The following is a 72,089-nucleotide window of genomic DNA, read 5'->3' as shown; positions in this document are numbered from 1 at the left end:
GAACCTTGCGGATTACATAATCATCCCCTTTTTGACTTACGGAATGCTACGGAACCTCACTTAATTATGCAACGATGCTTCCATTTGATTTCCGGTGTGTCACGGAAACTTACAGATTGTGCATCAATATTTTTTTTGGTTTTTCGGCATGTCCTGAAATTTCACAAATTGCCTAATGATGGGTGCCAAGCACCTCACGAGGACCAAAGAATGGTCGCACGTCATCGAGCAAAGGTCCCCGGACGAAATTAGGGTATGACAGTTGCCCCTCTTTACTTGTCTTTTATTGGAGATAAAAGGAAAGTAAAGACAAGACACTAATTTCGTTCCTCTCGATTTGGCGAGAGTCGCGGGTGACCATAAAATCTCCACATGCAAATGACTTGTTGTTCCCAAAATTTCACAAATTGCCTAATGATGGGTGCCATGCACCTCACAAGGACCAAAGAATGGTCGCATGTCATCAAGCAAAGGCCCCCGAAAATCAGTGTATGACACTAATTTCGTTCCTCTCGGTTGACGAGAGTCGCGGGTGACCATGACTTGTCGCTTCCAGAATTTCACAAATTGCCTAATGATGGATGCCAAGCATCTCACAAGGACCAAAGAATGGTCGCATGTCATCAAGCAAAGGTCCCCGAAAATCAGTGTATGACACTAATTTCGCTCCTCTCGGTTGACGAGAGTCGCGGGTGACCATGAAATTTCCGCATGTAAATGACTTGTTGTTCCCGGAGGAACAAAAGGTGCAGAAGACTATGTCAGCCTCTGCATGCTATCAAGCGTTCTGTCTTACAGATAGCAAAAGAATGTTTATACGGATAACCACTCGGGTATTTCCGCGTATCATCAGGCCCGCCGCCTCTGGATGATACAAGGGTGCATAATGACCAAACTTGGTCTCTGCTTGTCATCGGGCCCGCCGCCTCTGGATGACAAAAGGGTGCGAATAACCGTAAGGTATCTCCGCGTATCATCGGGCCCGCCGCCTCTGGATGATACAAGGGTGCAGAATGACCAAACTTGGTCTCTGCTTGTCATCGGGCCCGCCGCCTCTGGATGACAAAAGGGTGCGGATAACCGTAAGGTATCTCCGCGTATCATCGGGCCCGCCGCCTCTGGATGATACAAGGGTGCAGAATGACCAAACTTGGTCTCTGCTTGTCATCGGGCCCGCCGCCTCTGGATGACAAAAGGGTGCGGATAACCGTAAGGTATCTCCGCGTATCATCGGGCCCGCCGCCTCTGGATGATACAAGGGTGCAGAATGACCAAACTTGGTCTCTGCTTGTCATCGGGCCCGCCGCCTCTGGATGATACAAGGGTGCAGAATGACCAAACTTGGTCTCTGCTTGTCATCGGGCCCGCCGCCTCTGGATGACAAAAGGGTGCGGATAACCGTAAGGTATCTCCGCGTATCATCGGGCCCGCCGCCTCTGGATGATACAAGGGTGCATGTCACATGACCTCAGGGTCAGTATGACAAAGATTATGGGGCGGCCGACAAAAGCAAGGCTCTTGCTCCTACGTATCCTCCAATGAGGAATTCAGACCTACGTAGTTCTGGATAACTTGTGAGACTTGAAAAGTCTCCATCGGAAAATGCTGACATCTCCGGAAAGGGCGCAGATGACCATATTGGTCTCTGCTCGTGAATCACACTTGGGGTCACTGAATGACGAGGTGCGGATAACCGTAAGGTGTCTCCGCGGGCTACCAGCTCTTGAGTCATGGCGACAAAAGGCGGTGTGGTCGACAAAAGCGAGGCTCTTGCTCCTACGTATCCTCCAATGAGGAACTCAGACCTACGTAGTTCTGGATAACTTGTGAGACTTGAAAAAGTCTCGGTGTTTTCTCCACTAAAATGCAAACATGCTTTAGCAAAGAGACAAATATTCCAACTGATTTAGAGCAGCATATGCTTTTTTGAGTGAAAAACAATGCGTCTACCGGGGAAGGAGAGTCTGCTGATGAAATCCCCCATAACCATAAATGAGATTTTGGATGTTAGCATTTCGTTTCTAAATGACCATTTAGAGGAAACACCGGGTTCGACAAAAATAGAAGAAAATCACTCAAAGTGTATCAATCTTGCACAGGTAAGTGTTTCATCCTAATTCCGAACCATAGATATGTCATGACTTGACTTTGCAAATTACTTCCTATCAAATCAAAAATTACATGCGTGATCATGGATCAATAGGGCTTCCCTTGGGAATGGGTTCTTTTGGTGGTTTCTTCTTTCGGCTTTTGTGTGTTTTTGGCTTTTGATTTTTCTGGCTTTTTCTTTTTCTGTTTTGTTTTTTTTTTTTTGTTTAGTGCGGGGCGAGGAAAAAAAAGGTCGCTAGCGCACGGGATTTTGGTTGGTAATTAAAGGGAGAAGACCATTTTAGGTCGTGGTTTCCTTTCCTTCCTTTTTTGCTCATTTGGTGACAATTCTGTATTGTTTAGATATTTGTCCGGTCCAAAGACCTCTCTGCACATTTCTTCTGTTTTCTTTCTATCCTTGATCAGGAGCTTTCTTTCCTTCTTTTTCTCTTTTTTTTTCTTTCTCCCATTCTTTGATTGGGAATTTCCTTTCTTTTCTTTTTGCTTTCTCCCACTCTTTGATTGGGAATTTCCTTTCTTTTCTTTTTGCTTTCTCCCACTCTTTGATTGGGAATTTCCTTTCTTTTCTTTTTGCTTCCGAGGGTAAGGATTATGGTGAGTCAGGATTTTGGCTCAAGGTTTGTAGAATGGCTAGACATGATACATGTCAGGGTTTGGTTTGGTTCAAGGATAAAAAGGGATGCCCCACATTATTTCCATGACACAAATGCAAAAATGATGATTTGGAAACTTCATGCAAAACTGGTCATGCATGCACCTATGTGGACGCTCAAGTGTCAAATTTTTATGGTCATGTGATGCTAGGGCTCAGGATTCATTTCCTCTATTTTAAATCAACCCAATGTTTCCAAAATATGTTCTTTTATCAATTTGTGCATTCATCCGAGTCCATTTCGGGCGTCCGGGGAAATTTCACAGCATTCACCCTTCAGGTGTAGACACATTTTCCAAAAAAATGGTTATGATCAATGAATTTTTTCAAAGAAAAGTTGGAAATCGTCTCTTTTCAAAAGCATGTCGTTTTTTAGCTAGACAACTTATTTTCTCTTTTTCCACCTTTTTCCTTACTTGCCTTCTTCTTTTTTCTTATTTGCTCTCTTTTTCTTTACTTGCCCTCTTCTTTCCCTTTTGTTCTCTTTTCCATTTCATTTTCTTTTCTTTTCTATTTTTATTTTTATCATGATTTTTTTTTGTTTATTTCACCTATATACTTTTGGACGATGTTCCTAAACGAAGAACTCTACACGGTTCCAGAGTTTCAAACATCATCGATAGTAATGATATATAAATACTAACGCAACAATCTAAACAAAAACGTATGCGCTGTACAAATGACAATCGAAACAACAAAAACAAACGTTAGTCTCTCAAGTCAAAACAATAACATAGAATAAAAATGACAAAAGAAATATGAAAGAAAACATGAATCTGGGGATCTCCCAGTCACGTATCTCCACTCCCTCCCAAGAAGTCAAGCAAATCGGCCATCTCCTCATCCTCGTGGGCTTCTTCTCCATCGCCGGGAGCTTCTGGGGGTGCCTCTCCTGCTTGGGCCTCGGGCCAATCTCCGGGCCATGCAACCTCTGCCCTGAACTGGTCTGGAGTAGGGCATGAAAAAGGAGCGAAGCCCTGGCTCTGCATGCTAAGGCTCATCTGGTACAGACAATCATGGGTCCGTACATGTGCTCGGTGGTTGGCCGCCTGCTGGCGAACCAAATGCCGTAAATACTGCTCCATGTCAAATGCCCCAGCCTGGCCAGCCTGATGAGGTGGTGGTGGCGCGCCTGCGGCCTGTGGAGCATCACCCTGAGCCTGTCTCTGGGTACAGTACTTCTCAATAAAAGCCCGGGTGATGGGCGGCCGAATCACCTTGGTAGGTGCAACGGGGACTCCGAACGACTGGCAGAGTCCTGTGATCAGTGCGGGGAATCCCAGGGCCCTGTTGGACTTATCTGGGTCCAAAGGGTGCCTAGTGGGCGCCATACCTGCAAAAATATAGATGGCATCAGCGATCAACTGAGCCACATGGATGCTCATCCGTGACAGGATGGCGTACACCAGCTGGCACTTAGGCATGGGGAGGTCGGAATTATGATCGGTGGGCAGGATGTTGCTGAGGAGCAACGTCATCCATATCTGGGTCAGGGTGGTCATGTTGGTGCGCATGATTCGCACTCGCCTCCCTGCAGCAGTCTGGGCAAAATCCTGCCCCGGTATACATAGCAGCTGGGCGATGGCCTCCTCATCGAACCCATCAGACCGGTTCCTCCTCTGGCCATACTCGCATTCCTGGCCCTCTTCCAACACCATCGGATATCCCAGGAGCTGGCTGATAGCGTCGGCATCGAACGGGATCCACTGACCCCTAACCCAGGATCTCATGTCACGCACGCCCTCCTCTGTTGGCCAAGCATTGGCATAAAACTCAAGGACTATCTCTGGATCAAACTTGGCCATGGGAGTAACCAGTGGTGCCCACCGCCGGCGCCCTATTTCCTCCTGGAAATCAGTATACTCGTCGTCCCTGAGCTGGACGCGTCGCTCCCGGAGAAACGACCATCCCTTGATGGCTTCGAAGCGCTGCTGGTGTACAACGCTCCTAAAGCGGTGACTGTCGTACTCCGGGGCGGAACTAGTTCCTTCGGCCGCCTTGTCCTTCCTGGACCTCTTTGAGGCAAGCTTCCTCGGGGCCATTCCTGCGAAGGCAAACATTTGGAAGGTTAGTTTTACCAGTGGGACATTACTCTTAAAGCAAAAATGGCATATAACCTCCTCCCATAAATGCAAACATCAATGTAAATTTAGAGCAAGCTTATGCGCATATTTCCTTACAAACGTTCTCCTGCACAAGACATTCTATTAACCGAAAAAATGCACCCATATACAATCAAGGCAGCTTCGTCACCTAGATTATTTACACGTACTTCCAAGGTGTATTTGTTACTTACATCACACACATCTCCTTGGCTAAATTCACATACATGCATACTCAAAGCATTTTGGGGTACCAAAAATTGCACATGCGCACATCTTGGTATTTCTAATACCTATACATACACAAACTTCATGATGAATCTTGACTATCTACACAATAAGGTGCTACATTTCATGCTCTTTTCAAGTTTTTGCTACCTAAGGCCGCATGCAAATTCAAGTACATCTTCCTTCGTTGGCTAAAATTGTATTCAAATTAAAAGGTATACACTTTTTTGGTAATGTATCTTCTTTACATAGCATGCAACATATTTATGTATATTTTTTGTGAGACATTTTGACTACCAAAAATTATATGTACATACATCCAAGTATTTTGCTATTATACCCAAAGCGTAAATTGCCAAAGGTATTTTGCTACCTATTCTAAACCTACACATTTATGATGAGCAGAATTCCTAACCCTCTAGGCATAGGGAAAATATTGTAGCGTGGCCCATAGCTGATTGCTGGCCAAAAAAGGGTAACTTTACCCAATATGCACCTCCTTTTGTGTTCTTTTGCATAAAAACTTTGGTTCCTAGGCCTAGGACATATGCGTGGCAATTACTCTAGCTCTTTCGAAAATGACTGCATGTCCCAAAAATATGTGCAAACCAAATTGCCCCATGGGTGTTGCTTGTTAATGTTAGGATTCAACAAGCGATTCTCCTCAAATTTCAGCCAGCCCGTATCAATTAGGCCTTGCACCTTACGCTTCAGAGCCCTACAATGCTCAATGGAACGCCCCGGGGCTTCTCCGTGACAAGCACACGTTGCGTTCGAGTCGTATTCTCGGAGAAACGGAGGTTGATGAACCTTGGCTAGGGTTATGGCTACCATTGAATTATCAAGTAGATATGGGATCAAGTTTAGCATATGACAACGGAATTTGGGGTGAACCCTACAGGCTTTTTGCTGCAAAATTCCTTTTTGTTGGTGTGTTTTTTTTGTTTGTGCTAAAAGTGGTCTTCGTCATTGGAAGTGCGGTAGACAGACTTTGTGGTTGATTTAGGGATGGCCTTTGTGGATAACTGGGTGGTGGGTAAGGAGGAGGTTTGTTATTGGCTGAGTAATGACATTGTTGGGTTGGTGGGAAACTTGGCCGTATAGGAATGGCAGTCACAGCATGGGTTTCTCCCTCTTTCTCACCCTCTTCATTTGCCCCAGTTTTCTCAGTCATCCTAGTAGGATGATCAAATTTGCCTCTTTTCGGACCCACATTGATCCTTTCACTGGCGAAGACCAAATCTGCAAAGCTTTGAGGGTGCGCAGCCCACCATCTTTTCATAGTAGAGTACTGGTTACGTGTCTACTATCATTGTGATAATCTCTTTCTCTATTTTTGGGGGTGCTACTTGAGTTGCCAAGTCCCTCCATCTTTGGGCGTATTCTTTGAAAGATTCGTGCCCCCTTTTTGCACACTTTTTGTAGTTGCATCCTATCCGGAGCCATATCAGAATTGTACTGACACTGCCTAATGAAGGCAACCATTAGGTCCTTCCAAGAATGGACTCAAGAAGGTTCCTAAGTTAGTATACCAGGCGACAGTTGTCCTAGTAAGACTTTCTCAGGAAAAATGTATCAGCAGTTTCTCATCTTTTGCGTATGCCCCCATCTTCCGACAGTACATCTTTAGATGGTTCTTGGAGCGAGTAGTCCCCTTGTACTTGCCAAAGTCCGGCACCTTGAACTTGGGAATGACCATGTTTGGGTATTAGGAACAACTCTTCTAGGTTAGCAAAGGCATAATCTTCACCTCCTTCAATGGCCCTGAGCCTTTCCTCTAGATGATCCAACTTTCCCATTCCTGCCATAGTCATGAGGGTTTTTAACCGCTGTGGAATGCAAGAGGTGCAGTTGTGGGTGATACTGAGGGCCCTCCAAAGGGTTTTGTAGGGGTATACCACCAACTGCTTGCCCTTCAGTGGTATATCCGAGCCAAGGCTCGAAGTCGGCTAGATTGTGATGGGGAATTTCATGAGTCTCTTCCACGGTTTAAGAGACATGTGCATGATCAGTTTGGGGTTGCTGGCTTTCAATGGGTATAGGAGTGGAGTTATTGACATTCTTATTGGGAGTGTACGCCACTTTGGGTGGCGTATAGTTGAGACGCAAGCCATATGGCGGGAAGGCGTGCTCGTTTTGAATTTGTACATTATGGGGGCTGCGCGTACTTCCCAAATCTTTGCCTACCATATCTGAGGTTGGATGATTCATTTGGTTGATGCCGGATGGGGACATCAGGTTCACCTTAGCAACAACGCTGGTAGCGGCAATTGCAACCGCATTGGCTTCCATTATCTTCTTCACGCTCATCATGGCCTCCATCATTGTGGCCATTTTCTCTTTAATGGCCTCCATGTCGGCCTTCATCTTCTCTTGTATCTCCTCTACTTCACCCATTACTCTAGCTCTAGCACGAGTTTGGTAAGGGCGTCGTAAAGCGTGTCCCTTTCTTTTTTATAACAATGATTAAGTTCATTTTATTTTATTTTTCAAGGAAAGAATGCAACGAGCAATGTAACCAATGGATGCATGCGAATGATGTACAGTTGAAGTATTGCGAATTTTTACGCAAGATATGGGGTTGAATCAATTTAGATTTTCAACATGGTCCATGACATCTTTGTCAAGGTGAAACTGGAAGTAACAAGGACATCAATAATCCTAAATATGTTTGGCAGTAGACGAAGCAGTGATGTGACTCAATTCATCTTTTGCCCCAATTTTGCAAGACGGTTACTTCCATATTTCAACTTGACTTGATGAACCTTTTTGTAAAAGCATGAGCTTGGTTCAACCCTATAATCCAAGGAATGGCAATTCTGATCGCCAATACTTCGACAACATCTCATAGGGATGAATGACTCGGGCATACTTTAAGCTTATGCACGGAAAATGTAATTATGAAATTGAGATGCCTGAAGAAACACCATTTCCTAGTTAACCATGCATTAGGTACCATGTTCAATTATTTTTTAAAGTGAAACGGGTTTATGATCCCAACATGGTTGGCTCGTGGTGCCTAACACATGAAACTAAGAATGTAGTGTGAAGTTTCACGCTTCCCCCCTTTTTTGTTTTTGTTTTGTAGAGGAAAACGCTAGGATGAGCAAACATGAAAACAAATGATATGCAATTTTGCAGCTCAAAAAGTTTGTTGAATGCATATGCATGATGATGCCATGACTCATGCAAAATTTGAGGCTGGAATATGATAACGGACAAATGCAGGATATGTCCATTATGATGTTATGAAGAGATGCTTATGTGATGCATGATATGAATGCATTTTACGGACACGAGAGCCCGGAAAATTATCTCTTCTTACTTGTGCATTTGGGGGCGCAGTGTCCCATGTGTACAATTAAGAAGGTGATATGGACCTTCCGGCTTCCCGTGACAAAGGACGAGACCAACATACAATGCATGCTAGAGATAAAATGCGGGAGTGACTTGATTTGCATAAGCTTTTTGGAGTAGAAACATGGGACCAACTCATTTTATTTCAAAAAGGAAGTCGTATCTAGTCAAGGTCTGAGAGACCATACAAGTTTCCTAACGATTTCTAATTATGTGGGCCATTAAGTCTATCATATGCTGACAATAGCCGAGAAGCCCATGAATCTCTTCGGGGGCGGAGTAGGTGTCTGCCATCGCCTTGGCCTTGGCTAACAATCGGGGAAGTTCTTGACTCCCGTTCAAGGTAAGAGCAAACCGGTCCATCCACATGGTTGCCTCTTGGTGTAAAGAGTCGATCACCCTTCCTCTAGCCTCTTTTTCCGCATATACTTGAGCATACTCATCCGCGATTCTATGCTCGTGGGCCATGGCTAGACCTAACTCTTCTTGGTACTTGGCGATGATAGCTAGCATGTTGGTCTCTGTCTCGCATAAATGCTGAGACAAGCTTCTTTTGGACCTTGAACAAGCAATTAACTCCTCTTTCAGAACCATGCTATGTGCTCGCGACTGGTCTCTTTCTTCCCTTCGCAACTTGAGTTCACTATTGCTACCCCATAGAGCTCCGCGAAATTTGTTCCGGCCATACTCTTCCTTGCGAGCCCTCTTGGTCTCTTGTTCAAGGGCTCTTGCAGTAATTGCATTCTCTTCCCGTAACCCGGCACACTCCTTCCGAACGTGTGTAGCGGCCAACTTGAACTTCTCCTTGGCAAGTTTTGCCTTTCCTAACTCGCTTTTGAGAGTTTGGACTTCTTCGTCCTCTTCCGGTGCTTCAAAATTCTCTTCACTGACGACTTTTAACTTGGCGAGCCAATCTAAACCTCGTATGCGAACTTTCAGCCATTCGTGGTACCCACCAATGATGCCATTACGAATGCCTCTAAGCTCTTGATCTTTCCTTAACGAGGTTTCCCATGCCTTATGGATTCTTTGTATAGTCTCGGAATTTTGTGCGCCGAGATCCCTCACCAGGAAAGGAGACATGCTTTCTTCCGTCGGTGCTCCCCTCATGGGGTACCCTAGTTGTCTTATAGCGAGTGTGGGATTGTAATTAATACAACCCCTCGTTCCTACCAGCGGAATGTTTGGGTATCTTCCACATGAGAAAAGGACTCCTTCTTTTCCTTCCTTCCATCGGGGGAACCAACTGATTGTTCTACCTCCTATCCCGGCCAAGAGCTGGTCCCAATCTATTCTCCTCTTTTCAGTACACGAGCGATGGCTCAGGAGCGGACATGGATGTCTTGTGTCTTGTTGGAACAAATGGGAAACCAACCAAACACAGAGGGCGGGTAAGCAACAGATGATCCGTGCGCTACTCTTTTCGCACCTTCGGTCAAATGTGTCAAATAGATCTGCCAAGACAGCTACCACCGGACTCTCCTTGCTATGGTGGTAGGCAAGGAAAGCGTCGATTGCTGCTAGGTCTACCAAACCATCCACGTTTGGAAAGAGGACGACCCCAAAAATTAGCAAAGCTAACACATCCATAAACGGGACCCAGTCTCCTTGATTGGCCATACCCCTCGCCTTGTCTTCTAGGTACTTATGTGGTAGGCCCGCTATGCCGTTCCGAGTCTGTTTTATGCGGTCCAAACCTCTTGCTGAATCCTTGATCACAGTTGCAATTCTGCTCAAAGAGGGGAGACATCCGGAGGAAAGATATGGCTTTCTTCCCCCGAGAGGACATCCTAGAATTTCCTCAAATTCTTCAATGGTTGGTACTAATTGGAAGTCTCCGAATGTGAAGCACCTCAAAGGCTGGTCGTAGTATTGGGTAAGCGATACAATGGCTTCTATGGATACCTCTGCTATGGTCAACTCTAAGATCTTTCCGTAAGTCTTGCGGAAGGCTTGCATTTGGAGGGGTTCCATCAACCGCCCTAATTCCTTGATGCTGGTGGTATCTAGGCTTTTGACCTTGACTTGGTAGAACCTCTTGCCGGTTTGACTTGTTCCCATGCTTACTAAAGTGAGACAAAAGCTGGTGCAAATCAAAACTCCGATATCTCATGGGTGGGATGGATGAATGCATGAAGAAATGCATATGACACAGATGCAATTTACGAATACGGGGGTCCGGGGAATTTGTCACCTTCTTAGATACGACATCTAGGGGTAGCGAAATGCCCCAACGCACGTTTTTAAGAAGGCGACACGGACCCTCCGTTGGTTTGTTTACAGTAGGGATCAAGACAGAACCCATATGCAATGCCTATGCAAAAGACACAATGCGGGAATGTGCACAGTATGACAATATTTACCGAACATAAGCAAAAGGGTATATGATACTCATGCATGGCAGTGCGAAAAATGGCACGCAGCGTGTTTGCTTCGTGCCCCTATTTAAGGGACCTATAAGGGAGAGAACTAACTAGGCTTTTAGCAATAATCCCCAAGGTAGTTATATCTCTCTTGATGGTTTCTAGAGGTATCATCCCCTTTGAAGAACATATTGTAGCAGTAGGGACTACTAGCAACAATAGGTTTTCAAAGAGAAAAGCTCTAGATGAGGGTTCACTGTAATCAAGCAAGTCGGAGACCTAGCATGATCACAGATTCACCTCCACTCCTTATGCTCCCATGAACCCGGGTATAGGGCCCTTTTTCACTCACAGTGTGTGCAAATAGTGTTAGTGTTTGTGTGCATCAAATGAATAAATATTTTACCTCATGCATACATTCTAAAACACACTAAAAGCAACAAATAGTTTATATACACAAGAACATAAGACAAATAAAGGGAAACCAACAAAGGAGAAAGTCATGATAAAACATTGCACAAGATTAAATGGCCTAACTCTCTAAAAATAGTCCCCAGCGGAGTCGCCAACTGTCGCAACCTACCCTTCGGCGGGAGGGCGACGCGTGACTCGCGGGATGCGTGTTCCACGAAAGGAATACGCGCGGAGTCGCCACCAACGTTTATTTGAGGAAAACGTCGGGAAAACCGGAAAAGACGCGATCTACGAACTTTTTAGTGAAAGGTTCGGGAGTTGTATTTACGCACGGGGAAGGTATTAGCACCCCACACGCCCGTCCCAAGGGACGGCAGCCTTTAATCGAATGTGCAAACATGACTTGGATTTTTATGTTCCCTTTTATGTTCTTTATATCCTTTATACCCTTTTTATATTTTTTCTTTTTTGTGGTCGACAAGGGTGTTTCCCTTTGCTCCTACGTATTCCTCAATTTGGGATGAGAAAATCAGACCTACGTAGTTCTTTTTTATCAAGTGATTCTTTTTTACTTAAGTGGTGATCATTTTAAGGCGTTGGACCTTAAAAATGATCCATTTTACTTAGTGAGAAATTGAGATGACAAACTTCAAAAGCCTATTTTTGTGGACGAGCTTGACTAGGCGAATTGATTTTAGCCTTTAATTTCACTTTAGTTATTAATCAATTCGATTAAGAATGAGAAATCCCAAAGAGAAAACGTCCGATTGATTTTCCGCTTTATTTTACTAAAAGATGTCTTTTTGATTATTATATTATTTTTTTACCTCTTTTTGATTTCCAACGTGGTTACGGCACGACCGAACGGTCGGAATTTATTTTAACCGAAGTTAATGGATAATACAATTCAAACGTTCGGTGGAAATTTATTTTATTTTTAAGTTAAGCGAGAAATGACTTAAGTAAAATGGCTTAAGCACGTCAACAGGGGGTATAAAAAGTAAACAAAACGAGAATAAAAATGCACGAAACACAATGTGGACCATTACGGGCACATAGAATGAATCGAAAAGCTTGGTTCGAGGTACTTACCCGTTGAAGATCGAAGAACGATGAAGAACGAATGAAGAACGTCGAAGAACGGTTGAAACCTTTGCGAGATTCCTCACGGAAAACGTTACGGAAACGTTTCGGAAGCGCCTCGGCTTAGATTTTCTTCACGGAAACAATTTTTCCAAGCAAATTCGAAAGAGAGAGAAGTGCCAAAGGGGCTGAACCCTTTTCTTCTTCACTTCCTCCCCTATTTATAGCAAAATAGGGGAGGTGGTTGCCGCCCAGCTCGCCCAGGCGAGCTCAGCTCGCCCAGGCGAGCTCAGCTCGCCCAGGCGAGCAGGGTTGCTTCCTCCAGAAGCAACCGCCTTCTGGAGGAATATTCCGGAGGGCCCAAGTGGGCCTGGGTGCTATTTGCACTCCCATTTTTACTAAGTACACCCCCCTCTGCTGTTTTTTGGTGATTCTTTTTCCGTAAAGTTACGGAAACTTACGAATTTCGTAACGATACTTGTTTTCTTTCCGTAATGTTACGGAACCTTGCGGATTACATAATCATCCCCTTTTTGACTTACGGAATGCTACGGAACCTCACTTAATTATGCAACGATGCTTCCATTTGATTTCCGGTGTGTCACGGAAACTTACAGATTGTGCATCAATATTTTTTTTGGTTTTTCGGCATGTCCTGAAATTTCACAAATTGCCTAATGATGGGTGCCAAGCACCTCACGAGGACCAAAGAATGGTCGCACGTCATCGAGCAAAGGTCCCCGGACGAAATTAGGGTATGACAAATACAAAGATAATTCTTTTGATATCTTTTTTAAATTCTGTAAATGTGATCAAAACGAAAAAGGAGTATGCATTACTTCAAGCAGAAGTGATCATGAGGGCGGATTTGAAAATAACAGGTTTCAACTATTCTGTGAAGAAAATGGAATTCTTCACAATTTTTCAACACCAATAACTCCTCAACAAAATGGGATAGTTGAAAGAAAGAATAGATCTCTACTCGAGATGGCTAGAACCATGGTCAATGATAATTCAACCCCTAAGCACTTCTGGGCTAAAGCAGTGAATATTGCGTGTTATCTTCAAAACAAAATATACATAAGACCTATACTAAAAAAGACTCCTAATCTATCGTGGAAGGGACGAAAACCCAACATATCATATTTTCATCAATTTGGATGCAAATGTTTTATTCTCAACACATCGCTCGGGAAAATTTGATTCAAAAAGTGATAATGGGATATTTTTGGTTACTCTGAAAGTTCAAAGGCATTCAAAGTGTACAACTCAATAATCTTAGTAGTTGACAAAGCTATTCATATAAGATTTGACGAAAATCAGCCTGATAAAGATTTATTAGAGCTAGATGAGTCTTTTTCCGATTTATGACTAGACGATAACATTATAGCAACCAACTCATCCAGATAGAACCTAGAGATAGAAGCGTTTACTCAACAAGAAGTTCAAGTAGAAGTAAGAGAACCCACTGGACACATCATGAGAAGAAATCATCCAAAAAGTCAAATCATTGGTGATCCAACAAATCATGTCAGACAAGATCATCACTTTGAACATAAGGACATAATGCACTGATTTATGAAATGGAACCCAAACACATTGATGATGTAATGCAAGATGACAATTGGGTGAAAGTGATTCAAGAAGACCTTGACTAGTTTCAAAAGAATGATATCTAGAAGCTAGTTGAACTTCCAAAAGGAGAGAAAGCAATTGGAGTGAAATGGGTATTTCATAACAAACTGGAAGAAAATGGTTGTGAGAAATAAAGCATGGTTAGTTGCTAAAGGTTACTCACAATAAGAAGGTATAGACTACAAAGAAACTTATGCACTTGTTGCATGTTTAGAGGCAATATGCATCTTACTTTCATTTGCATCTTATAACAATATGAATTTGTATCAAATGGGTATAAAAAACGCATTTCTAAATGGCTTAATCTAAGAGGAAGTTTATGTTGAACAACCTCCAGGGTTTGAAAGTGAAATCTTTCCTCAATATGTTTTTAAACTCAACAAAGCCCTATATGGACTTAAGCAAGCTCCTAGAGCTTGGTTTGAAAAACTTGTGGAAGCAATGCTTTCCAAGTTTATTTTGATGATGCCAAAGACTCAAGTCAAGAATCAAGATTCAAGTGAAGATTCAAGACTCAAGATATGCAAGAACTTTAAGAAAAGCATCAAGATAAGTATAAAAATATTTTTTCAAAAGAAAAGATTGAATAGAAAAATTTGTCCAAAAGAATTTTTCAAAGAAAAATATTTTACCAGAGTTTTTACTCTCTGGTAATCGATTACTAGAAGGCAGTAATCGATTACCAGAAGCCCAAACAGTTTTATAACTGTTTTACAAAGTAGTAATCAATTACCATGGGCATGTAATTGATTACCAATGTTTTTATACGTTGGATTTCAAATTTCAAGAGTCACAACTTGTGATAAAACATTTTCAAACTTGTGTAATCGATTACACAATATATGTAATCAATTACCAGTGTTTCTAAGCGTTTTGATTTTTAAATTTAAACATAAAGAGTCACATCTGTTGATGTGTAATCAATTACACTATAATGGTAATCAATTACCAATGACTTATTTTGAAAATTAAATTACCAAAAGTCACAATTCTTAAAGTGACTAGTTTTTGAAGATTTTTTTCAAGAGTCACAACTTTTAAAGTGACTAGTTTTCAAGAGAGTCACAACTTTTAAAGTGACTAGTTTTGAAGAAATTGCCAAGAGTCACAACTTTTAACTTGTTTTTTCAAGAGCCATCAAATGGCTATAAATATGTGACCATAGCACGAATTTCAACTAACTAATTTTCATTCAATTATTCTCAACATCTTTCTAAGAGTTTTTGTTCAATACTTTCTTTGTCAAGAAAAGTTCATTGGTCAAAAACTTGTGTTATTCTTCTTCTTCATTCCTTCTCCCTTTTGCCAAAAGAATTCAAAGAACTAGCCATCTAAGAATTCTTTTGATTCTTTCCTTCTCCCTCCTGCCAAAAGAATTCAAAGAATTAACCATCTGAGAATTCTTTTGATTCTTTCCTTCTCCCTCTTGCCAAAAGAATTCAAAGAACTAACCGTCTGAGAATTCTTTGCCCAAACACTGAATTCAAAGAACTAATCATTTGAGAATTCTGTGTAAGAAGCGAGTAGCTTCTTGGTTGTAATAGTGAACACAAGGGAGGGTACATCCTTTGTGGTTCACTTCAAGTAGAGGGTACATCTACTTGGTTGTTCAAAGAGAACAAGGGAGGGTACATCCCTTGTGGATCTTTGCTTGTAAAGGATTTTACAAGGTTATTGGAAATCTCAAGAACCGTGGGTTGCTTGGGGACTGGACGTAGGCACGGGTTGTGGCCGAACTAGTATAAATCTTGTGTTTGCTTTCTTCTTCCCTACACTCTTTACTTTTCCGCTGTGCACTTTTTATTTCTGCTTTACTTTTATCTAAGTTATTGGTTCTATTCTTTACTTTCTCATAACTTAGTAGTAAAGCCTAATTGATTCTAGTAACATTAAGAAGGATAATTTTTTAATTAGTCAAGACACATTAATAATTAATTTAACCCCCCCTTCTTAATTATTCCGAGGCCACTTGATCCAACAAAACTAAGTTCATTTCTCTTGAAAAATGGCTTTGAGCAAGGAAAGGTTGGCACAACACTCTTTCACAAAAAGTATGATTCTTAGTTTTTATTAGTGCAAGTGTACATGGACAATTTCATTTTTAATGCTACTAAATAAATACTTTGTGGAAATTTTTCTAAGTTGATGCAGACTGAATTCAAAATGAGCATGATGCGAAAGCTGAAATTCTTTCTTGGATTGCAAATAAGGCAAACATCCCAAGGATACATTCATCAGACCAAGTACGTGAAAGAATTACTAAAGAAATTCAACTTGAGTGGCACAAAAGAGATGCAGACTCCTATGCACTTCATACCTTGGGTTGGACGAGGAATTAATGAAGGTGGACAGGACTCAATATAGAGCAATGATTGGTTCACTGCTCTATCTCACTGCGTCCAGGCTTGATATTATGTTCAATGTTTGTTTATGTGCAAGGTTTTAAAAAGAACCAAAGGAACTTTATCTAACTACAGTTAAACGTATATTCAGATATCTATTTGGAACTCCTAACCTTGGTCTTATGTTCAAAAGAAGAGAAATTTTAAAACTCACAAGCTATTGTGATGCGGACTATGTTGGTGATAAAGTTGAAAGAAAAAGTGTTCAACTCATTGGCAAGTGCACCAATTCGTTCAAGTAGTAATTAAAACGGTAAGACCGAGTATCGTATCCACATGAAATTTCTTGTACTTCAATGACGCATATTCAGTTTGTAAACAATTTTTAATTGAAGTAAAGTGAAATGAGGCAGCTCATGCATGTCATCAAGTGAACTATAACCATTTTTCTTAACTTAGAAAAACAAATGCTAGAAATAAACGTTGAGTTTTGAAACGAAACAAATACCAAGGTGAATATATCGGGGACTTGACATGATTAATGAAGCTTTTCTCTATTTAACATTATCCTAATGTTCTTTGCACCGTCAAACTTAATCTAATTGCAATCCCTCACATGAAAGAGCCTAGCCCTCCTAGTTTCATTCTTGATTCCTCAACAAATTCAATCTATGTGAGTCGCATTACGGATTAGATGGAATTTCTACTAGATTACTTCACACTATTCCTAGAAATGAAGGTTTCTAGCTGTTCTACCAAGTTCTAAGGACTAGAAGAATTTCCCAACACTTAAATCCTAACAAAGCATAAAAATAGATGATCAAGTCACAAATATGATAAATAACCACAGATAGAAGCAGAGAACACTAGCAAATAATATTAAATAGATAGTTAGAGTTTTTACATCAAGAGTGCTCAGTGGAAAAACTCCCCAACAATGAAGTGTTTAGCCTTCCATTAGCATGGAGAGCTCATTACAAGGCTAAAAACAAGATAGAAATGGAGTGGTGAAGTAAAGGTATGGAGAAAGCAGCTTGCTTTCCTTCCCTTAGCCTTGGTGCTATGTTATCTTCTCACTCATGTTGCATGTGTCGTTTGGTTTCCCCCTCTCTTCTAGCTTTATTGACTTTTGGGATTCTCAAATTACGAATGTGTGCTCAGCGAGCATGTCTCGCTGAGCGAGAGTTAGTGACTGAGCGCTTAGCGGATGCAAATGTGCTAAGCGCGAGAAGCGACAAAGGCCTCACTGGGCAGGCTGGCTGCATGCTTAGCGTGCTGCTCTCTGAATTTACATTCTCTAGGGTTCTTCTCTCGCTGGGTGAGCTGGCTTCCTCGCTAAGTGGGTTAGCCTCACTTAGCTAATATGGCTCGCTGAGCGAGTTCTTCAGCAACACTTCCATATCTTCCTTTCTTAAACCTGAAAATCCAAATAATAACAATATCAATCATCAAAATGAAGCCTTCACTATGTAAAACTCACACAAAATCAGTTATTTACAAATCTCACAAGAAACCATAAAATTAGATGCACATTGCTACTTTTTATCTATTTTTTAATGCACTTTGTACTCTTGAATAACAATTATCAAAAAGAACAAGTGGAAGCTGTCACTTTATAGGTGGTAACTTAGTAACTTGGATATTCAAGAAGCAAGGCTCAACTACATTGTCTACTGCTGAAGAAGAATACATGTTAGTAGCAAGTTGTTGCGATTAAATTCTTTGGATAAAAAATCAAGTTGAAGATTATAATGTCTTTGAGAGTAAAATTCCCATATTTTGTGACAATAGAGTTGTTATAAGTCTTTAAAAAAATCCACCATTGCATTCTAGAGCAAAACATATAGAAGTTAAACATCATTTTATAAGAGATCATGTTCAAAAAGGGACAATGGACTTACAGTTTGTACCCACACAATGTTTACATGAGGGCAATACTTATCAGGAGGACTAAGAGAAGAACTGTGACTCCCATGTAACAAGAGCTCTTTAACGAGAGAATGCTGATAAGGCTGGTGACCAGAAGATGATTGTGTACAACCTGATGTGCAACAAAGCAAAGAGATAGGTCAACAATCTGAACAAAAGTGTTCTTCACAAAGCAGGTTCTAAAACAACCTTGTCTGATCTCCACAAGTTCATGTTATTTCACTTGATGGAGAAACTCCCATTTGACCTTCCACATGCCACATACATTAGTATATTGAGGAACCTGAAGGGCTTAGGTGGTTTGAACAACATCTACTATGCAACTCTTATCAACAAACTTCTATGGGATCAAGAAGTATACCATATTTTCAACAAGATGGACGAAGACTCTAAGCACACCCTAATAGCCAAGGGCTCAGTTGTTACATAACAACAAAAGTTTAGCAAGACAAATCTGAAAGCTATGAAGGTTGATTTAGAGCATAGTTTGAAAGAGGCTCATTTAGTGGACCTAGACGCTATTAATAAAAGGAAACAAAAGAGCCTAGTCAACGCCATTTTTGATAAAGACCAAGGGTTGAACAACTTTGGTATTTATAGAAAGATTCAAAAGATCATGGTTGAGCAATAGAAAAGAAAGAAGACTAGAAAACAATCTCAAAAGGATGATGAAGAAGAAGAAGAGCTTCTAGCCAGGGAGCATAGGACGAAAAAAAAGACATAAGACTAATGTGTCCGCCTTTGTATGCCCACTTGCCATAACCTTAATAACACAAAGGTTGAAAGACCTAAGTGAGATTGATGAAGATTATGAAGGTCTGGTTCAAGTGGCTTTGCAAAAGAGGATAATAGCTGCTCTAGTTGCCCTTGCACCAAAAAGGGCTAAGAAAGTCCAACCAGTCTCAAAACCTCGGGCATCTGTCATCCTTTCTGTTATTCCAAGACGTATCAAGACATGACTATGAGCATACTCCATCTAAGGCCTTTAAGGCTTTATCATTAGACGTCATCTCTTTCACAATGGACTCGTCCAGTGCAGCCCAACTTTGTCAAGATGTCTTCCCACTGGCTCGCACTTGGAACTCAGCAACGAGTTCTACCATCTACGGAGGTAACCCCCACTCAAGCATGGCATATTTTTTAGAAGTTAAAGGATAAAAATAGCTCTCAAGGATGCATCTCTTGAGATTTGTTAGCAAAACACCGAAGGGACCCTTCACAAGAAGTGGAACCCCCAAAGGTAGAGTTTCAAAATAAGGTGCAACTGCGAACGCCCATTACCAAACTCTTTGCAATGCATCCAGCTGATCTCAATCTTTTCTAAAAAGATTGTTCATCCCTTGGAAAATTGCATGAATGAATGTACTTGAGAGATCAAGCCATTGCCTACCCTCCTGGTCTGTACATCTCGAGGGCCACTGATATCAAGATGGTTGCTGATAAAGTGAGTCTATGTCTACCAATTTGGGATGTTGCAAAGAAAAATGGATTTAAGCTTTACTACATTGAAGATATGCCCACAAGGAATATGAAGGTGGAGATTGTTAACTTTCCCCACAATTGGAGATCACAATTTAATGGGAAGCAGCTTATTCACACTCTCAAAACTCTCTGGAACTTGGACCTTTCTCTCTCTAGAAACCCTAGACATGCAAAGCTCTGAATCCCAATCCAAACTCCCTTCACAAAATCTAATTTCAGGCTTAAATAGGTGGCCTTGTTCGTGCTCGTGCGCTTACCACAGGTATGGACCGCTTAGCGCATGTTAGTGATTTTTGGCTTAGCGCGCCTTTCTCGCTTAGCGGACGAACTGAAGCGGTGCGCTTAAAGAGATGAAGCGGTGCACTTAGCGAACCTGTACAACTCATCTTCTTCCAGAGTCTTCCTCGCGCTTAGCCCAAGAGTGTTGCGCTTAGCGGATGCTCGCTAAGCCAACATATTGGCTTAGCGAGAAGGTGAAAAACAACACTTTCCAAAGCTTGCCTAATTAACCTGAAATTGAGAGAAAATGATTATTAAACACACAAAATGAAAATACTAAGTATTTATTACCTATACTTAACAGAAAATATTTATAACACTACAAAATAACCATAAATTGGGAGAGTTTGATACAATTTATACAAGTTTTATACACAAAAGTTAGTCGTTTTCACTGACTAACAATTATGCATGGGTTTTGGGAATTATGACTCTTTCCATTCCCTTTCTTTGTAGCCCACAACTCACTTTACTAACCCACCTCATTCCCATCACTCAAGATCGGCTCACACCTAGGCCTAAACACTCTAAAAATCTAATAATCACACATAGAACATGGTTTAAGCATAAAAATAAATATAAACATCACAAATCATCATCTCATAATTAATTATAGACACTTAAATTTAAATTTTAATTACCCTTGCTAATTAATTAAAACCACTTAATCATACATTATGCAAACACAATGTTACAGAGAGGATAGGTCCTTCCATGTTAGTACTACCATTGTAAATAAGTACAAGTCTATGATAACAAATAAATTAATGTCCCAACACCAATCATAAAATCTTGCTACTTCCCTAAGGAACTAAAGCTGCCCAAATGTACACCGATGAACTTTTTGAACATGTAAGTATTAAAGTAAGCTAACTAGGGACATATTGGCATATTATCCCATACTGTGTTACAAAATATAATGCACTAATCCTCTTTGATATTAAAACTATTATACTAAGCATGGTTGTCAAAATCGTATTTTAAATCCTAGAATCGTACAATCCTATAATTCAGTGGAGCCTCTACGAGTTAAAACGGTAGTAGAATTGAAATCTGAGTAGACTCCAGTGAGTTTGCACAGACTCGAGTGAGTTAACATAGACTCACGAGTTTGTGTCGAGTTTGCGGGTTTGAGGAAAAATGAAACGACGTCGTTTCATTTGTTTCATTTTTCCTTCTTCCTCCTCCCTTCGTGCCTAGGCCAGAGTTCTTATTGTTTGAGGGTTTGTGATGTAAACCCATTTGCAGAACGGTTAAGGATGGATCTTCAAAGGTTTTTCTTGTTTTTTACTAGTATGAAATTCAGAAAATGGGATGGATAAGGAGAGAGAAAGTGGCGAGTTTATGGAAGGCTGAATGGAAGGGATTTGATTCAAAGTCTGAATGTGTTTGGATGGAGAATGATGATGATAACGAAGGTGTTCAAGTGGGATTAAAGGCTGGTTTAGAATGATGAAGAAGGAGAATGAAGAAGGCGATTGGAAGAATTACTCCTCCAGAATTGGTGTCAGACACAAGGTGGTGTTCCTTGATAAACCAATTTCTTGAATCACTCAAGTAACTAAGGAGATTCACTCTCACACTTTAGAAGGTGATTAAAACTCAATTCAAGGTTTCTTTTTATTAGAAAATGTGCAGCCCATAAATAGGAATGACATCAAGTTGGTTACACAAGTGAGAAGATGAAATGATCACCAATAACAACAATTAATGGTGTCATTATACCTAATTAAAACTAGAATTAAGACAAATGATCACCAATAACAACAATTGATGATGTCATTATACCTAATTAAAACTAGAATTAAGACACAAAAACATGTGGGAAAATGCTTAACTCCTGGTAAGCTAAGAGGCAGCCACAAGCCTAGAGTTTCCACCTTATTAAACCTTAATTTCTTCAAATTAAAACAATCCCAAAGGTGGTGCAAATCCAAAGAGAATTGACAGCCACTTTAACACAAGTTTGGGCCTTTATTTCAACTAACAAAATGCTAATAAAACCACTCAACAAAGTGGCACCCTTTACTCTTCTTGGAACAAGGTGCAATTGACAATCCGAAGCTTCTCCACTTGTAACTTAGGCCTAAATTCAAATAGCATGGTTAACACTTGTTGAAGAGCTTCCTTGGCCTTCTTTGTTCTAGCCCTTGCCATAGGTCCTCCTAGTCCTTCTAAAGGTTCCTTGCCCTTAGTCCTTTCCATGTTCTCATCACTCTCTCCCTCTTCAAAAGGATTTATCCTTAAATTGGCTTCTCCATCTGTATCAAAAAGAGTTAAGTCAGACACATTAAATGTAGTACGCACGTTATACTCACCGGGCAATTCAATCTTGTATGCATTCTCATTTATCCTTTCAAATACTTGAAATGGACCATACCCTCTTGGTTGAAGCTTGGATTTCCTTTGCTTTGGAAACCTTTCCTTTCTCATGTGAACCCAAACCCAATCTCCGAGTTGGAAAACAACCTTTTTGTGCCTCTTGTTTGCTTGTATAGCATAGCTCTTATTCCTCTTTTCAATTTAGGCCTTGACTCTTTCATGGAGCTTTTTCACATAGTCTTCTTTGGCTTGTCCTTCCTTATGCCTAAAAACTGAAATACTTGGCATTGGCAACAAATCAAGAGGAGTTAGTGGATTGAAACCATACACAGCCTCAAAAAGAGAACAACTAGTGGTGTTATGCATAACCCTATTATAAGAAAATTCAATGTGAGGTAAGCAAACTTCCCAATTTTTAAGATTCTTTTTCAAAACGGTCCTTAGCAAGGTACCCAAAGTCCTATTCACGACCTCCATTTGTCCATCCGTTTGAGCATGACAAGTAGTAGAAAATAGTAACTTAGTACCCAAATTTCCCCATAAGGTCCTCCAAAAATGGCTTAGGAACTTGGAGTCCCTATCACTAACAATTCTTCTTGGTAATCCATGGAGTTTCACCACTTCTTTGAAGAACAAATCCGCCACATGATTAGCATCATCAAATTTCCTACAAGGAATAAAATGAGCCATTTTAGAAAACCTATCAACAACAAAAAATGTGGAATCCTTACCACTACTTGTTCTAGGAAACCATAAAACAAAGTCCATTGATAAATCAATCCATGGAGAATCTGGAATTGGCAAAGGTGTATACAAACCATGAGGTATTACCTTTGACTTGACCTTTCTGCAAACAATACAACACTCACAAAATTTCTGCACATCTTTCTTCATGTTAGGCCAATAAAAATGCTCTTTCAATGAATCTAAGGTCTTTTGGACCCCAAAATGCCCCATCAATCCACCTTCATGGGCTTCACACACAAGCAAGTTTCTAGTAGAACACTTGGGCACACATAATTTATTTTCTTTGAAAAGGTAGCCCTCATATCTATAAAAACCATCTTTAGAAAACTTTTCACAATTTTTGAAGATTTCACCAAAGGTGTCATCTCCTTCATACATTTCTTTCAAGCAATCAAATCCAATCATTTTTGTTTCAAGCATAGAAAGCAAAAAGTGCCTCCTTGACAAGGCATCCGCAACAATATTTCCTTTTCCCTTTTTATAATAACATAAGGGAATTACTCAAGAAATTCTACCCATTTGGCATGCCTTTTGTTTAGTTTGCCTTGTCCCTTTAAGTATTTTAGGGACTCATGGTCACTATGGATCCCAAACTCCTTGGGATAAAGATAGTGTAGCCATATTTTCAACGCTCTCACTAAGGCATACAACTCCTTATCAATAACACGAAGAGAAAATGAAGAGAAAAAATAAATTTGAGTGAGTTGCATGAAGAGAAAAAAACCATCACTTTTTTTTTATTGGTGTCTCTTCAAAATGGAATAGAGAACAATAAATCGCTTGGCACATGGATAGCTTTGACCTTGGATTGAGAACAATAAATCAAACTTTTAGGTTCAGGCAACTCTTGGATAGCTTTGACCTTTTCTTCATCAACTTGAACCCTTTTGGAACTCACTACAAAATCAAGAAACACAACATGGTCTTTGCAAAAAATGCATTTTTCAAGGTTGGCATACAATTGTTCCTTCCTAAGCACACACAACACCGATTTTAAGTGTGCAACATGCAAATCAAGGGTTGTGCTATAAACAAGGATATCATCAAAGTACACCACCACAAATTTACCAATGAATTCTCTCAAAACACGGTTCATTAATCTCATAAAAGTGCTTGGTGCATTAGTCAAACCGAAATGCATAACCAACCATTCATATAATCCATATTTAGTTTTGAAAGTAGTTTTCCATTCATCTCCTTCTTTAATCCTTATTTGATTGTAACCACTTTTCAAATAAATTTTGGAAAAGAAACAAGCACCATGCAATTCATCAAGCAAATAATTAATTCTATGTATTGGATACCTATATTTAATGGTAATATTGTTTAAAGTTCTAGAATCGGAGCACATCCTCCAAGCACCATCTTTTTTTGGAACCAAAATTATCGGGACAGCACATGGACTCATGCTATCTCTTACCCATCCCTTACCAATGAGTTCTTCCACTTGTCTTTGGATCTCCTTGGTCTCTTGTGAGTTGCTCCTATAAGCTGGCCTATTAGGCAAAGAAGCTCCCGGCATGAGTGTTAATTGTTATTCATGAGTTCTTAGTGCATTGAAAATTTGTAAGAAAATAGCAATATGCCTCCAATTTATGGTTCTTTTTGTGCAAATTGTAAATATTTTCATTCTTGTGTGAATTTATAGAGTAGAAACTCCATTTTTGTGATCTAATGTTGAATTCAACCCAGTTTGAAGGCTTAAGAAGAGAAGGTGTAAAAAGAAGCTGATGAACTCGCTTAGTGAGGCGGATTGGCTAAGCGAACCTCATTCGCTTAGCGAGGCAGTTAGCTCGCTTAGCGAGGCAGTTAGCTCGCTTAGCGGATGCAAAACCATAGAAGAGGATAAGTCAGAGATCAGCACACTTAGTGCGCAGCCAGCTCGCCCAGCGAGGACGTTGTCTCTTCCCGTGCTTAGCGCACCCAAGCTCGCTTAGCGGGTTTTCACTTTCTCCCGCTCAGCGAGACATGCTCGCTGAGTGAGCCTTCATGTGTTGAGAATTCCAAGAGCCTTTAAAACACTTAGTTGGTGGTAAACCAAAGGTCACCAAGCTAGACACAGCTGAAGCTATGTGAAAACAGAGAGAAGAAGGCATAGAGGTTGGAGAGAAGACATTCTTCCTCACCCTTTTCCATTTTCTTACACAAAACATTCATTTTTATAGTTGTATGAAGCTTTTCTTGTAATGGAAGGCTAGGAACTTCATTGTTGGGGAGTATTCTACAGAACACTCTTAATGTAAACCTCTAACTATCTATTTAATGTTATTTTTTGGTGTTCTTTGCTTCTATCTGCACTTATTTTACATACTAATGGCTTGATCACCCATTTGTATGTTTAGTTAGGCTTTTGAGTGTTGGAAAATGATTTAAATCCTTAGAACTTGATAGAGCAAGCTAAGGGCCTGTGTATCTAGGAATATAATGCAGTAATCTAGTATGTTTTGTACAATGTGCATATTGCAACTCTTTTAGAACGAGTTTGTTGAGGAATCAAGAACAAAAGCTAAGAGAGTTAGGCTCATTCTTGTGAGGAATCATGGTCTGAGTATATACTCGGTGCAAGAGCGCTAGAATAACATTAAATAGAGAAAACCTTTTTATACGACAAAAGAAAGTTCAGTAGAAGGCTCCCCAACGCTTTTATCTTGATATTTATCGCATTTTTACAGTTTTGAGTTTATTTCCTAAAGTTGATAAATCGAATAGTTGATTGCAAAAAATTAAACCACCATTGAATCTTTATTTTATTTCAAAAGCTAAAAAGTGTTTGCATACTGAATATACATATTCTAAGTGAAACAAATTCCCTGTGGATACGATACTCGGTCTTACCGTTTAAATACTACTTGTGCAAATTGGTACCCTTGCCGATAGGCGAACAATGAGATCAATTTGATGCTCAATTACCCTCAATGGTGGCAACCTATTCGGAACACTTGATGGAAACACATCCTCAAATTCCTGCAAAAGAGTTTTCACACTAGAAGGCAATTCAAAGTTGTCAAAAGTGTTAGTGGTCAAAACATAATTTTAGCAAATCAACAAGTATAGGGGTTGTTTTCAATGAAACAACCCTTTGACCTCTCCTTTTGTAGCTATAAAATTCTCCCTCACTTCAAGTGTTTCACTCATCTTTTTCCTCTATTGTGTTTCCCTCTTTTTGTCCTCACATTTTGAACTCTCAAGTGTTTGTGTCTCTTTTTCTTTTTCTCTCTTTTCCTGAAGAATTTTCTCTCTCATTTTCCTTTGATCCTCACACACTTTTTGTGGACTCAATGGTTTGAGCACTATCTTTTTGCATTGATACGTGAAAGAGATCTTGTTGGTGAAACCATCATGATTATCCCTCTTATCAAAATTTTCATGGTCTCCCCAAGAGTATGTGGCTGGCCTCCATAGGAACAACATCACAAAGCACCTTATCATTATACTTTCCAATGGAAATATCCAACTCCACTTGCTTCCTTACTTGCACCTCTCTATCCTCACTAAGCCATTGAAGCTTATATGGCCTAGGATATGGTTTTGAGACTAAATTCAATTTAGACACAAGTCTTGCACTTGCCACATTGGTACAACTCCTTCCATCAATGATCACCATGCAAACTTTGCCATTGATCAAACATCTAGTGTGGAAAATGTTTTCTCTTTGAATTTCCTCCATAGACTTCAATTGATGGCCAAGTAACCGCCTAATCATCAATAATTCTTCCTCCGGTGTTTTCTCCACTTCCTCCTCATCATCTTTACTCTTTTCTCCCTTTTCAACTTTGGACTCACTAATGTACTCTCCATCTCTAAGAATCATGACTTTCTTGTTAGGGCACTCATATGCATATTGTCCTAAGCCTTGGCACCGAAAACACTTCACATCCCAGCTCTTTTTTTAGGATTGTTCTTGGAATTTTGGAGGAGTTTTTGATGGTATAGGTACTGCATTGGAGGTGGTAGCCCTTTTACTCTTGTCCTAACAACTAGAAGAACCATAATTAGTGGAACTGCTTTTGGCCACACCTTTCCTCTTCAATTGTTGCTCCACTCAGATTGTTTGGTGAAGCAAATCCTCCATTTCAACAAATTCCTACAACTTAACAACATCACAGATATCACTATTTAAACCATTAAGAAATCTAGCCATAGTTACCTCTTCATCCTCTTCTATCTTGGCTTGAATCTTGAGCACCTCCATTTCTTTATAGTATTCCTCAATGCCTTTGCTACCTTGGTACAACTTTTGAAGTTTGAATTTTAAGTCCCTAGTATAGCTTGTCGGCACATACCGCTTCCTCATGATCTTTTTCATCTCAACCCAAGTTTCCACCAAAGGCTCCTCATTTCTAGCTCTCTCCCTTTGCAATTTGTTCCATCACACAAGAGCATAATCTGAGAATTACGCAACTACTAGCTTCAATTTTTGGGCCTCCTTATAGGTGTTACATGAGAAGATATGAGCTATCTTGAGCTCCCGCTCCAAATATGCCTCTGGATCACTTTTTCCTTTAAAGGGAGGAATGTTGAGCTTGACTCCTTCACTTCGGTTTAGCCTTGGACCACCACCATTTCCTTCTCTCCTTTCTTCTTTATGACATTCACGATTCTCTAATCGCTCAATTCTTTCATACAACTCCTTGTTGTTCTCTCTCAATAGTCTTTGCATTTTGTTGGATCAAGTGGCCTCGAAATAATTAAGAAGGGGGGGTTGAATTAATTATTACTAAACCTTTACTAATTAAAATTTACCCTTCTTAGGCTTTTACTATGTTGTTAAGAAAGTAAAGAACAAAAATATAAACTTAACCAAAAGTAAAAGCGGTAATTAAAGTGCACAGCGGAAATTAAAGAGTGTAGGGAAGAAGAAGTGATAACTGCTAAATAATTGTGAATTAATAGTAAAGAATTAGTCAAATTTTGGCCTGAAATTAATTATTTAGCAGTTATTTGTGATTAAAAGTTAGAAAATTAATTAAATTGAATTTTTGGTTGTAGATACGAAAATTGAAGTTACATTAAGCAAAAAGGCAACAGGAAGTGAAGAAAAAGAAGAGGTTTGAAGTAGGCCCAGCCCAACACGCGCACTAAGCGCGCGCCACGCGCTAAGCGAGTAAAGCAGCATAGGCGCTAAGCGAGGCGTTAAGCTCGAAGATGCAGAATCTGTTACGCGCGCTAAGCGCGAGCCACACGCTAAGCGCGTGATCCAACAGAAACACATGCTAAGCCTGCAGCGCGCGCTAAGCGCACGATCTGAACGCGATAAGCGTGAGGTGTCGCGCTAAGCGTGCTTATGAAGGCCCAAAGCCCACTTCAGCAGCTATAAATAGGGAGCTAGTCCAAGGGAAACAACACACCTTTCCTCAGAGCAATTCTCTTATCATTCCAAGCCTGAGCTCTCCCTTTTCTCTCTATATTCTTGTTTTTATTACCCCCATTCTTTCTTTCACCCCCAATTGTAAAGCCCTCAATGGCCATAAGTGGCTAATTCCCTAGCTAGGGCCTAACAGGCCTAAAAAGCCAACGATGTATGGTGTACTTCAAGAGTTATCAATGCAAAAGAGGATTCTAATTCTTTTCTTTTTATCTTGCATTTATGTCTTAAATTGCTTTTGGGTTTTATTCGCTCGAGAGAGGGTATTTCCTAGTAAGGATTTAAGAATTAATGCATGCATCAGTTTTAGGGGTTATACGCTTGGGAAAGGGTAACACCTAATAGAACATCTTAAGAAAAGGATCATCGGGTTAGCATTGCTAGGCATAGAATGATAACTCAATGCCCACACATTTAGCAACATCTAGAATTTAACCTTAATGCATTTTAATTATTGAATCTTCGCAAAAGCATTTGGGAGATAGGTAGTTAAAATAGGCTTGTCATCATGAGGCATCAGGGGCAAGTAAAATTAATAGATGTGGGTAGAACTAATACAATTGCATTGGTAATGAATATCATATTTACATGCATCGTAGGCCAATTGGGTTTGTCCGGTCTTGGCATTTTCATCAATTGTCTTTCTAAAACTATTTGATCTAGTAATAGCAATTTACTCTCACATTTATTCTTGTTTTTACTATTTATTCCTTACTTGCAAATTGAAAAGTATTCAATAAAGTGCAATAAAATCCCTGTGGAAACGATACTCGGACTTCCGGGGATTACTACTTAGAGCGATTTGGTACACTTGCCAAACACCTCAACAAGAAGACAAACACAAGAGTTTTATACTGGTTCGGCAACAACCCGTGCCTACATCCAGTACCCAAGCGACCTGCGGTCCTTGAGATTTCTTTTCAACCTTGTAAAATCCTTTACAAGCAAAGATCCACAAGGGATGTACCCTCCCTTGTTCTCTTTGAACAACCAAGTGGATGTACCCTCCACTTGAACTGATCCACAAGAGATGTACCATCTCTTGTTCTCAGTTACAACAACCCAAGTAGATGTACCCTTTACTTGTACCACAAAGGATGTACCCTCCAATGTGTTAAGACAAAGTTCTCAGGCGGTTATTCCTTTGAAACTTTGTGAAGGGGAAACAAAAGATATCTCAGGTGGTTAGTCCTTTGAAATCTTTTGTTTAAGGGAAAGGGAAGAATCAAAAGAATTCTCAGACTGTGTTGTTTTGAATTCTTTGAAAAGGGAGAAGGGAGACACAACAGAATTCAGGCGGTTAGTCCTTTGTTCTTTTGGAAAAGGGAGAAGAGAGACACAAAAAGAATTCAAGCGGTTAGTCCTTGGCGAATTCTTTTTGGCAAAGGAAGAAGAGAGACACAAAAGAATTCAGGCGGTTAGTCCTTCGTTCTTTTGGAAAAGGGAGAAGAGAGACACAAAAGAATTCAGGCGGTTAGTCCTTTGTTCTTTTGGAAAAGGGAGAAGAGAGACACAAAAAGAATTCAGGGGATTAGTCCTTGTCGAATTCTTTTTGACAAAGGGAGAAAAGAATGAAAAAGATGAATATCACAAGTTTTTGATCAAAGAACTTTTCTTGAAAGAAAAAGTTTTGAACAAAAACTTTTAGGAAGATGAAGAGAAATGAAACCAGAAAGTTCTATTGAAAGAAATGAAAGAAGATGTTGAAAGATAGAATGATTGAAATAAAATGATGGATCATTATTCAAATTCATGCCATGGTCACATATTTATAATCTTTTGATGACTCAAGTCAAAGTTTGTGACTCTTGGCAATTTCTTTTAAAACTAGTCACTTAGAAAAGTTGTGACTTTTGAAAGAATCTTCATAAACAAGTCACTTGAAGAATTGTGACTTTTGGAAATGAATTTTTCAAAAATAGTCACTGGTAATCGATTACCATTAAGGTGTAATCGATTACACATCAACAGATGTGACTCTTCATTTTGAATTTTGAAAATCTTAACGTTTTAAAACACTAGTAATCGATTACATGTTTACGGTAATCGATTACAACTTTGTAAAACAATGCTGGCTACTGGTAATCGATTACTACCTTCTGGTAATTGATTACTAGAGAGTAAAACTCTTTGGTAAAAGATTTTGTGAAAACTTCATGTGCTACTCAATGTTTTGAAAAACTTTTTTAATACTTATCTTGATTGATTCTTCTCTTGATTCTTGAATCTTGATCTTGATTATTCTTGAATCTTGATTCTTGAAACTTGATTCTTGAAAACTTCATTCTTGAATCTTTGGAATTTGCTTGACTCTTGATTCTTTGGCATCATCAAAATAGCCTTGGAAGGCATTGCTTCCACACATTTGAGCATTGAGAGCATCCAACAAGAATCTTTGTGCCCCATCCAATTGATATTCCCCACCACCAAACACATTCAAAATAATAATAGTTATAAAGAAAATAGAACCTCACCATACTCAAGTGTATCTCTCAAATATGACTTTTTTTTTTATTTTGTACACTCTTGCCTTTTTCCACTCTAGAATTCTCCTTGAGTTCTAAAGCAGTTCAAGAGAAAGTTTACACAAAGTTCAACCACCAATTTGTGACAAGGAAAAGGCTTAGGGTTAGGCTAACAAAGGCTTAGAACAAGGACAAAAAATTCCAACAACTACACAATGGGATTTTTTTGAAGGAATTAAACTTCAGAATTTGGTAATTCAAACCTTCTAATAACCAATTAAATTACCTTCAAAAAAATTTTAAAGCTATTATAGCATGAACCATTCAGCCCAAATAATTTTTTAAAATAAGTTTCTGCCTTTTTTGTAACAAGAAATTAAAGGCCTAATTTTTGCAATGGTTTAGCCTCAATAAAAAAAATAGCATGAACAAGGTAATATAAAATGACAAAGAAGAAATTAGAAGGATGTTACCAAGAAATTTTAGCTCAAGCAGTCATGATAAACCCTTGAACCGGAGCTCTGATAACCAAAATGATGTAAACCCATTTGCACAAGGGTTGAGGATGGATCTTCAAAGGGTTTTTTTTACTAGTATGAAATTCAGAAAATGGAATGGATAAGGAAAAAGAAAGTGGCGAGTTTATGGAGGGCTGAATGGAAGGGATTTGATTCAAAGTCTGAATGTGTTTGGATGGAGAATGATGATGATAACGAAGGTGTTAGAGTGGGATTAAAGGCTGGTTTAGAATAATGAAAAAGGAGAATGAAGAAGGTAGTTGGAAGAATCACTCCTCTGAAATTGGTGTCACACACAAGGTGATGTTCCTTGATAAACCAATTTTTTGAATCACTCAAGTAACTAAGGAGATTCACTCTCACACTTTAGAAGGAAATTAAAACTCAATTCCAGGTCTCTTTTTTATTAGAAAATGCGCAGCCCATAAATAGGAATGACATCAAGTTGGTTACACAAGTGAGAAGATGAAATGATCACCAATAACAACAATTAATGGTGTCATTATACCTAATTAAAACTAGAATTAAGAAAAATGATCACCAATAACAACAATTGATGATGTCATTATACCTAATTAAAACTAGAATTAAGACACAAAAACATGTGGAAAAATGCTTAACTCCTGGTCAGCCAAGAGGCAGCCTTAAGCCTAGAGTTTCCACCTTATTAAACCTTAATTTCTTCAAATTAAAACAAGCCCATAGGTGGTGCAAATCCAAAGAGAATTGACATCCACTTTAACACAAGTTTGGGCCTTTATTTCAACTAACAAAATACTAATAAAACCACTCAACAAAGTGGCACCCTTTACTCTTCTTGGAACAGGGTGCAATTGACTATCTGAAGCTTCTCCACTTATAACTTGGGTCTAAATTCAAATAGCATGGTTAACACTTGTTGAAGAGCTTCCTTGGCCTTCTTTGTTCTAGCCCTTGTCATAGGTCCTCCAAGTCCTTCTAAAGGTTCCTTGCCCTTAGTCCTTGCCATGTCCTCATCAGTTTGTGTTTTTCTTTCTTCCTCACTCCATCTTGGTTATTCTGTCACTCCATCATGATGGTGCGGCTACGAAAGCAAAGGCAAGGTGCTCCATACTTGTGCGTGGTGGCCATGATGACAGTGCGAAGTGGAAGTGCAAGTGGCTGAGACGTCGAGTGTGTGTTTTTTCCATGAGACCGCGACTATGCGAGTGCGTGGTGGCTGCGACAACGATGAAGCGTGTGACCACGATGAGATTGAAGGGAGTTAGACAGAGTCACTAACTACTATTCTCTTTTGTGTTATGTTTTCCCTTTTAATCCTCTGCGACATGTATTCTTCTTTTCCTATTCTTTGTTTGAAGTTCTCTTTCATTGTTAAATTTTTAGGTTATTTTTAAATTTGTAGTCTAACTCTTTTGCTTACCTTGATGTGGCCAATCTAATGACACTCGACCTCATTGGTCTTCTCTTTGCGTTTACGTTTCTGCTATTTCCTTGTATGGAGAAATGCAACATCATTTCAAGTCTTGTGCATTTCCGAAACTTGCTTCAATTGTCAAATCCAAATTTATGCAATTGTTTTTATTTGTTTGTGTTTTTTTATATTTTCTGAATGGATAATCATGTTCATGTCCATTAATGGTTTGCATTTTTGTTAAAAACAATAAGTATTATTGTGGATAAATATTACTTAAAATCTTAGACTAATAATAGAATATGTGTATATGTGCAGGTTGCAACTATAAAAATTCACTTCCCTCTCCCTCTGCATTCATTCATGAGTGTGTATTATTCTGCATTCAACTGCAGAATCACAAATAGCCATTTAGTGAGGCATTGAGTGTTATACCTGCAACATGAGTAAGATCTGACTCCAACAAGTATAACAATTCTTAAGCGATAGATATAAGGTCAGTTAAAATATCTAAGAAACATCTCATAATATGATGATTATATTAAGAGTATCTTAGATGAATTATTGTTAAAGCTTATTATTTTGATTTATTTTAGGATTAAAATATTTAGTTATGATTTTATATATATGAATATTAATATATTTTTTAAATTGAGTAAACTCTTACGAGTTTATGATTTGATTCTATGAGTCGGGTTTACGAAGCCTAAACGAGTCTATGTAGAATCATGAGTCTAACAACCTTGATACTAAGTCACGATTCCATTTTAATAAGGAAACACATCATGAAATATAAACAAAACTAATAATCAACCCTAAGAGATGATCTATTAGATTCTAATTCCTCTTAATTACTTATGATACAATCAATATATTATTGGATATATTTTTGTATATTCTAACCATTATCAACGAGGATGGGCTTAATTGGTAGTGTCAATAAAAGATATGGTGGATTTAGTTCTTGTTAGTAGTAAGTCCTTTATTGGTAAGAGATCTCTGTAACCACTATTAGCTCCTACGGATGCTAGTGGCATATCTTGATTTTGGTATTGGGCAACCTTTCTCCCCCTAAATTTCATAGACCAAAACTAGGAGTTCAATTCTGTTAATAAATCTATTGGGCTCCATTTTGGGATATATTGTGGTGCACTGTATAAACACAAGTGATGTGTATAGTGCACACAAAATAGAAGAGAGGGAAGAATAAATTACTATATGCTATGTTTGGACGGAAAATTTTAATTGGGGAAAGTAATTTTATAAGTACAATTTAAAATTTTGGAATTTTAAAAAAGAATGTTAAACAATAAAAACTTAGAGTGTGTTTGGATGAGGCAATTTAAAATTCTAAAGAATTTTAAATTCTAAGAATTTCAAATGCTCTAATTTAAATTTATTTATTTTTAAAATTTTGTGTTTAGATTCCTTTATTAAAAGTCGAAGCTATCTGTTTCCAACGCGTCCACACGTGAGAACAAAAATGGCGAAGCTAATGGACAGAGCCATTGGTGGCGTCGTCGCGATTCTTGGAGGTCGTCATCATCATCTTGAACTCCTCAAAGTTGATGCACCCGTCGACGTTAGTGTGTGGAATCCATAGTTGAGGTTGAAGTGTGAAGAAGAGGAAGGATTATTGGCGGTGAGGAAGTCAATCTACACAACAACGCCTCTATGATTTCGCCAGAATGGCTCTCATCAACATCTTCGCTCACCCCTACGCTGCAGTTCGTTGTAGCTTTTTCCCATTTAATTCGCTTATTCCTTTCCCCGTTCTTATTCTCACTCCCATTCATTCAAGGTGTGCAACTTGTACTGTGGAGATGACGACGCTGATAAATGGGTCGACGCTCAAATTGGCCACTACATTGGAATTGGTACTCCCTTCTTCTTCTTCTCAATCTCACCTTTCATTCTCATTAGTCAACTGTTCTTGTTGTTGTTGCTGCTTCTGTAGATGCGCCTTCGTCTAGGATAGAGCAAATGCTAGAAGCTTAGGAGATTCACAGGAAATCCTACACTGTCGAGTTCTTTGAGCTTGATCCTTGCACGGTGAGCAAACAAACATCATCTTCAATTCTCTCTTCCATTGGAGCACGTTGTCGAGCTCGTCGGCGGAGATCCTGTCGTCGCCGTTGGCATCGAAGCGGTTGAAGACTGTCTCAAGTTCGTTCATGTCTTCGAAGTACGGAAAGAACTTGCTTTTGAGAATTTGAAATTCGCTCTCTCGAAGATAGAATTTGAAATTCTATTCTTTCAACTAACTAAAATCCTTTTTAAAATTCTAAAATTTTAAATTCCTTTTACTAAAATATCCAAATAGTTACTTTTAATAAAAAAGAATTTAATTCCCTATAAAAATACATTAACTAGTTAAATTACCCTATCCAAACACACTCTTATGAAATTTAAAAAAAGTGAAAATTTGACAATTCTCTTCTCGGCGCACACACTCACTTCACTCGCAATTCTCTCATGTTGCGATCATGCACTGTCACTCTTTCCCTAGCAACCTCAAACTCTCTCTTTGGTTTGTCTTCTTCACAATCTCAAGTTATATCTGGTTTTTCTCTTTCTCTTTCTCTCCTAGGGTTTGATTGGGGTTTCTTTAATTTCTAGGTTTGACCGAAGTTGAAATGGTGAATATCCTGTGATTCTTGTTATCATGTGTTATTCATGTTTTATGACTTGAGTTAAACCTGTACATTTTCCTAATTTAATAAGACAATTGACGATGTTCCTCTTATTATAGAAAATCAAAGTGATTAAGTTTTTGAATTTGTTGTTTTATGTGCAGCACCAGACTTGAACTCCTGTTCAATTCCTTTCTCATACGATCCATCTCATTTCATATCACTATATAGTAATTTTTGCTTGGCATTTTGTTCTACTTGCTTTACTAGTGCTAATTGCTGTGAGTTAAGATTATGAAACTAAATTTTTGGAATGAAGAAACTTTGCATTCATTCACAAACAACACTGAAGTTTCTTCTCCACAGTTTATATAAAAAAATTAAAAAGAAAAAAAAAACACCATGTGTCGGTCAACTTGACTCCTACTTGCTTTTATGTGTCATATTCGAACATTTTCAGGACCATGGTTGAGAAGAAAGTAGCCATACTTTTGTGTTGGACATCATATATATGTAGGAAAATAAAATTAATAAGTTCATAACGAAGCAAACAAAAACAAAAGCATTAAAAAAAACAAACGTAACTAGGTCTCTGAAGACTTCTCGCTCGCTGTGCGAAAGTATAGAGAAGAGTCAATGTAAGTAGACTTACCTTTGCATATGCAAAGAACTCGTTTTTGAATTGAATCCATGACCAACTGATCAAGACACAACTTTACTACTGGGTTAGGGAAGCAAACAAAATAAAGACATAAAAAATAATACTAAAACAAACACGAAAGAAGACAGATGGATGGATACATACAATACAAGGATGCAAATTAAGCAAATCTCATAATTGAAATTTAAAACCTGATTCCGACTATGTATAAGCCAAACTCCTGAACTCTATAATAGTACCATCCACAAATCAAGAGTAATAAACTTTGATGAAGTGAGAATTTTTGGAATCACAAATTTAAAGTAAAACTTATTACCATAAGAGTCTGCTTAAAATTTGATAACGTTCTAGCCAGAAGAATCTGCCTTGTTCTTGTTGGTCTGAATTTTTAAAACTAAAAAGAAGAAGAAAAGAGAAAACTCATAGGAGGGCACGCAGATGGAAGATAAGCAAGGCATGGAAACATTAGGAACTGAAGAAATTAAGAAAAAATATATTGTGAAGGTTTCAAAAAGAATATGATCAGAACGCTAGAAATTAAGGCTTTAGATAATTAAAAGAGTTAGGACAAAAAAGCCCTTCAATTATATACTCAATAATGGTGAAGAAGTTACAGAGGAAGTGCTGCGTTGCAAACATGGACACCATATACCCACAGTATTTTTACACCATGGTTGTGGATGATAATAAATTGCCGTGGACGGTCGAAGATTTCTCATACTGAAATGACAAGTTGAATTATTATCATATAAAAATATTGAAACTTAAGGATGAGTACACTGTCTATTGATTTTTCATAATAATTATCACAAAATTTCTTATGATAAAAACCTTGACTAATGACTATACAAACTAGAAGGTCAAAACTAATTCGTATAACTACTAACGAGAACTTCTCGTACGGTACACTCCCTGTATACATAATATATCATTATCAGTATTTCATTTACGTGACATATGTGGCACGCATTCACCGCCCAAGGGTTTAGAAAAATTATTATCAATAATTGACGGTTTTTTTTTATAAGAAAAAGACTTGCTATGTCAACCTAATATTCATTTTTCAGTTGCAGTGTCTTTTGCGCGCTATGACTTTTAAAATAATCCTTTTGGTAAGTTTCATTGATTCATAGCTATACTAAATTAGATTTTTCCACCGGGTAATACTGGACTTTTTCCATCACTCACAAAATTAATCACCATTGTACAGTACTTCATCATTTAGTTGGAGTCAAATGAGAAGCTCTAGATACCCTGGTTCCACCAAACATAATTACAAAAAAAAAATTCACAATAATTCTACGCGTACCAAATTCACGGAAACCATGTAACATTTCAAATCCTTTGAAAACATAAGATTTGTTGGGCGGTTAAGAAAAAAAAATCGCAAATTCGATCTCTCTATTAACAAAAACTAATAAATTAACAATTAAGTTTTGATAAAAATAATTTCAAATCCTCTTTAAAGAAAGACTTGTAATAATAAAGGCAAAAGGTGAGGAATTGCATGACTATAGCAATGACTACACTCTTTTCCCCGTTAAATCTTTTCTTTCCATTAACAGGTCACTAATCCAAGTAAAATTAAGTTTAGATTCCTTATACAAGGTTTTCAGTTTAAAATTTATGATAAAAAATACAGAGAAAAAGTGTCTCTTAAAAAATGATCAATCAAATTTCATCAACAAAACTAGTAAATACTTCCTTTGCAACTGTAATATAATATTGTCACTCAAAAAACTTTTATTCCATAAACAATGTGCATAAAGAAAAGATCAATAAGAAGCCTATTTGCGGAACTTCTGTAATATTTCGCATATGAAGGTAACAATCTGCATTAACTAAGACTTTTAGCAGGGTTACATGAAAAGCTCATTTTGTCATATTCATATATAACCTCGAAAAACTAATGAAGCTGCATATTCTCTGTTCTGTTTCTACCTTAGTCAGAGTATTCGTAGTTTATTAGCTAAAAAAAAGTATTCTTAGTTTCGTAACTACAGAGTATTGATCATATGATAGCCTATACAAATACAACTTTGCATTACTATTTTAATGTTCAGCACTTGTTGAACAGTTTCAATTTACAAACAGTAGCAATAACACACTTTTGTATGCCATAGCACGTGTAGCGATTGATTATTATCACTAATTACAATAAACCACAAAAAGTAAAGGCCAGGAAGAATGTCCACTACCATACATATCTTAATAATGACTTGGTAGTGAAACTTGCAAACTGTAAAACTTGGCACAAAATTAAACAATCATGAAGTTGTAAGAAGCATCATGCCCTTAAACTCCTGAAAATCAAGCTTGCCATCAAAGTTAGTGTCATAGGAGCAAATCATGGATGCACAATCCTTGCCACACCTTTCATCATCCCACATGCCAAGCCTCTTCAACACACACTCAAGCTCTTGGCTTGTGATGAACCCATCATCATCCAAATCAAACACCTTGAAAGCCTTGACAAGGTCCCTCTCCACTTCCTCAACCTCATCACTATCATCCCCCCCACTAGCCCCTAATTCCTTCTCCCCATTATTGTTCTGCTTCAACCTAGATTCATAAAAGAACAAGAACTCACTGAAGTCGAGGCTTTTCTTTCCCACCAAAGACTCCAATTCCTCAATGCTATAACCGAACCCTGTCTTCTCTAGCAGCATCTTCAACTCCTCAAGGCTCAAAAACCCATCGCCATTCATGTCCACCTTCTCGAAAATCCGCAGCAAGTCACTCGGTGTTAGTGGACACATTTTGTACACAAAACAAAAGGGTATTTGAATATAGTGAAGTTTTTTGTTTATAGTTAGTCAAACTCAAAGCTCGCAACAGTTATATTATATGCTCAATTGCTGATACATGTATGCAAGACATGAAGTGCTTATATATATACACACAAATATGCAGGGACCACTTTCTCTTATGTGTGCAGGAAATTGATTATCGTAGAATAATTCAATTCAGACTTATGATATTATTGATGATGTGGCTGAGAATGATGCAAGTCTGAGGCAATTTGAAGGAAGTTTCACAGCCTTTGCCTTGAAAGCAACTTTTCGGTTATTCCAAGAGGATATTTATGAGCTGAATTTTCTAGAATTATGAGTCTAATTGATCTAAGTCTTTAATTTTTACTGTTAAATACTTCCGTAATTTGGGTACAACAATACTGCCATTTTGTATGTATGTTTGTACTGTAGATGGTTTTTTTCTCTAGGGTCACTTTGAAGTTGATTTTGGACTGGGTTTTGTAAATACGGGAATTTAACCGACAAAGTGTGCATTCAAATGCGTGTTCAGTGCGTGTGTGGTGCAATTGTTCCGGACTTATCTAGATGTTACACGTGTCAGATAGACGTAGACGTGGAGACTTCTGGAGACAGACATTACTATATGCCCATACACCAAATATTGTGTGCTATCTTTGGTTTTTTGCTATAATATTCTCTTTCGTTCGTTATTTGTGTTTAGAAATTACTTTTTTGTATAATTTAACTGTAGATTTGTTTTTGTATAATGTAATTGTAGAATTGAATTGGAATCTGTTAATAATGTAATGATGTTTCATATCATCATTTAGTTTTAAATTGTTATATAATTAAAATTTATTATTGACTTTTCATAATAATTACTTTAAAAAATATAACTAAAACAGATCTTTTCTTATATGGCGGTATACTGTAAAATATATTAAAAGTGTACAATAGAGGATCCAAGTCCAATTATATTAAAAGTTATTTCTAATTAATTGATAGAGTAAAAATATCTAAATGGAAACAAATGGAAGAGTGTACTAAAAAAATGATATAATATTAAGAAAAGGAGAGAGAAAAAAATCAATAAAAAAATATGGTAAGAAAATATTATAGAATAATATAATTTTCCTAACAGTTTTAAGCGTTTTGTTCCCGTGCTAATGTTTTTCAGGCGTCCTGTGGCATCTTTGAAGGGATAAGTCTCTTACTTCTTTAGTAACAAAGAAAAAAAGAAAGTAATCTCATAATGGCAGACTTAAATTATATTTTCACATGATGATAAAAAAAATTATATTTTCACAAAAATCATCTCATTTATTCTAATTGAATCCCTAGCCTCCCCGATTCTTGCTTCTTCACCCATCGTCCCAAGTCCAAACTTTAGATACATATTTCCGATATAAACAAAATTAATTAGTTATACATTAATTTAAAAAGTTAATTCTCATATTTAATTTTATTGAAGGATTTAATTCTGTCATAAATTAAAATAATTCTGACGGATTTTACTGACGGAAAATATATCCGTCGAAAATTAAAATTTTCCTAAAATAAAACCATTCCAGCCATAGTCAGTCCCTCATTCCCGTTGCTTTCTCCTTGAGTAGACCCTTGCCGTCGTCGCCCTCTGTTGCCGTCGCGCTGTGTCCACCACCCTCGCCGTCGCGCTTTGTCCATCGCCCTTTCCGTTGTGCTCTGTCCACCACCCTCAGTCATTCACCTTCACTTTGTCTAAAAAAACACACAGAAAGGCGCGTCCCGGTCCCTGTCCCTGTCCGTTACAACCTGCGTTGCTTTTGGGCTCACCGTCTTTTCCCAACGCCATTGCTTGGTCTGACGACAACCTCATTGCCGTTGCTTCCGGTCACCTCGTTACCATTCTGGTACCAAATCCATGCCTTCACACCAATTTAAAAGTGCTATTCACTTTTTTTTTTGTTAGATAAGTTTGTTTATTTGGTTTTTCTTTCTTCTTTTTCAGAGACCGGACTTGCCTATTGGTGCGCCGCGAGGCGTGATTAAAGTCTCCCCGAGTGAGCCTCTTCCCATAGGGTTTGTAGAAAGAAAAGGTACTGCCATTACTGCAACCTTGTAAGTTTTGAAGATTACTTGTTAATAGTAGTCATGAGTCTTTTACTATGGCTGCTAAGGGCATTAGTGATTTCTATGAGCTATTTTATGCGTCCTATCTATAGTAGGAGTGTATTTGTGTGCTGTGTTTGTTACGTGTTGGACACCTGTTAGGAAGTCTCACATCGTCAGTCTCGATTCTTGGGGTGCAACTTATATATGTGTTGGACAACTTCACTTAGTGCCAATTGATTTTAAGCTGAAATTTAACATGGTATTAGAGCCTATAACCCATCTTGGTTCTTGGCTATTCTAGTAGGCTTGCCTGGTTTGGCTGGGATGAGGGGTTTTTTAGGAAGTCCCACATCACGTACCTTAGTTCTTGGGATGCAACTTGTATATTTCTTGGGCAACTTATAAGTGGAGGTACCCTTCACTTCATGAGCTAGTTTTTGAGGTTGAGTTGGGTCTAAGATCAAATTCTAAGATGGTATCAAAACCCTACAGGTTGTTTGAGATGTCTAGTTCTCAGTTTGAGCTTTGTGTTGAAAATCCCACATTAACTAGTGATATGACTCTAAATAATGTATATAAGTGGGTTTAACTTCAACCCTCACCTCATGAACTAGGTTTTGAGGTTGACTTAGGTCCAAGTTTAAATTATAAAATGGTATGAAAGCATATTCTAGTGGTTGTTATTGGGCCTGTTGTGCCACCCATTATTGATCATCTATAGATACTTAGTCCTACAAACTTCATGCTTGAGATGCCCAACCTTCCGTGTGAGGGGTGTTTGTTGGACATTCCACGTTGACTGATTATATGCCAAAATAGTACATATAAGTGGGGAGCCACCCTCATTTTATGAGTTAACTTTTGGGGTTGAGTTGGGTCCAAACCCAAATTCTAAGATCATGTGACATTATTATTATGAATCTTGTGCTTATAGTTAAAAATTTCATGTAGTGTTAACATGACTTTTATGTGTTGGAATTGAGATGTGCACAGATTTACTCTCTGGATGCCTCCTGCCGACGGCTTTGTATCGGGATGATAAGCCTGTTGCCCGATCAATATCATGGTCTCCGCTTGGCATGGCTGCAAATTCAGGGTATAAATTTTAGTTTTCCTAAATTCAGGGCATGGCTTCTCGAAGTAAACTATTACACTAGGCAGTCCTAATCTGCAAAATCAGATATTCGGAACCCAGAATCACCATTTCATGTGTTTTTTCTTCCACCATTTTGTTGTAGTAAAGTGTTATCAAATGGCGGCCATGGCGGAAAAGCGTGGCGGATTTTTGAAAAAACGCCACCGAATAGCGGTGGCGTTGCGGGTTGCAAATGGCGGCGCCATGGCGGAATAGCGGGAAAGGCGGAATAGCGGCCTTTTTTGTTTTTTTTCGTGGTAGGTGTTGGGCTGACCCGACCCAACCCTACCTGGTAATATATTTCAAAAGCGCAGCAGCACGACCCCGCAGCAGAAACAGAACAGCAGCACGACCCTGCAGCAGCCACCAGCAGCGACGACCGGCAGCAGCACGACCCCGCGAAGCAGCGACCAGCAGCACCACGAATGGCGGTGACGAACGGCAGCGCGAACGGCAGCACGACGCACGGAAGCACGATGGCGAAGACAAACGAACGTGGACGACAGAGTGGTGTGTTTTCTTTTTTTGTTTTTTGTTCTTTTGTTTGCTGTTTGACACTCATTTTTGATGTCTGCAGCTTTTTTTCACTTTTCTATTTGACACCCATTTTTTATTTTGTTTTCTGTTTGACACCACTTTTTTAGTTTATTTGAATGCAATCCATTGTTTTTTCAATTTGAATGAGTTTATTTGGTGTTGGTACTTGATAATTTTTAATTATATATATATGTATTTTTTTTTGTTCGCCATGACATCTGTCATTTTCCGCTACGCAATCTGCCATATTTTTATGGCGGATTTTTGGCTTTCCGTCATGAACCGCCATTCGCCATTAACAACATTGGTAGTAAGACTCTATGTACCTCCTAGAACTAGAAGGCAACGATAGAGTCATAGTCTTTTTGGTACTTATTGAATTGCTCTTGTAATTCTGGAGTAGGGGTTGTGTTGTGGCTAGGTAAGACTATCTTTGAAATGGTGATTCTAGGTTTTGAATCTCTGATTTTGCAGATAAGGACTACCTGCTGTCATAGTTTACTTCTAGCAGCATCACAGTTTGTCCATTCATGAAAAATGTTTTTTTTTTTTTTATGGATTTAAAGATTTAATTTGCTACAGGTGCTTGATAGCTGTTTGCAACTCTGAAGGACATGTGAAGATTTATCGTCCACCTTTTTGTGATTACTGTGCTGAATGGATTGAGGTATGTGTGGTGGAAGTGGTTAACACTGCAGAGTTGTGATTGATGCCATCAACAAACTTGATTTTGAAACTGTAAACTATTGGATTCAACTATGATAATTTGGATAGGACTAAAACTACATATGGCTCTATATTTTCCTCTATATATTAAATCTATAGTACATAGATGACAATTATATAGAGCCAACATTTCATTGGAATAGGACCAATGCGGCTTATTGTGACACTTTTGACATGTGCTGGGGAAAGTATGTAATAGTTGTGACATGTTTATGGGGAGGCAATATTTTCTGATATGGGCATGGAAAAAATATGTAAGCATATAACTGGTTTTTGTGTAAATTGTTTTCATCATTCACTGGTAAAATCATGTATTAATGAGAAATGATCAATATTTCTTTACAAATATTGTGAATTTATTTAAATTATGTCATTTTTAAAAAAAAATTAATGTTGATGTATTTATGCTGTATTGTATCTTTAATTTTTAAGAATTTATGATATTCTGTATTTGTGTCGTATCATTCCTATGTTGTATTATGTATTTGGGCTTCATTCTATTTCCCATGTATGGATTTGTGCAATATAAAGAAATGAATATTTTTAATACTATGTGTACATTGTTGTAAGTAAATATGCCATTCTTCGTATTCTGTTCAGGTGGTGGACATAACTAAAAGTTTGTATGACTATTTTCAATGTACTGAGTTTCGAGGTACAAGGTTTGCTTCATTGGATGTATCTGATGTAAGTTATCTTATTCATCCATGTTCTTGGCTTTTATTGGTTTTCTTTTTGTAAATATCCTTCGGGTGAATTAGTTAGCAAGACAGGTCATGCTTGTGATCTGTTTCCTCTTTATTCCTTATTTATCAACGTCTGACATCATCCATTAGCTGCCAGTAGAAAAGCCAAGATAAGCTTATAGCATGTGAAAGACTGTTTTAAGGGACACATGTGAAGTGTGCATGAACTAGTTTTATATTACTTATATTATTTATGTACCTAGTTTAATGTGCATATATACAAGCATTTGTATATTATATTTGTGCATAAATTTTGTTTCTCCCTTATAGGCAATTAAGTTTTATCGCTGTTTCAATGTTTGTGCAATGGCATTTACTGGATCCGGAGATTCTAATGACGGACTTTTATTGCCATCAAATTGTGAGCATGAAAATGCTTGCTCTAGCCCCTAACCTTAGTTATCTTTACAACATTTTTTCATGCAAATCAGGTGTTAAGTTCTACTGGAAAAAATTCATTAAAGAGCCATCTAAAACATCCCTATGATTTGTGTTTATTTGATTGTTAGGTGACTAATATTGTATTGTTCCTTCAGAAAAATTCATCAGATCAAACAGATTCTATGTATGAAGAAAATGGGACATTGTTAAGTGCTGATCAATATGCTTCGCGTAGTGCAATGCTATGTTCACTTGTTGTTTCATGGTCTCCCTTGCTGCGTTTAGCATCTGAATTGTATCCAGTTTGTGATTCTGTTAGTCTGCTTGCTGTTGGCGGGAAGTCTGGTAAAATTTCTTTATGGAGATTTCACCCAACAGATTGTTATACCATTGAGGACAGAGAAGTCCCAACTACTGTGAAGTTTGTTGGTCTTCTTCAGGCACACAATTCATGGGTTACAACTATAAGTTGGCTGTTGTTTGCTTTTGATTCTTCGAATCCTCAAATTTTATTAGCTTCCGGAAGCTCTGATGGGAGGTGAGTTAAGTATACTTCTGCAAATGTGTTATATCTGTGGTCAATCTGTTTTTATTGTTTTATCTTGTTAAGCTACTGATTTACACATGGATCTTGTGCCCGATTTTTTATTGGTGCTTTATCTGCATCATTGTAGTAAGGATTGGAATGCACTCAATGATACCCAATTTTTTTTATCTATGTGAGAAGAGAGAAATAAAGATTTTATATTCTGAATTTGCTTTAGCTCATTTACCACTCAGTCAAGTGATCTATTTATAATAGGAATAATGAATAACTACTATTTTCAAGAGAACTACTTCCTAAGATACAATGAACTCAGCTTAACACAATTACTAAGCTACTTTAAAAAGTAATAATAAAAAATGCTCTTATTTCCAACACTCCCCCTCAAGCTGGAGAATAGTTGTTTTCCATTCCCAGCTTGCATATAATTATTTCAAAGTCTGAATTGCAATCCTTTGGTAAGAATTTCTGCAAGTTGACCTCGTGAAGGTACATATGGTGTGCAAATCCAACCACAATCAAGCATTATGTACTCAGATAAACACAATAGCTGAGCTACTTGGAAAGTAATAATCATTAAATGCTCCATTTCCGGCAATCTAATCAAAATTCATCTGGTTTCTCCTTATCTATATAATAATCACTTTGATATTAGCAATATTGATATTACTTGACAGGAAAAGGTACTTTCAAAAATTGATATGATAATATGTTAATTCCAACTATTTCTGGTCTTTTTGATATTAGTGTTCAATAACCTGTTCTTGGGACACATGAATGTTAACATTTATATCCTACATATATTGAATGCTTTGAAACTTGTCTCGTTAACTTGAAACTGAAAATATGTCTTTCATTCTTGCCATTCATCCATTATAACTGTTCAAGCATTCTAAATCTCTTAGTTGTCTCACGAAAATAGATATTCATGCCTTGATTTTAATGCTTCTTAAAGGAAGAAGCTAAACTTGTCTTTTATTACGTAAGGGCAGAGAAAGATTATATGATGTTTGATTAATCAACTAAATCACTCATGGTTTACCCTATGTATGCTTAGAAGATCAGATGTTGTAGACTAATCCCTAGAAAAATCCACTTTCAAACTTTTGACCTTGATATCATTCATTCAAGAATCTCACATTGGCAAATGACAGTGCATTTCCCTCATACTCCTAATTGGATTGACTTTTTGTGGTGTATTACATTTTGTGCCTAATATCTTAGTTTAGCTGAATGTATCATGTATGTTCTTTGCAGTGTGAAGATTTGGTTGGCTGACAATGACAAATTGCTGAAATCATCAAAAGTGGATCAAACTTCCTTCTCATTATTGAAGGAGGTACTTGCTATGTGTATTTTCAGCATCACTTTTCATTTCTCACTCTTTATTGTGAATAATTCCTTTATGCAACTTTCATTCCAAAATAGGTTATAACTGTCAATGCTGTCCCAGTTTCTGTACTTTCAGTAACCACACATGTTCAATACCCTTCCAAGATGCTTTTAGCCACGGGCAAAGTTTCTGGTTCATTTGAAATATGGCTATGTGACATATCTTCTGGGGAATTTGATAAGCTTGGCTCATATAATGCACATGATTTGGTTGTAAGTTTTTTTTCCCTCTTTTTATTTTTATTTTTTTGGGTGATAGTTGGAAAAAAAGGCCATATTCCTATGCTGATTTCTGCATTTTTTTAAATTTCTCAAGGTTACAGGTTTGACCTGGGCATTCGGTGGAAGATTTTTGTACAGCTGTAGCCAGGTTATAATCTTTTCCTTAGGTGATTTGACCATTTTCCTATCAAAGTATGATTGAATTTAACTACATGGCAAAAAAGAAAATCATAGTTATGTGGACATAAATATGTTGCATAGTCCTTACCAAGTTTCCTCACCATTTGTATCTTCTTTTTTATTTTCTACCTGTGTTTAAACTTGATTTGTTAATTGTCTTGATTATGGATTCCAGCTGGGTCCTTGCTGATTAGAAATTAGAAAGATAAAAGGAAAGGGGTGGTAGAAATACAGAAATTTTTTGGAGAGAATTTGGAAAGTTACTTAATTTGTGATTTTGTATTTCTGAACTGATTCCTAAGGTATCTGACTACATAAGTTCCACATATAGCTACAGAGACATTTGTCAGATTTGTAAGTGTCTGAAGTCTGTTACAACAAATTCCAGAACCTTAGAAGTTAGAACCTTATATAACTAACTGTGGTTAACTAAAACAGCTTTACGACTGGCATTATGCATAACATGAGCTACACAAAACTCTTCGACATCATGTAAGATATACTCCATAATTGCCCCCCCAAAGTCAGGTTGGGTGAACAAGTGCAAGCTTGTCAAACACTATTTGTTTCTCGTGAAGGGACAACAAATGGCAAAGGAGTTAGAGCTTTAGTAGTAAGAATATTTGCTTATTAGTCTGGAGATGGATCATGGTACACTAACATGCTTTTATTTAGTACCTTTCTGCACATAAAAAGTGCCCAATTTTGTATGCTTTGTCCTGGAGTGACGAACAAGATTGTGCGAGAGACTGTACTAAGGTTGTCACAGTAGATCTTTGGAGTCTGAAAAAACTCAGAAGAGATTGAATCCATAGGATTTCAGCTTCAGTACTCAGCCTCAGTGCTGGACTGGGCCACTAAATTCTGTTTCCTGGGCCACCACAAAATTAAATTGGGGTCAAGATATATACAAGCACCTAAAGTGGACATCTTATCATTCATCTATATATGAGGCCTAGTTTTCATCACAGAATGCAATAAGAGGTGGCTGTTGAGCAGGAATAATTTGAATTAGTGGACCATTGTTAACTGTTCCATTGTCTCAGTATTCTCTTCACTGCTTTTGAGTGTTTGTCCAATATCTGGGACAAAAACTGACCTGCTTTGTTCACTGCAAAGCTAATTTCTAGTCTAGTAATAGTGGCATACTGTAGTGTCCCCACTAGGGACCTGTATAAAGTTGGGTCTTCCAACATAACTGGACCCAAAACAGGACAGTTTGTTGTTGCCCACCATAGGGGTAAAGATGCCTTTTGCCTGTCATCTTGGCTTCCACTAGTAAGTCTTGGATATACTTGGATTGGGATAGAAGGAGGGAGCCATCGCGGAGATGCTGAACCTCAATCCCAAGGAAATAGTTTTGAGAATCCACACACTTGTCCCTTATGAAGATGGAGTAACCTAGGAAGACACATCCATTTGATCTGAAGGACATTTTATTTGGATTATAAGGTCCAAGTCTGAGAAATGGAAATCAAGTGAAGCCAAAACACCTTTAAGAATGTGTAATTAGGATATTGATTATAAAGTTTGAAATATGGGGATTGTGATTGAAGTGCAGAAGAGGGCAGTCTGTTAATAAAATTGCAGTGAGAATTGAGAAAGGCATGGTACCGAAACTGCAAGGGAAGCTTAGCATGAGCCCGGAGTAGGATAGCTGTTTCTACTATAATTATGTGTTTCCTTTTTACTGACTCATTTTGAAGATGAGTGTAGGGACAATTGAGTCTGTACAATTTCCAAAACTGAACGGAATGGGACAAAACTCCCCACCCCAATCTGTTTGAATGGCCCGAGTTTAGTGTTAAACTACAATTCAACTGTAGATTTAAACTAAGGAATTAGTTGGAATGTGTCAGATTTGTGTTTTCAAAAGATAAATTTGCATGTGAGAAAATAATAGTAGCCACTAGTGACCCAGTGGTGCTCCCCATAAAATCAGTAAAGACTAGTTCAAGAGGAGCACTATAAACAGTAGTTGAAGCAGTGGAGGGCGGTGTGCCTTACCAAAACAATATGAAGAACAACAATCATTCGAAGTTTTATTAGGTATTGTCATGTTACAAGTTTTGAGAGTTCCCCATAAGGCATCATGATGGGAATGACCTAATATATAATGCCATACGGTATACATGCTTACTGTTCTAGAATTTGAAACTCTCAACTCATTTCATGGTTTCAACTGGTTAGTTTTCATAATGAAGCAAAAAGTTGTCATCAAGAATGACTAGTTTTATGTTTAACTTAACTGGAGAGTTTTAAAGCAAGAATAGATAATTAGATTATGCATTAAACTTTTTACAGTCTAAAATACAATAATACATTCAGCAAGATGTTGCATGTCCCTCTTTCATTTTTCTTGTATGGTTGCCAAGATATCTTTTAATTTTTATTGGTGCTTTTGATGTGCATTGATTAGATGTATTTATGATGGATGAATTGCTGTTTAAATGTTGATAGGATAATTTAGTGAGGAGCTGGATTTTGCATGAGAATCGTCTTGATGAAGTAACTCTCGTTTCTGATATGCCTCATGACAGTTCAATCTGCGTATGTTGTTACTATCCTTTTTAGTTTCTATCTCCTTTTCAGTATGATCTTTGTTTTTTTCCTACTATATCATTTTTTTTTTCTTGCAGATTTCAAGAGAGGCATTTGATTCATGTTTTGGTGTCGCAGTGTCCCCTGGAAATCTTGTCATTGCTACTGTATGATATTTTCTTTCCATTTTAGCTTTTGCATTTGTATATCAATCCTTGAACTATTCATATATTTTAATGCATCAAAATGATGTGGTTCTTAAATACCCAGATATTGTGTATTAGAATGCCACATATGTACAACTTGTACTGATTAACATATAATACAATATTATTTTCGCTGAGTGAAAAAAAAAAGAATGCCACATATATCTAGGAAACTAAAGAAAGGGATAAATTCACAAAGTTTGTCAGTAGTAACTTATTATTTATTCCTTTATTCTTTGTAGCTAATAGGTGACTTTGTAGTTCACCATTGATTCTTTAACCCTACTTAAGAGAGGGCCTACAATTTATGTTAATCTTAAGTTCCAACCTGCTAACTATGTTTAAGTTTTTTCAAAGAAGCATTATGTTGAATGGGTTGATTGATAATTCTCAAATTTAGAAGGAATAATATTTTATTTTTCTCATCAGAATTATGAGGTCATTGGACCTATATGTACATGAGTCTGCTGGCTATTTTAGGATATATGGAAACTAATTCTAGGGAGACAAATCCTTATAATTATGGGATTTATTCTAAATACATAATCCTAGTATTAATAGCCATATACAGCTGTGATAGAGAATAAAAATACAATCAGGGATAAAATATAAACTTTCCTAAAATACACACTAAGTAACACGATTTTGACACTCCCCCTCAAGCTGGTGAATAAATGTTCTCCATTCCCAGCTTGGATATAATTCTTTCAAAGTTGATACAGTTCAGCCCCTTGGTGAGTATATCTGCAAGTTGATTTTGAGTGGACACATATGGAGTGCAAATCAAGCCATTGTCTAGCTTTTCTTTGATAAAATGTCCACCTCAATATGTTTGGTTCTATCATGTTGCACTAGATTGTGGGCTATACTAATTGCAGATTTATTGTCACAATATAACCTCATAGGTTCATCCCACCTTATCTTTAAGTCTTCCAATATAATCGTCAGCCATAGAAGTTCACATATTCCTTGGGCCATTGCTCGTAATTCTACTTCAGCACTTGATCTAGCTACTACACTTTGTTTTTTGCTCTTCCAAGTCACCAAGTTTCAACCAAGGAAAGTGCAGTATCCAGTAGTTGATCTCCTATCCACAACTGACCCAGCATAATCTACATCCGTATATGCTTCAAGACTTACAATCTTGTTTCGTTTGAACAAAATCCCTTTTCCTGGAGTCCCTTTTAAATATTGAACAATTCTAAGGGCAGCTTGTAAATGTGCTTCCTTTGGTTGGTGCATAAATTGACTAATTAAGCTTACAACAAAAGCAATGTCTGGCCTAGTATGGGATAAGTAAATAAGTCTGCCCACAAGTCTCTGATACATTTCCTTGTCCACGGCAATATCCTCCTCTGCACTTCCTAACTTGATGTTTGGATCAATTGGAGTACTTGCTGGTCTGCAAGCTGTTTTACCTGTTTCTTTAAGCAAGTCAATGATGTATTTTTGTTGAGATATGAAGATTCCTTTTAGAATGAGCTACTTCAATTCCCAAAAAATATTTAAGTCTCCCTAATGTCTTAATCTCAAATTCTGTGGCAAGGCATTGACTTAACTCTTGCTGCTCCCTTTTGTCATCCCCAATTTCAGGTCCAAATGTCATATTCGGAAGCATTAGAGGCTCATCTTCCTCTATTACATTCTCCCCCTAAAGATGAGGTTGCTTGAAGTAGCTTTCTTGTTCGTTGAATGTGACATCCCTTGACACATAAAATCTTCTTGATGGAGGGTGAAAGCATTTGTATCCCTTTTGTGTGATTGAGTACCCTAAGAATACACACTTGACAGCCCTAGGATCTAGTTTTCCCCTTTCATTACTATGAACATGTACAAAGGATACACACCCAAATATTCTAGGTTGGAGTTTTTTTTTTGCACAGCAAAAATACTTAATATTATAAATATGGTTCAGCACTAGATGTACTAAAAAGTACAACATATATCATAGGCAGTGGGAGTCACTGCCCAATAAAGGGATAATACAATGACAGAATATGTCAACCCCCCCTAGAAAATCCCTCCCTCAAATTAGATGACCATTGGTTGAAGTGGACATTAAAGTCCTTCTCCATACATCTTAACCACGACCAGGTATGGAATAGAGCCTCGTCCATGACTTTTTCGGGAGAAAAGAGCTGGTTGTTGAAGACCATACTGTTTCTATGCTTCCAAATGGTCATAGGCAGAGCTATCCAAAGAGCTTCCCATCTTTTATCTGTGCTTCTTTGCAAATTCCAGTGTGAGAACTGCAAGAAATGATTCTTTGGATCTATAGGGAAAGGACCCACCCTATTGACCCAGCTCATGGCCTCCCATCAAAGGATCCTAGTTTTTGAACAGTTGAACATAACATGACTGGTAGTTTCCTCTTCAGAATCACATAAAGGGCAGGTATATGATGGCAGGTCCACCTGTCTTCTTCTCAAATTAGCCCTGGTAGGTATCCTATTTTTGAAAAGTCTCCATGAAAATGCCTTTGCTCGAGGAGGGATATGTAAAGACCAAACTATCTTCGCTGCACTGTCATCAGGAACCTCCCTGTCATGCTGCTGCAACAGTCTATATGCTGACTTTGTAGAATAGACACCGTTAGGGTCAGGTTTCCAAGTTAGAGAATCCCCACTGGTCTGGATAATTAGAACACTATCAAGCTCTGCCAGGAAATCTGCTGCCATTTGGATTTCATGGTCGAAAAGATTCCTCCTCCAATTTAATTTCCATTCCCACCTCTCTGCTACCAGAGTCCCCATTGAATTGATAGTAGAGGATTGTTGTCCACTGATATGATACAAAGTGGGGTATTTCTGTTGAAGGGTCAGATTATGATGTAGCCACTTATCCTTCCAAAAACTAATTTTATCTCCCGATCCCAGCTTCCACTTCAGGTGATTGCAAATTGTGTTGCTCTGCTGCTGCTTGAAGATAACCTTGAGGTCTTTCCACCAAGGAGAGTCTAAACTGCAGTTCCTATCAGAAATCAAATCCCTCCAACCACCATATCTAGACAATAGAATTCTGGCCCACAACTGATTCTGATTATTTTCCAACTCCCACCCCCATTTAGCAAGCAAAGCCTCATTGAATTTAATCAAATCTTTGATCCCTAACCCACCTTTACTCTTAGTAGGCAGACTATGTCCCACCTCACCCAGGGAATCTTGGTGGAGTCTTGGAGGCTGCCCCATAAAAAATTCCTTTGTATAGATGTAATCTTTTGCACCACAAGCTTAGGAATCTTGAAGAAGGATAGCAAATAAATGGGTAAGGCTTGTTAAGACTGAATTAATGAGGGTTATTCTACCCCCCATTGATAGATTTCTTTGCTTCCATTTTGTAAGTTTAGCCTCGAATTTGCTAATAATGGGCTGCCACACAAACCTACTTTTAGAGCTCACCCCTACAGGAATTCCAAGGTAAGAGAATGGAATATCCATTTGACTACAATTGAGAGAAAATGCTGCCTCCCTACACCAGTCCTCCGATTTGCCCAAACACCCAAATTTGCTCTTATTGTAGTTTATCTTAAGACCAGAGACCAATTCAAAGCTTTTCAGGATACACTTTAGAATTTTAACATTATCATTAGTGGCAGCCCCAAAGAACAAGGTGTCATCAGCATATTGAAGAATATTAACTTCCTCTTTTTTCTTTCCCACTTGGTAGCTGCTGAAGAGATTTTTTTCTACTGCAGATCTCATCAATCCAGTAAGGCCTTCCACTACTATATTAAATAACAAAGGTGCAAGAGGATCACCTTGCCTTAAGCCTCTCCTAGGAACAAATTCCTGAGAAGGACTTCCATTAATTAAAATGGAAATAGATGCAGAAGATAAACAAACATTAATCCATTTCCTCCATTTTTCACAAAAGCCCAGCCTCAACAGCATATAATCTAAAAAACCCCAAGAAACCGAGTCGTAAGCTTTTTCAAAATCCACTTTGAAGACCATGCAAGGTTTTTTCTTTAATTTGGCCTCAGCTATGACTTCATTGGCAATCAATACACCATGGAGAATGTGCCTCCCCTTCATAAACGCTGTTTGCCTTTCATCAATAAGATGAGGCAGCACAAGGGCCAGCCTTTTAGCCAGAATTTTGGCCACAATTTTATAAGTACAACCAATGAGAGATATGGGCCTATAGTCATCAAGGGATTGAGGGTCTTTGATCTTTGGGATGAGAGCTATAAACGAGGCATTGCTGCCTTTTGGAAAGGAGGCATTAAAATAAAACTCATCCATGAACCTTATAAGGTCAGGTTTCAAAGTCTCCCAAAAAAGCTTAATGAAGTTGAAATTTAGCCCATCCGGACCAGGGCTTTTGTCCCCACCGCAGTCCCACACAGCTGATTTGATCTCCTCTGCTGAAAATCTAGCTACAAGACTTTCCTTTTCTCTTTGAGGAAGAGAAGGAAATTGCACCCCATCTAGAGTTGGCCTCCTAATGTTCTCCTCAGCAAATCTGCTGTTAAAGTAATGAACAGCTGCAGATTTCACACTTCTAGGATCCTGCACCCAAACTCCATTTATGAGAAGCCCTTGAATAGCATTTTGACTCCTTCTGTAATTAATCAATCTGTGGAAATAATTGGAGTTGCTGTCCCCTTCTTTTAACCACTTCACTCTAGCTTTTTGTCTTAGCATAGATTCAACTGCAAAGGCTGCATTCCAAAGTTGTTCCTGGAGAGATTTTCTGAGGTTGACTTCATCTTGAGATAAGATTCTGTTAGTGAATCCATCCTCCAAAGCATTGAGCTCCTTCAAATCAAGGATTTTCCTAGAATTGATATGACCCTGAGAAATACTCCACTGCCTGATTTTCTGCTTAATGAATTTGATTTTCTGTTTCAGGGCTAAGCCCCCCCATCCTGGAGGGTGATAATTACCCCATTCAAGATTCACCAAATCCTGGAACCCTTTATCCTTTAGCCACCAGTCCATAATTCTGAGCGGTTTAGGCCCCCAATCAATGGTTCTAGCCTTCAAAAGGATAGGACAATGGTCAGAGAAATCCCTTTCCAACACGAATTGAGTAGAATCCGGCCATTGGGACAGCCACTCATCAAAGAGTAAGAATCTGTCCAATTTGCTCATAACACTGCCATTAGGTCTACACCATGTGAATCTCCTCCCAACAGACCTAACCTCCTCAAGCTCCATATCTGAGATCCATGAGTTAAAATCAGACATGCCAAGAGTAGCATCCCTTGTCTGAGATGAACTGAACCTCTCCTCTCGATGCCTTATGGAATTGAAGTCTCCCAAGACACACCAAAGGCCTGCTTGATGGGATGATCTCAGCTGCAGCAAATCATTCCACTGCTCTCTCTTCCTTTGAAGATCACAGGGGGCGTATACATTAATAATAGTGACCCTCTTGTCCTCCTTTAACCACATGCCTTCCAACATTATGAAACCTCTCCCCAGCACCCGCCTATCAACCGCAAAAGATCCATTATTCCAAATGCACAAAAGACCACCAGCAGTGTTAGAGGAAGGAAGACATTCCCAAGAAGCACTGCTATCACCCCACAGGTACTGACAAAGATAAGCATCAACAGAATCCTTTTTTGTTTCTTGAATACAAAGAACATCTATGTTGTTAGCCATGGTCAATTTACGGATAGCTGACCATTTGACACCACTTCCCAGCCCTCTAGAATTATATGACAAAATATTCATGAGGCATTATCTTCATATCCCAGCACAGCAACTGTTTGAGGAGGACTTTCAATGTTGCCCATATCAGTCTTCAACTCTGCACCACTACTATTAGCATCTGCAAAAAAGACTCCCAGTTCCTTTGCTAAGTCCCGATAATCATCATCCTTATCCTCCATTTCATTCTTATTGGGACAGGTTGCAGGGGAAGAGCTTTGGTGAGGATTATGCTGTTTTGGAGACTCCAGGACTTCATTCGGAAAACACGAGGCAGCATTGTGATTGTGGTTACTGGAATTTTCAGCAAAATCCAGAGTCTTTGGGTTAATCTGCTTCCCCCTGACTTGGGCCCATTTCTTAGACAACCCCTTTTTTCTTGAGTATACCTGCAAGGTGCTTGCAGGTTTTTCCTGCTGAATAAATCCCTGGTTCAAAGGGGTTATAGATCTGTGAAGGCCCATATTAGGATTAGGCCCAACTAAGTCCACCATGTCACGTGACTTATTAAGCAACTCGTCCACAGACCCGTTGCTGAAATTTTGAAAAGTCTCCCCCACGAGACCTTGGTCCACGGTATAAGGCACCCCTATTTGATCTTCCTCTGTGATGGGCAGAAGCCGTTGAAGGCAATCTTCCCCTTTTTGCGAAACCAGGCATTGTACTCCTGCGGGCTGACTTTCCAAAACCATGATTTTTTCTGCTGCTTTACACCTAGGTTGCCTTCTTCAAGGCTTGTCTCGTTTCCATTTTCAGCTTCGGAATGGCTAATAGCTTTACCCAGTCCTTGATCCTCTCCACTGCGGGTAATATCCAAAGGGCTATCCCTTTGACCGTTGGATTTTACCAATCTTTGCCGGACTGGGTTGTCGCCGTGCATTTCGAAGGTGGTAAGAGGCGGTGAACTGTCCGTCGGCCATGACTGCACGGTGTCGGTATCGTCACCGACGGAGAGGATTTCCTCCGATGACCCCCATACACTTCGACGGTGCCTTGCACAAGCTACCCCCTCGTTGCAGTTCTCCTCCACGATTGAAATCGTGTAATCATCCCCTCCTATATTAGCCGTGATGGTGTGCTCAACTATCGGCAACCATGGAGTTCTGACCAAAACCCGAGCTCTGTCAAGCCTTTGCATGTCTTCAAAGTTATCATCAACCTCGATCAAATCGCCCACTTCCGCGACTATTTTGCGTATATGATCAATACTCCATGCCACTAAGGGGATACCCCAGCATTGCACCCAAATCAGTCTGGTGGCTGGTTTGAGCTTCGGGTTCCATTTCTTCAATTCGTAGAACACAGTTGTGCCGTGGTTGGATTCTTCAGTAATCAGGTCATGGGCCTTTGTGTCAGAGAGCTCGATAAGGAGAACCCAGTTATCTCCTAGGTATTTCGACGATACTTCTGCACCAAGGTTCCACGAGAGATCTTCATCAACTCGTTCAAATACCTGCGGTTTCTTCGGTCTTCCTACCCAGGTATGTGCGTATCTATTCTTCATCTCCTCCGAAATCTCGAGAGTAATAGAAGAATGTGTTCTCCCACGTGTCATCGTCAAGGGGGGGGGGGGGGGTACAGCTTTTTCGTTCCTTGTTCTCTTCATATGAAGTGACAACCTCTGCGTATGATCTCTTCATGTTTTGCTCTGCTGCCATGTTGCTCCGCAGGATATCACCCTCCTTATACCCCTTATGGTTGGCCCCAGTTAGATCCTTTTCTTTCCTTCCTCTCCCATACTTTGGGATATTCACGTGCAGCTTGAGACCCCCGACAATCATGTTGTCTAATTTTCTTTCCATGTGACTCACGTTGGAGATTCCTTTAAATCTGACGAAACCGTATCTTCTTCCTTGTTTGTTTCGTTGTCTAGGGATGAAAACCTCCCGCACGTCCCCCAACTGCTTGAAGTGGAACCACAGCTGCTTCTCCGATGCTTCCTCCGGGAATCGAGTGAAGTAAAATGTCGTGACATCAGATTTGTCACGCCAGTTTACTTGATAGTGGCTACGTTGCTCATCAACCCTTCGTTGCCGCCAACCGCCGTGACGTTGGCCGAGGCCCTCGCTCAGGTGCTTCCATCCACGCTGTCTCTCTCTCTTTCGGTTCCTCACTGTTATCCACTCGTAATCCCTTGCTGTGTCTCTCTCAAAGTTTCTCTCACGCCCAGTGGCTTTGTCTCTCTGTCTCTCATTCTCTCTCTCAATCTCTCTCTGTCTCTCATACACTCTCTCTCTCGCTCTCTCTCTCTCACTCTTTCTCATTCCAAGATAGTAACTTGTACCTTCCATTCTAGGTTGGAGTTTATTTGTAGGGTTCAAGTGTGGGTAGAATGAGGATAGGACTTGCATGGGATTTTTTGATTCTAAGATTTTTGAGGGTAACCTATTGATTAGGTAGGTGGCAGTAAGGAGGGCTTCCCCCCAAAATTTTTTAGGGACATGATTTTGAAAAAGAAGAGCTTGAGTTTGGTCTAGTAAGTGTCCATTTTTCCTCTCAGCAATCCCATTTTGTTGAGGTGTTTTGACACATGATGACTCATGAATGATACCTTCCTTTTGACAAAAGAAAATAAGCCCATGATTAAAGTAATCTTTGGCATTATCGGATCTAATCCTCTTAATGCTAACACCAAACTGATTTTTTACCATGGAGAAAAAATGCTGAACCACAGAGCTGACATCGGATTTTTGTTTTAGTAAGAAAACCCATGTGACACGAGTACAATCATCTATAAAGGTAAGGAACCAACAGGCACCAGAAACATTTTGGAGAGTTGAGGGACCCCACACTTCAGTATGAATTAAATAAAAGGGAAAAGTGCTCATATTATTACTAACTGGAAAAGGTACACACTTGTGCTTAACAAGCTCACACACTTCACAATGGAGACTTTCCACATCTAATTTGCTAAAAAGGGAAGTGAATAACGATTTTATGACTCTAAAGGAAGGATGTCCAAGACGACAATGATGTAGGAAGACCTTCTCCCTGTTGGTCTTTATTGAATCAGAGAAAAAAGAGTTGCTATTTTCCAGGTCTGGTGGCAGATTCGGATTGTCCAAGTAATACAGGCCATTCCATTCTCTAGCATGTCCAATCATCCTCCCCGAGTTCTTGTCCTGTAATATACAAGAATTGCTATAAAAAACAACATTACATGAGAGATCTTTTGTGAGTTTTTGTATAGAAATCAGATTGGTGGACAGCTTAGGAACATGAAGGACATTTTTTAATGTTATGGATGGGCTTATTTGGACCTCCCTTGTCCTGCTGCAGTTATAAGAGTTCCATCTGCTGTGGAAATTTTCTTGTTGCTAGGACATGGAGAATATGTGGAGAAGTATATGGGTAGAGGGGTCATGTGGTCTGTGGCTCCAGAATCCAATATCCAGTAGTGGGTAAATGGTGTATCTGAAGCATTAAGTCCATAAGAAAATGGAAACTTACCAAAATATGTTAAAGAGCATGTACCTGTGGGCTTCTCCAATTTACTAAGGAAGGATCTTATCCTTTCTATCTCTTCATGATTTAGCTGAACAACCTCTTTGCTATGTCCAACATTAGCAGTGTGTGCTTGCCCTTGTCCTCCCCCTTTTTTTGGACCTCCTTTCTGCCCCCATTCTCAACTTGGGGGGTTTTCCATGTAATTTCCAGCACTTCTCCCTTGTGTGGCGTGGCTTGTTGCAGTAGGTACACCAGACTTCCTCGTGTTTTTTTCTCCATATTGGAAAATCTGTTTTTCTTCTGGTTAACAGCAATGAAGGCTGCGATGAGTAATGAAGGCAGCAATGAAGGCTGCGATTTGTAATGATGGCAGCAATGAAGGCTGCGATAGGTTTCAAGGTTGCGCAGCAATGAGGGCTGCGACTTAGGGTTTCATGCACGGTCAGAGGCTCCTAAGGATCAGGAGCTCTGATACCATCTCAAATTTAGAAGGAATAATATTTTATTTTTCTCATCAGAATTATGAGGTCATTGGACCTATATGTACATGAGTCTGCTAGCTATTTTAGGAAATATGGAAACTAATTCTAGGGAGACAAATCCCTATAATTATGGGATTTATTCTAAATACATAATCCTAGTATTAATAGTCATATATAGCTGTGATAGAGAATAAAAATACAATCAGGGATAAAATATAAACTTTTCTAAAATACACACTAAGTAACACGATTTTGACAATAATTGACTAAATAACAAGAAGTGGTGCAGGAGAAACAAATATGTTGCCATTGGCAATTTCATTTTCAGTTTTAATATCTTTATTTATTTATTTATTTTGCTCGGTTTAATCAGTGCTTTGCTGGCTGTTAGTTACGTATATTCACATGAAATTCTTGTCCTTGCTTTTGCTTTGACCATATATTATCTAATTTCTGATTATTATTGCTTGTTATTGCAGGTTCATTGTCTTGATGTTGAGAAACTGAATCGAATGTATGAAGGAAGGTATAAACATGATTCTCAAGTTATCATTTTCTTGCCTTCTTTTCTGGTTGAGTATGTGGCGAGACAGAGTGAGATGGGGGCTCAGATAAATGCATGTTTTTCCTAGTTAATTATAATTTGGCACCAATTGAAAGTATAATTATACAAAATTGCAACTCAAGTCACTCAGTCCAAAGTAGGAAAAGGATGCCAATGGATAGAAATCTTGAATATTTGTTACAATGATTGTGCTGCCATTTGACCTTGGAAGTTGAAACAAGGAACATTTGTAACTTAATGTTTATACTATTAAGCTAATTTTCTTTTGTACCCATTGTCTTTTACTAAATATAGGTTTCTTGAAAGAAATATTACAAATGTGAAAATTTGACATTCTTCTTGAACTTTGGACAGGATTCTGAGGGCAGCTATTGAATACTTTTGGATTGGTGGGCTACAAGTGGATGTTCAGCTGAAATCTCCCTTTTCATGTTACATTGAAGGAAATTCCAGTTATGTGGAGAAAGAATTAACTTATTGGGGAACCAATATCATATGGTCTTTAAACCAATATCAATGTCATGATAAGCCTCTGGTTCTTTGGGATATAATTGCAGCATTATCAACATTCAAGGATAACAATTTAAAATATGCAGAACATTTACTTATTAAGTGGATCTCATCATCTTTTCTACAATTAGATATGGACCTTTATCCTGAAAAAGTTTTATCATTCTTCTCTTCAAGCTTGTCTGACATTCCTTCTCGACTACTACACTTGCTCAATATAATCTGTAGACGAGTAATGTTAGCAGAGCTGGATGCTGATCAAATAACTGGAATACACAAAAACTTTCAAAAGCTGGAAGAGGTATGTCCTGCCATGGAAAAACAAATTACTAAGTGGACAAAAGTTCTTCTAAGCAGTGAAAGAGAGCTCCGTGAAAGGCTTGTGGGTTTTAGTTTTTCTGCTTTCCGAACTAGCATGTCCAATCCAGAAACAAATTCCAAATCTGGTTGTTGGTATCCTGTTGGACTAGCACAGATGGAACAATGGATTGCTTTAGATCAGGAACATATACATGACCAGTTAAAAGCCATTGCATCAGAAGTTAAGCATGAGAAAAGGTACTTTTTAGATTTTAGATATTTTAGATATTGTTTCTTTTTCCTATATGTCTTACAGTATAATTAATTTATTTTTCATAGCTTTGCTTATGCACATGAACTTTTTTTGTCCTGGAATTGAGGATAACCAGATGTAAATCTGAGTAACATACATTAGTATTGTTTCTTTTTCCTATGTTATACTGCATAATTTATTTTTCATAGCTTTGTTTATGCACACGAACTTTTTTTGTCCTGGAATTGAGGATGACGAGATGTCAAACTGAGTAACATAGATTAGTATTTTCATCCAAAAGGTGGAGATACACAATCTAGTTGTACTATGGAATCCACCTACCATAAAACTTGAAAGAAAGTAATTCTCAAAATTGTAGAATAGCTTGGTGGAATATTAACACGATACCGAAACCAAATGGTATCCTTTCTAGATTCATATTACTCACCAATAAGAGTAGTCCATTGCAGCTCATTCCCATTCCTTTCTTTTGGTTTCAGTTAGTTTGCCTGAATTAAAAATTATTTGCTCTTTGTGCTCATAACAAAATAAGAATTTTGTAGTAATTATTGAAGCAAAATTTTGGGGAAGGGGCCCATAATAAATTTGGGACAAAAATTGCAAAAAGAATTCTTGATAAAAAATTCAAATCAGAAGTGGTAACGCTGCTGGGTTTTGATGTTAAATTATGAGTAACCAACTAACCATTTATTAACATAGTTATTAATTTGAGAGGTTAATTATTCATATAGTATTTTTTTAAACTTTTCCTTTTGTTTTTTGTGCACATCTTATCCTTAATGTTAACTAGTAAGTTCTTGTTCATAAATAATTTCCTACACCAGTACAAAACTGTGTAGTGTTTACATAATTTTCCCCACTTACAACCATAAACTTGTTACCAATCTCGTAAAATAGTCATACTATTTTGTGGATTTGGTTCAGAGCTTCAAATGTGCTTACAGTATTGTGTTTGTGCAGGTTTCTGAGCAGTAGATGTTCAGCAGTGGAGACATGTAGTTTTTGTTCAGCATCTGTTCCATTTGAATCCCCTGAATTTGGTTTTTGCCAAGGTGAAAATTCTACTAGTGGTGATGTTAAGAATCACAGGTTATTGAGATGTGTTGTTAGTATGCAGGTTTGCCCCACTACTCCCCTATGGTATTGTGTTTGTTGCCATAGGTCAGGGTTTAGATTGGCACCAGAACCACTTTTTAGAATGTCTTCATTTCATCTAGATTCAGACTCTTCCTCTAAATCTTTCACTCAAGCTGTATCCTCAAAACCATTCTGTCCTTTTTGTGGGATACTGCTACGGAGAAAACAACCAGACTTTCTACTTTCTCCTACTCCTGTATAAGAATATTTAATAATTATTTTTATATAAGTAGTTTATTTTGGTTGAGAGGTTGTCATGCTTTTATCTCAAATGCATATTTCAGTTTAATCTGGTTGTTTGGAATCTGATTGGTTATGATCAACAATCATATTTTCTTCAAAAGCTCTTGGGAAGTTGCAAAATAAAAAAATGCAATTATTTTCCCAAAAATTAGATAATCCGAATACACTAATTGTTAATTTAATCCCCTGCATGATAAGGGGGGGGGGGGGGGGGGGGTGATTACTTGTATAGAACCGTTGGTTTCATTGAAAATATTTTAAAGGTTCATCATTATTAGTGTGTAGATATTAGAAAACAAATGTAGCTCATGCAGCATATTCTCAATGTTATCCAGAGGATTAAAAGAGTGATCTTTTAGTTTGCCATGCAAACTCCTCTTGATCATGTGCTATGAACCCTTTGGTAACCACCAGCCAGATACTGTTTGAATCTTGACTTGAGACAAAAAAATCATAATCACACTTTTAAAAGGTACATCGCAAATATTTATGCAGACCTACCTCACTTTGGGGGCTATTTTATCCCATAACCCAAGAAATCAAGTGTTCACGGCATTTTCAATGGATGGAAGACTTATTAACAAAAATAGAAGATAAAAAGAAGTAAAAAGACTTTTCAAAGTTTAATCATGGAGGTAGAAGCTAAAGAGGGTTTACCTAAATCAAAGTTCAATCCAAGAATTGTCTCATTTATCATTTGAAGATTATTTCAGTAAACTTAAGAGGATAAAATTAGTCCAACACAAAATATTCAAGACATATCTGTGGGCTGGAGTTTGTTTGGATGGATTATTTAGTTTTTGGGTTGAATGCTTAATCAAACCTATTTGCTTATTTTCATGTAATTTTTGTTCTTAATTTTGGGGGTATAAGTTCAAATGTATTTTCGTCTTTCCTAGGTTAGTTTTTAGTGTTTTTGAGCTTTCTCAGTCATTATGATGGTTAATGGGACTTAATGAGTCATTGTGATGGTTAGTTGGGAGTAAAGGCTTAGTGAAAAATAAATGCCTAGTGGAAGTCACTACTTGTACTCTAAGTATTGTTCAGCATAACCTATAAATAGGAGTCTCTTGTAAGCTTCAAGGTGACTTTTTTGATTAATCAAATTGAGTGTTTCTCTATTATGAGAGTTTTATAGTGTTGGTTCTACCGACAAGTCACAGTTAGGATTAAGTTCCTTTTTTTATCTTATCCTTGTTTTCAAGACGACCGTAAGTAGATTCGTTTAAAAAACTTGTTAACTTCTCCTTATTATTTGAATTAAGACATAATTAATAATACAATTTATTCAAAATTCTATATAAGTAAATTAGTTTTTTTTTTAAATAAAAGGTAGGTGAGCTCCCTACAAGTTTCTCTAACCCAAACAAAAATGAAATTGAATTTTAATTATCTATACTTGTCTCTTTTAAACCTACCTCCAAACTCGACATGCCTAGGCCAAAGATGTAATTAATCAAATTTTTTTATCACAATTCAAAATTTCAAATAGGTTTATTAATTTTAAACTATATTAGCCTTATTAGCAACTCGTACAATTAATTAACCAGATTATTATTAATCATAAGTTTCTCTTCAGTGTCTCTATATACATACATACATATTTATGCACCTCTCACATATTAATTAATTAACATATATAATTTCATGTATAGTTCTTTACATATTCAGAAATAAAGTGTGATGTTTTTTACAATCAAAACAAATTATGCCTAAATAATAATGTTCCTATGGAGTTGAGGTTGGAGGTGCCTGTGTTTTGGATTTGGATTTTGGAGAGGGAGTGGGAAGGAGAGAGAAAAGTGAGAAATAGAGGAGAGAGAAAAGAGAAAAATGAATGGGAAAAAGAAAGAAATTAATTTTTATTTCCTTTAAATATTAAATGCTTAATTATTATAGTACCCTTATAATTAATTTACTAAAATAAAAAAAGTGAATGGGTTTTTTGTCTAAACATTTTGGAGTACAATGCCAATATACTCCAACTGACAATAAGGTGAGAGCATGTTAGTAATCCGCTAAAGTATATATATATAATTTTCACACTATATTTCTTATAATTATTTAAAATATATATTAATAATTTAAATCATAATAATGATAAAGTAATAAAATCAAGGTTACAGAATTTATTAAAAAAGTATTTTAGTTCTTAAATTCCTTAATTTTATTTTTCATATTTCTTATTAATTACTATTTATTATCTAAATTAAATATAGTTGATAACTTAGTATATAGTTTCTTTAAAAATATATATAAGTAATTTTTTAAAAAAGGAGTACACAAATTCTGTATGAGTTTCTTTGATCCTAACAAAAATAAAATTGAGTGTTAATTGTTTGTACCTACATCTTTTAAACCTACTTGCAAACTCAACTTGCCTTAGGTGGAGACAAGAAAATCAAAATCCTTAATTGGAGTTCAAAAGTTTGGAATTTTAGATAGATTTGAAAATTTATTTATTAAAGTCACAAAATGTTCTTTCATTCAAACAACATAACGTGTAGAAATTACATGCACAATTATATTCTCCAATTACAAAACAAAGAAACGACATGGGAAAAAAAAACACGGTTCACCAACAACATGATGAAGATTATTCAAGATAACAAAATCCTAAATATATCCAAATCATTATCAACAACCATATTCTCACTCACTTCAGGAACAAGTGTTTGTTGCAAATCCATACTGAAGAGGTTCATACCTTTGGACAGGTGCAACCTGTAGGTTTGGTGCTTCAAAAATGCTGAATATTTGGCTCCATTGCATGGAACCCTATAGAACTTGACCCAAATGAATTAATACCAGCATTTCCTGCTCTTGTTGGATTTTCATTACCCATCTCAAACACTGAAGTTTTCAGATTGAGTGTATTTCCTAAAGCACTTGCATGATCTTCAACTAGTGTATTGCCAAAATTATACAACCAAAGAGGAAAACTAGCATCATTTTTAATAAGGTCAAGGTTCAACTCCACTGGACACCTAGGTTGGTGATATTGCAACGGAGGTGACGTTGGTGCGGCAGCACCCTCGTCATCGCTTTGGCGATTGTTGTGATGAAACAACTCTTGATCCTCATGCGCACTAAAATCATCCATGTTTTCTTCGTGAAATCGTATAATGAGATTTTCATTAGTGATGTGATGTTCATTTGGGTTTGATGTTTGTGTTTGTGGTTATTGTGATATGGTGATGTTGTAAAATATTATAATGGATGCGTATAATGGGATCTTCATTAGTGATGGGATGTTCATTTGGTTTTGATGTTTGTGTTTGTGGTTGTTGTGATGGGGTGATGTTGTAAAATATTATGATGGATGATAGTTTTGTTGGTTAAAGGAGGTTTGTTGGGCATAAAAAAAAAAAGAATCATTTTGGGATAATAGTTGTGTTTATGAAGTATAAATGTCAAAGATATCTTGTGTTTCAAGGTTGTTGTATGAAGACACTGGATCATTGAGGTCTAGGTTATTGTACGGTAATGGTTGTGGAGACTGTTGTTGTGGTTGTGGAGACAGTGGTTGCGGAGACAGTAGGTGTGGTTGTGGTTGAGGAATAAGCTTAGTAACAACATTCAATTCAGCAGAATTCAATTCTGAATTTTGGACAATTATCTCCAGTATGCCTTTGAGATCGTCATTGTAGTATAATTGTGTTGAAATAAAAAGTGTTTGGCCATGATGAAATGAAATAGGGATATGATATAACGAATGAACAATTGTTTTTGTTGTCCGAGTAGGGAGATGTTGGTTAATTTTCTGAATCAATTTTGTTAATGTATTAAACCTACTCACGAATAGAAATATTGGGTTTGCACATGAGTACGTCAATCCGTGAATCGGATCGTCTGCAATTTGACCATGGGGTGAATGACAATCGATATTTCTTTAGGTGGAGCCATGGCTGGTATTTGGGGGATGTGAGTGGGAAGGCTATGAGAGTTAGGAATATAGGCTACTTTGTGAGGATGTTGTTGTATGTGATGTGTTATGGAATGGTGGGATTTATATATAGGGTGAGAAAGTTTTGTAGGAGACTTAGGTGGGAGGGTTAGATGTGAGTGAACAATGTGTAGCTGTGCACATCATAGACAACAACTTGTATGTTGCATTATGATTGTTGACCGCACTGTTCCGCATTACTCACCAAGTCCACACGGGTTATTGAGATCTGTATTAATGTGGTTGTCAGTGCATGTGAGTGAATAGTGTGTAGTTGTTCACATTACAGACAACAAGTTGTCCTTTGCATCATGACTCTTGACTGCACTGTTCCACATCGCTCATCGAGCCCACATGGATTATTGAGATCTGTATTAGTATACTTTTGAAACATTTAGTATCATATTGTTAAAGTAAATTGAAAATAACAACTAAAAAGCATGGAACAACGACAAATACTTAATAAAGACTAACAAATAATTAAAAACAATACAACAACAAAATATGGTAAATTATTCATTCTAATTTTAGGGAATTGTCCAGCTTGTGCTCCATCTCCGCCCAACTTAGGTCATTAACTTGAGAAAGTGATGATGAATTATGAACATCTACTTTAAGTTCCAAACATATTACACTTTCCATATTTGCAAGTGTATCGAACATGCACCAAACACCTTCTTCATCAATAATTTGAATTGTCCTATACTCAAAATGACCATTGAATTGGTATACAGGACAATGATACCAAAGTGTAGTAATTATAAGCGTAACATTATCATCTCCAATTGTTGATTGTATTGCAATGATTATGTCTGGCAGCGTCATTGTTGGATTCAACAGTATCGATTTTGTCTTGTTACTTCTGAAAACTGCATTTGCACTTGAACTGTGAATGATCTCATCATTGATATAAACGTACACACGAATTGACTCTAAACTCTGCTTTCTATCTTTGCTTTCTCGCTCGACTTGATTTGATGCAACTATGCAAAGTCTATGGTGATATGGTGCCTTTATATATACAATCAATCACAGGTCCATGGTTCACGTGATTTAGAATCTCGATGCATGACTGTCTTATCTTAACGTGTTTTCGAATCTCAAGGCCTTACAATGAGACAAAGTGTAAATGTGATTTGGAATCTCAATGCATTTTATATTATAAATTGATGAGATATGCATATCAATACCATATTTCCATCACCCAACTTCAAATTTTATATCATTTGTACCCGTTTTACCATTAAACCTCATTGTCATGATTCCTATACCTCTATTCTATCATGAACACATTCACCATTCACGTACCACAATTAACGACTTAATCACTTCGTATTATCATACAATACTTGAACCACAACCACACATTGTACCATTATTATCGTCTACCAAGTTCCAACATATTGCTCTAATCAAACAATGCAAAATTAATCAAGCATTGATCACTACATTGGTTGAGCGGTGGAGGCCAAAAACACACACCTTTCACCTGCCATGGGGTGAGTGCACCATCACACTCAAAGATGTTGCACTGCATCTAGGCATTAGGGTCGATGGTCGTGCTGTGATAAGTGTCACAACCTACCCTACAAGGGGAGTGCGGGCGAAAAGCCAAAGGAGCGTCTTCGAAAAAGAAAATGCCTGGGAGTCGCCACCAACGTTTATTTTAAGGAAAGTGTTAGAAAAACCAAAAAGAGGTCTGCGAATTTTTGAAAATAAAGGTTCAGGAGTTGTTTACGCATAGGGAAGGTATTAGCACCCCACGCGCCCATCACAAGGGACGACATCCTTTAATCGAGTGTGTGCAATGTGACTTTAGAATTATTTACCTCTCCCTTTTTATATCTTTTTTTTTTGGGTCGACAAGGGTGTTGCCCTTGCTCCTACGTATTGTTAGGTGTGATGAGGAATTCAGACCTACGTAGTTCTTTAAGTCTGAATGTCTGCGTGTTAAATTGATTTTTATGTTTTTGAAAGATTCATTTTAATTGCGAACAAAAAGTCATTTAAGGCGTTGGACCTTGAAACGATGTTTTAAATTTTGAAAAGTAGAGAGAATCGTTAAGGCATTGGACCTTGAAACGATCATTTAAATTTGAAAAGCGGAGAGAATTGTTAAGGCATTGGACCTTGAAACGATCTCAAGTGATATTTGATAAAAAGAAATTAGTTATGAGTTGGTTTTATCTTGGTTTTGTTTATTAACTTTCAATCTCTTTAAAGACAACTTTACAACACTAGTGATCGATTAAGATTGAACTTTGCAAAGAAAAATGAGATCGTTGATGATAGATGGAGAAGATGGATGTGCACATAATAAAAAGGGCCCCCCTAAGGGTACATAGATCACATTCAAATCTTAAAAACAAAACTAACCGATGGTCGCACGAAGAACACCGAATAAGGAACGATGTAGCGAATGATCGCGGTCGCGATTCGGTAGCGCCTTGGCTTTGTTTCCTCTTCTTTCTTCTTCTTCTTCCTTAATTCTCTCAATTCTCTCCACTTCTGAACCTTGGAACCCCTTAAAGCACCCCTAGGACGCCTATTTATAGGCAAAGGGTCACATTGGGGCAGTTGCAGCTCGCCCAAGCGAGCTGAAACTTAACCCTGAAGTAGTGAGCTCGCCTAGGCGAGCTGGTTTCTTCACCATGAAGCTATTTGGTGGCCTAGGCGAGCTAGAGGCTAGCCTGAGCGAGCTAGGGTCTAGGAAAACCAAGGAAAAGACCCATTTGCCCCCCCCCCTTTTTTGGTATTTTTTTCATTCTTGATCAAAACACTGAATGATCATTTGTTTCACACTGTAACTGGCATTCAATAGCGTAAGTTGACTAGCAAGAATCAAAAGATCAACGAATGATAGTAGGGCATGACAGTTGCCCCTCCTTACTTATCTTTTATTGGAAATAAAAGGGAAGTAAAGATAAGGATACTAATTTCGTTCAAGTGACCTTGCTATTCGATCGGGCAACTGGCGAAAACCAAGGAAGTGAAACCGAAAAAAACAAGAGGAAATTGAAATCTTATAAAACATAAAATGGAGGACATTGAAGTCCTATATAGTAGAAGACATTTGAAGTTTTTTTTTCAAAGCATAGAAACAGAGGACGTTGAATCCTAAGAAGCCCAATGACAAGGACATTGAGTCCTACAAATGATAGAAGATGTTGAAGTCTTATAAAGTCTAAAAGACAGAAGACATTGAAGTCTTGTAAAATGCAAAAGATAGAAGACATTGAAGTCTCGTAAATGTAAATGAAGACATCGTAGTCTTTGAAAACGTAAATGACTGAAGACATTGAAGTCTTTAAAACGTAAATGAAGACATTACATTGTAGTCTTTTGAAAGTGCAAATGACTGAAGACATTGAAGTCTTTGAAATGTAAATGAAGACATTGTAGTCTTTTGAAAGCGTAAATGACTGAAGATATTGAAGTCTTTGAAATGTAAATGAAGGCATTGTAGTCTTTTGAAAGTGTAAACAACTGAAGACATTGAAGTCTTTGAAATGTAAATGAAGACATTGTAGTCTTTTGAAAGCATAAATGACTGAAGACATTAAAGTCTTTGAAATGTAAATGAAGACATTGTAGTCTTTTGAAAGTATAAATGAATGAAGACATTGAAGTCTTTGAAACGTAAATGAAGACATTGTAGTCTTTTGAAAGCATAAATGACTGAAGACATTAAAGTCTTTGAAATGTAAATGAAGACATTGTAGTCTTTTGAAAGTGTAAACGACTAAAGACATTGAAGTCTTTGAAATGTAAATGAAGACATTGTAGTCTTTTGAAAGCGTAAATGACTGAAGACATTGAAAACTTTGAAATGTAAATGAAGATATTGTAATCTTTTGAAAGCGTAAATGACTGAAGACATTGAACTCTATGAAATGTAAATGAAGACATTGTAGTCTTTGAAATGTAAATGATAAAGGACTTTGAGTCCTATGAAAGCATAAAGACAGAGGACTTTGAGTCCTATGAAAGATAAAGGCGAAGACTTTGAGTCCTATGAAAGATAAAAGCAGGGACATTGAGTCTTATGAAAGATAAAGACGATGACTTTAAGTCCTATGAAAGATAAAGGCGAGGACTTTGAGTCCCATGAAATCATAAAGCAAAGGACGTTGAGTCCTATGAAACAAGCTAGTACCAAAGGGCTCAACCTTATGAGAAAACAAGAGATTGACTCTTTGAGAGGGCCTCTCATCCTAAACTTAAAAGATAGGACATTAGATATGGGAAATTGGTATATAAAGAGAAATCTATGCACTTATAGCTAATGTGAACATGATTTTTGGGATGCGGATGCATGCAACCTTCATCTTGAAATGCTAGTAATGCAAAAGGTTTTGAATAATGAAAATTGTGTAATGCTCATGACATTTTTTCCTATTTTCGTGATTTTGATTTTGATTTGATTTTTTTTGCTTTTTTTCTGTTTGTGAAAAATACAGATTGACTGTCTCTTTCTAAAAGACGTGATAACTCATGAGACCTCATCCTATCCTTTTGCAAATCTCTTCAGGGACTCCCTCAGAGTGTATGTTTTGTTTGATTTAGTCACTTGACAATTTTGGAGTGACGACAATGGAGTCGTTTGACATTTAATCAATCAACCGAAATATTGATCCTAGGGTTTTCCCCTTTCTTTTTTAAAAACTTAGATTATTCTGCACAACAAGAAAACATAAGGCTTTGGGACCGATCGTGTCCCCCATTGAAGGATGGCAATGGATTGTCACACTTTGGTATGTGACCAAGTGAAACTTTTCAGATTTAAGATCATAGAGTGATGCCAAGGGTCTGTCAATCCCGCTGAAACTTGATGACATGAGCTGATCCCGAAAGAATTTATACAACAAAGGTCACCCTTGGATTCAAAAGGAATCCTAAGGAGTCTACATGTGCGACTAACATCAAATGTACCCTACTATCATGTCATACCCTAATTTCGTCCGGGGACCTTTGCTTGATGACATGCGACTTTTGTTTGGTCCTTGTGAGGTGCTTGGCACCCATCATTAGGCAATTTGTGAAATTCCGGGACATGCCGGAAAACAAAAGAAAATATTGATGCACAATCCGTAAAGTTCCGTGACACACTGAAAATCAAATGGAAGCGTCGTTGCACAATTAGTGAGGTTCCGTAACATTCCGTAAGTCAAAAAAGGGATGATTATGTGATCCGCAAGGTTCCGTAACATTACGGAAAGAAAACAAGTATCGTTACGAAATTCGTAAGTTTCCGTAACTTTACGAAAAAAGAATCACAAAAAAAAGGCAGGGGGGTGTACTTAGTAAAAATGGGGGTGCAAATAGCAACCAGGCCCACTTGGGCCCTCCAGAAGATTCCTCCAGAAGGCTGTTGCTTTTGGAGGAAGCAACCCTGCTCGCCTGGGCGAGCTGGGTGGCAAGCTTCTCCCCCAATTTTCTATAAATAGGGGGAGAAGTGAAGTGGAAAAGGGTTCAGCCCCTTAGGCACTTCTCTCTCTTTCGAATTTGCTTGGAAAAATTGTTTCCGTGAAGAAAATCCAAGCCGAGGCGCTTCCGAAACGTTTCCGTAACGTTTCCGTGAGGAATTTCGCGAAGGTTTCGACCGTTCTTCGATGTTCTTCATTCGTTCTTCATCGTTCTTCGATCTTCAACGGGTAAGTACCTCGAACCAAGCTTTTCGATTCATTCTATGTACCCGTGGTGGTCCACATTGTGTTTCGTGTATTTTTATTCTCGTTTCATTTACTTTTTATACCCCTTTTGACGTGCTTAAGCCATTTTATTTAAGTCATTTCTCACTTAACCTAAAAATAAAATAAATTTCCACCGATCGTTTGAATTGTATTATCCGTTAACTTCGGTTAAAATGAATTCCAACCGTTCGGTCGTGCCGTAACCACGTTGGAAATCAAAAAAGAGGTAAAATGATAATATAATAATCAAAAAAATGTCTTTTAGTAAAATAAAGCGGAAAATCAATCGGACGTTT

The 72,089-nt window shown here is 38.0% G+C and overlaps 2 protein-coding genes and 1 long non-coding RNA gene across 4 annotated transcripts; 1 reads left to right on the top strand and 2 right to left on the bottom strand.

Annotated features, from left to right (window-relative positions):
• Nucleotides 1-17,142: 17,142 nt before the first annotated feature.
• On the bottom strand, nt 17,143-36,969 carry LOC106796005 (uncharacterized). 2 transcript variants are annotated; one of them, XR_005888529.1, is made up of 4 exons: nt 36,071-36,969; nt 18,404-20,206; nt 18,187-18,326; nt 17,143-17,702 (listed from the first exon to the last, which is right to left on the bottom strand). It is a non-coding gene; the product is annotated as an uncharacterized lncRNA (long non-coding RNA). The 2 variants fall into 2 exon arrangements; XR_005888530.1 differs by having other exon boundaries at nt 19,954-20,206.
• A 1,137-nt stretch (nt 36,970-38,106) lies between these two features.
• Nucleotides 38,107-38,946, bottom strand: LOC100500561 (calcium-binding EF-hand family protein). Its single transcript, NM_001249203.3, has one exon. The coding sequence runs from the start codon at nt 38,836-38,838 to the stop codon at nt 38,347-38,349; it is 492 nt and encodes a 163-aa protein (NP_001236132.1). The 5' UTR covers nt 38,839-38,946; the 3' UTR covers nt 38,107-38,346.
• An 806-nt stretch (nt 38,947-39,752) lies between these two features.
• Nucleotides 39,753-62,158, top strand: LOC100804583 (uncharacterized). Its single transcript, XM_014766806.2, has 15 exons — nt 39,753-39,758; nt 40,449-40,724; nt 40,823-40,910; nt 41,920-42,022; nt 43,181-43,265; nt 43,925-44,011; nt 44,607-44,989; nt 46,253-46,334; nt 46,424-46,600; nt 46,704-46,757; nt 49,250-49,339; nt 49,429-49,497; nt 59,605-59,651; nt 60,045-60,758; nt 61,735-62,158. The coding sequence occupies exons 1-15, from the start codon at nt 39,753-39,755 to the stop codon at nt 62,111-62,113; spliced, it is 2,640 nt and encodes an 879-aa protein (XP_014622292.1). The 3' UTR covers nt 62,114-62,158.
• The last annotated feature ends 9,931 nt before the right edge of the window (nt 62,159-72,089 follow it).

The sequence above is a fragment of the Glycine max genome, chromosome 14 (genome assembly GCF_000004515.6).
Source record: "Glycine max cultivar Williams 82 chromosome 14, Glycine_max_v4.0, whole genome shotgun sequence".
Lineage (NCBI taxonomy): Eukaryota > Viridiplantae > Streptophyta > Magnoliopsida > Fabales > Fabaceae > Glycine > Glycine max.
The sequence above is the reverse complement of the archived record's forward strand: the minus strand, read 5'-3'. Positions and strand labels throughout refer to the sequence as shown.

Coding starts and splice junctions, on each gene's coding strand:
- LOC100500561 (NM_001249203.3), bottom strand. CDS start 38,838: ATGTGTCCACTAACACCGAGTGACTTGCTGCGGATTTTCGAGAAGGTG.
- LOC100804583 (XM_014766806.2), top strand. Junction 44,012..44,606: donor CTTCATTGGATGTATCTGAT/GTAAGTTATCTT, acceptor TTGTTCCTTCAG/AAAAATTCATCAGATCAAAC. Junction 46,601..46,703: donor ATAATGCACATGATTTGGTT/GTAAGTTTTTTT, acceptor AAATTTCTCAAG/GTTACAGGTTTGACCTGGGC.